Consider the following 72089-nt stretch of genomic DNA (forward strand, 5'->3'; position numbering starts at 1 on the left):
GGCAGTGTGTAGGCCTACAGGAGAATTTAAACCCACATTTTAACACGTGGCTTTTATTAAACACTCAGAGATGAACACATGTAAATATAAAACATGTGCGCTTTTTTATTTGTCCACAATTTTGAGGTTGAATAATATGAATAATTGTAAAGCCCCTCGCCCACGCACGCACAAAGGGGACCTTTCGTTTGTCACACTACAAATAGTCCTATGCTATTTCCAAGTCAAAGATGCCATAGTTTCTGCTTTAAAATGTGTAACAATTGTGTGTTTTCCCCTTATCACCCCCCTGGTTCAACGTAATGTGTGGAAAGTTTGCTGCAAGAGTTAGTGGTTGGATGCTGAATCTGGCAGAAGTCCAAACAACGGATGCACTTTACACCAATGAGAGCATCCATTTCAACAATCGGTCCCCCATATGGCACTAAGGCCCCTCCTCCACGCTCTATCCCGGCAGAGGGTCTCATTCATGCTTCAATACAGCGGTTCACTGCAAGCTTCCTGGCCCTCGGATCAACTGTTTTGATCCGATCTGGCCCTCTGACAAAGGAAGACTTTCTCACATAGGCTATTGGACAGAATATTCTGAGACGGACTCGCTCTGAAGTGTGTGAGGAGGTGTGAGCAGGTGAATATTGACGCTGGACATTTTGCGCTTGGACAATGCTTGCAATTAGTAGGGGAATACATTTATTATCATCGTTTCAGCCCGAAAAGAAAGTGTGCGTGGATTTTTAACGGAGGAGCCTTCTGAAACATCATCACACCGTGTTGGTCATTTCTTCTTCAAAGCTGTGGAGGAGCGCAGTGTCTTCGGGTGTTTGCGAAGTGCTTTAGCTCGCCAGCTCAGTTTTTTTTCTTAAGTTCAAAAAAGTGCACCCAAACGCGCAGGACAGGGCTTAAATGTTCGGGATCCAGGAGCATCTGATGCGAGAAGTGAGCGGATTAAAAGAGAGAAGTCTTGGAGAGGAGATGGATCCGGTTCGGTCGTGGGTGCGTAATGTCGGGGTTGTGGATGCGAACGTAGCGGCGCAAAGGTACAGTACAAACCCAGCTGATCTATTGATGTTAGACTACCTTCTCACCACTTCTTTTCATCAGTTGCGCTCAGACTTGTTGGCAACGTGACAGCATTTATTTTCATAATCAGCATTACGAGCACAATATAGTTTATAATGTGTGAATTTTAGGCGTCCTTCCAAAACGAGCTGCAAACTTGCTACTTGTTGCAAAAGATGACACGAGTCCCCTTTAAACTTCTTTGCCCCCAATTCATAAAACGTCTTTAAATATGATGAAAGAACAACACTTGATATTGTTATTATCTTTAAAGCAATAAAAGGTTAAATGCACAGAAGGCAAGTAAGCCCATATTCCCCAAACTGTTAATCATAACTAGCCTATTAGACTTTAACATTAAGTCACACAAATTAGACAATTTACTCTTGTGCAAAAGGTCAACTTAAATAATATGTTTAGACTACAAAATTTGAGATACGTTTTGAAAACCAGGAGCCTATGTGCCTAAAGCTGATTTCCCCCCGTCTAGCTATTTTAGTTGATGTAGCTGAAAAACACATTTTTCTTCAGTGGACACATACATTTATGATTATTCTTTTTTATCAGAAGTTTTAAACGGGTTTTCCATTGTTTTTCACACTTTGTTTTTCACATTTACCAAGATGTTCAACTATCATCTTCACGTTTTTAATTTCTTTACCGACACACACACACACACACACACACACACACACACACACACACACACACACACACACCAATGTCCAAAGTATGGGAACAGAGTCAGACAAGCGCAGCAGCATTTTCAAGAAAAAATAAGGCAACTAGTTGATTAGTACAATACATAGGCTACATCTTAATAGATAGTATATAAACAGCAATTAAGTGTATGACGCAATTCATGCTGCATAGGTTATTTGAGTATTTTATTGAAAGTTAAAATGTAATTCAAATATCTTGTAATTCAAATATTGTATTACTTTATCCAAAAAACTAACAACAACAATAAAAAAAAACTCGTAGAAGGCAAATTTTCCCTCGGGCATTATTTTTAGTTTTTTAAAGAAACGTTTAATGCTGTCACGAAAAATCAGAGTTTTGAGTTATATGAAAGATATAAATGGCCCATTTTAGATCGAAGTTAAATTTAACACTGTACGGACTATCTGACCTGCACGGGGAATATGCCTAAATATTTAAGTTATTTAAATTTAACATTGAGTAGCCTATTTACACTTAGTAGGTAGCCTACATTTTAACCAAGATGCTCCACCATCAGCCCTAAAGTGTTGATTTTATTGTCGACTTTTCAGTTTTCAAGCTAAAATATAGTTTGAACAAGTTTTGCTTTTCCTGTTTTTCCAGGCCATATTAGTTTTTTTCTAGAAAAGAAAAATGCTCTTAAAGATATGTAGAAAGCAAAATATTTATAAATGATATATTATTTTATGTATGTATGTATGTATATATATATATATATATATGTTGTTTTTTGTTTGCAGACTATAGAAAAGTATTATATGGATAAACTAAAGGCCTCAACAATTGGAGAACAAAACTTTGCAACCAAATATTGAAAATGAAATGATTTTAAAAACGCCTTTAATATTTGAATAACTGCCTCTAAAGTGCAAGCAAATCGAAAATATTTGAGAAGCATGCTAATTGAGTTTTCATGATTTACTACAAGCAGAGAAAAGTCTTTTTTTTTCTTTATTTAGATCTGAGAACTATTTTCAACCACCAATGGATTATATTGTTAGATGGTAATTTAATTAGAAATTACTTTTATATTTATCAGTATAAATCAGTCTATTATAACACAATATGAATGTCTGTAGAGCTGACTGTCTCTTCCTGTTGTGTCCTCAGTGGAGTTGCTTTGTCAAGAGCTCATTTTGAGAAGCAGCCGCCCTCAAATCTCCGAAAGTCCAACTTCTTCCACTTTGTCCTGGCGCTCTATGACAGACACGGCCAACCTGTGGAGGTGGAAAGGACTTCGTTTGTGGACTTTGTTGAGCATGACAAGGTGTGTTAGTTTTTCTGATTGCCTGTATGTCGTAATGATTATTTGAGGATGTCATTAATACACCATCTTTACAGTAATTTCAAGGACTTTTTTTTAAATAAATCTGAAGCAGTATTGTCTGAAAAACTCTGAATAACAACAGCAACAGAATGTATTAGTGATATAGTTCAGCTGTAACCAGGTGCTCAACTTGATCTTCCCAATCCCCAGTAAAGCCAAGCATATCGAACAGCTGACGGCTACATGTTTACACAAGATCTTCCCTGAATGAGCTGATGATGTGGGATTGAAAAAGAATATCTAATGACTAATTAGCAGCTTGCCTCATTAGGAGGACATCTCTACTTTTTAAAATGCAAATTATGCTAGCTCCTGTTAAGTTATACAGTGAACTAATCATCAAAGTCTCCTTTCCTTCATGCCCCCCCGCCTCCCATACTCTAAATACTGCTGTGGGGGGGAGCTGGATTCCTCAGGTTGGACCAGACCAAAATAAGGAAGGGTGCAGTGTGGAGACAGAGTTAGAAAGAGACTGCCTGGAGTTGGAGCCTTATGCCCAGTGTTGATGGATGTTTCTGCCTTGTGGTGAGGGGAGTGAGAGCCTCCTAAACTGGCAACAGATCTCCCCTGTGAGAAAGACAAGAAGACATCGTCCTGTCAGCTGAAGTTCAAACATAGTTTTACTATGAATTTCATGGGCAGGGAGGGAGGGAGAGGGTGGGCAGCAGTGCTAACGCCAGGGCTAAAAGCTGTCTGTGTGCTCCCCTTTGTGCCACACAGGCCAGCGTAGAGTAATGTGACGGCAGTGGAGGAGTTCATTTTCTGCATGGTTACCCTGGCATCTGTTTTTGCTTTGTAATTATGCAGAGGTAGAACGATGGCAAAGCGAAATAAATGTTCCTCTGTGTATATTCACAAAACTTATGAAGCTAGGCATCCATCTATCTCCTGACGTTAAGTCTCAATTTCACTTTTGATATGAAGTTTGGAGCTCTGTTACTTTCCAACTTATCTCCATGCATCTTAATTTCCCCCTCTCCCCACAACTGTCTCCTTTTCCCAGTTTCTCTACTTCCCTTCTCCTCGTTCTCTTTCCTCGTCTCTCGCGCTCATCTCTGTGATGCCAGCCTCCTGGGTTATTGGACCAGAGAGCATTCCTTTGAGACCACTTAGAAAGACCAGTAGAGGTAGAAGAAGAGAAAGAAAGAGGGGGAACAAGAGACAGAGAGGGGAGAGAAGGAAGAAGTGAGAGGCTAGTGGAGAGCCTGGGGGAGGGAGGGATAGCGGAAAGGAAGTTTTTCTGTCAAGGTTGACTGCTGCTCAGTCTCACATACAGTACTTTCCACACTTTGCACACACACGCGTGCACACATGCACACACACACACACACACACACACACACACATACATATATAACCATGCCTGTGCTACCTCGTTGCAAGGAGGACCACTGCATTTGATCTTAAGGTTTTAGGAGTTTACATCAGACATAATAGTTCAACCTCTACAAAGAACATCTGACTCAAGGTTAAGCACTCAGCTCTTGAACACAACGAAAGGTCCCACATGGGCTCTGAGCCTACAACCCTCTGATCTCCATGCTGCTCCCATGGAAGGGCGAGCTGCAGGATTAGGAGAGCCTCGCTGTGCTTAACACTGCGTGGGGATGCTCAGCTCTACTTATCTGTGCCTCAAATGTGCCTAACTGCATGCTCTGCATTTGTCTGTGTCTGTCCTTTCTCTTTCCAAGGAGCAGACGGGAGAAAAGACCAACAACGGCACTCACTACAAGCTACAGCTCCTCTATAGCAACGGTGAGTACAGTCAAACATTCATAGTTTTCAGATTATGGGTTGATTCTTTGCCTCTTGAGGTGTCTAATTTGATTATTTAGACGACAGCGTTGAGCCCTGCATGTAGCAGGAATTGAAAAAGGTCAAGGGTGACACCAGCGGTGTTAACATGACACACACCTTTCCACTTAAGTAATCTTCCTCAACATCCTTACCTCACCTCTCCTCTCTGAGCTCATCAATTTCCTTCCACTCATCGTCTAATTACTGGGATTGTACAATTTAATGTTCAGCTCTGTGAGGAGCCACTGGGCCCATGTATGGGGAAATGAGGTACATGTTGCCACCCCACCCCAACCCCCTCTCATCCCCCCAAACTCCTCCAACCCCCCATAGTGCTTCCACATCAGATCGAGGGATACGTAGAGAAATTTGGGTCCCATGAGCCACTGCTGCCCCTACTCTGCCATCGCAGTGGAACCCATGGGAGAGAAGATAAAAGACATGTTCCAGAGCTACCCCCTTATACACCCACCATACACACACTAACACACACACACACACACACACACACACACACACACACACACACACACACACATACAAACAAGCACACCAAAAGCACTTCCTCTGCATCCCCTCCTCTCATCCCCTTCCCCCACGCGATATCAAAGGCATCTCGATCGAGACTTTGATGAGAGAAACACATTTTGAAAGCAATACTCTCCAAAGTCTCTATAAAAAAATACTTGGGCAATGCGCTCTTCTCTCAAGAAGCAATTCATTACATGTGGTTTCCGTATCTTGTGTGATTTACAGCGGAGGTTTTAAAGCATCCAGAGATTCAGACACACACCTGCTTACATAGAAGCCAGAGACAATGTTCAAAAGACAATCGCTCCTCAATTAAACCCCTTAACAACTGATCAGGTGCTATTTTACCTGTTGGTGTATAATTCTAATCTCCAGTCAGTCATGTAAACTTGGGAATAAATCAGAAGTTAACTGAGAAATACCCAAAAAAAGAACAGTTTGACAAACGTGAGAATGTGGTTGTAAATTCTGGCCTCATAGTCGAACATGACATATTCATCAAACATCAAATAACTCTCAATCCCCTCAGAAACCATCAGAGAGAAAATACAAACTGCTTGCCAATCTTATTCCTCCATGTTGGCTGGACAGAGTTCAATGCTTTTTGAGCTTGTCCAGAGTTTGAGATAAATAAAAAAGATTAATGTCATAAATCTTTCCATTTTATTTTGAGAATCCTCAGCATCATGTACTTTTTATCAACTGATTAGAGGGAGTTTAGGAGTTTCAGTGCAGTTTCAGTTGCTTCATTTATGGTAACAGTATTTAGTATTTTGCAATTAGGGTTGAGCTTCTTGCTTGATCTCTCCTCTACTTCTAATTTCCAATAAAATAGAAGGAGTCTCTGTCTGTATGCCTGTCCTTCAATTTTCTTGACAATCATTCATCCGATCGACTTGCTAAGGACCCAAGGAAGTGCAGTGCAGATTGCAAGCTCTAGAGATCTTCAGGACATATTTATTAGTGCGTTATGTACACACCATAGATATGGTGTATAATGGGATAGAAAGGATAGGGTAACACCTCTGACACTCCACCAAATGAAAGAAAACGTACCTTGTTCAACCTGAAACTGTAGCAAAACGGTGCACACAGTTTTCAGAATGACCGTGCCCAATGACGGTATGTCAGCGTTGCTCCACCATTCTCAGGTATGTGAAATAGAAACACATCCAACTTGCTAACGCACATTCAACGGCATCACCCAGATCACCGGGATGATAAAGGTTTGGGTGCTTTGAATGTTTAGTCAAGGTGACACTGAAACACTCCTCCTAATGCACAAGTTTGATTTTGTTTTATTTTTATGTATTTTGGTATTTTCAGTTTAAGAGATGTTTTTTTAGTTTTTTGGCATATTCTGACCTATTGCCTTTTTGTTCAGTGTCGGTACAGTGTAATACAGAAGTGTCTGACATGTTCCTTACTTTTATAATGAAAATAGTTTACCAAAGTTGCCAGTGGGCAAATAGCTACCTCTCCAACAAGAATGATTTGTCTGTCTTTGACACTTGCCCTACTGTCCCTTCAAAATAAATGAAGAATATAGTTATGCATTTGTGTTTTTTTGCCGCTACCGAGCTCGCACCAAACCATGACTCTTCAACCAGGTTATGAACCGAACCGTGACTTTTGTGTACCGTTACACCAATAGACTGTATAAAAGAAGTGGACGTTGTGACATCACCCATTGGTTTGTGGACTGCATTTTGAAGCCTTGAGTTTAAAATTTTGTCTTTATCTTTTGGAGCCAGTGACCATATTTCGACAAGAGGGTGGAGCTGGGGAGGAGCACTAAGTTAAACGTTACCAGCTAACACTAGCACAGGTTGGTTAGCAAGGTGCATCCGTAATTCACATTAACATAAGATATTAATTAGGATGCTAATTTTTGCTAGCAAAAAACAAGCTTAAATCAAAATGTATCCTACTTACCAGAAAAAAATAATAGCCAACTCGTTAAGAGTTTTTTTTCGTACAACGAACGAACAAGACATTTTTAGGATCTAAACTTTATTTACAATAAACTTTGATGAACTGAAAACACACAGCGAAAGGCTTAAATTTCAAAGACGAAAACAGATGACACCCATAAAGAAGTTCCCGGCTATTTAAACGTACACAGTGCCATGGATATGCGTTGGTCCTGATTGAAAGATCGCCACATAGCGACTTGTCAATAGCAAGGTAGCCACACCATAAGCATAGCCTGCTTATCGTCTATAATTTACAAAATTAACATCATGCTGGGACTAACTAAGGATTGAGATCATAAACTCATTAGGAAAACGTGCACTGAGGTAATAGATCAAGTGAGAAGTAGGTTCATTTTCTCATAGACGTCTATCGGACTTTGTTTTTGCAACCAGTGAAGTCGCCCTCTGTTGGCCATTAGAAATAAGGTTTTAGGCGCTTCCACATTTTCTCAGAGCCGGATGTTGCCGCTTGGTTACACTGTAGCCTACTGTTACTTGCTATAGTACATTCAAGAACAGATGATGAAGAACAAGCAGAAGACCAGACATGTTGCACGGTAGCAAACTCAAACATTTCAAGCATCAGCGATGTAATGTTTTGGAATGAACGTGTTTGTTCCTCGAAAAAGTCTCGTCCCAAATAATTAGCTGTTATCAAATGACGCGTATGCTTTAGCATTCATGGCAGCAATACCAGAGGCCAAGCGATCTACCCGTGCAACCACCGCCGGGCAATCACTGCACTAAGTAGACTAAAGCACTGAGGGCAAGAGATCATACATTTTTACATATTTTTCAGTAAACTCTCCCTCATGCCTTAAATGACTTGTTAAAGTTATTAATAACAACCAATTTCTGTTTGCAGGGGTTCGCACAGAGCAGGATCTTTACGCACGACTTATTGACTCTGTCACGAAACAGGTTGGTAAACCTTCCTTAAGTCTCAGCTATGTAAGTAAGACTTTATTCTACATGAAACTGAATCTGTCCCTTATTTCCTCCTCTCAGCCCATATCGTATGAGGGACAAAACAAAAATCCAGAAATGTGCAGAGTTCTGCTTACACACGAAGTTATGTGCAGGTGAGTCTTACACACACACACACACACACACACACACACACACACACACACACACACACACACACACACACACAAAATCCAAATATCCATCACTCTCCTTCACTCTGCATTGTCTCAGTTAACTTGAAATGTGGTTTTGGGATGACGCTTAGGGCTCTACTTTTTTTTTTAAACTAGACTGTGGTTGAATTATAAGTCTAGCCTGTCTGTCATCATCCTTGTTACAGTGGTAACCCCCCCATTGCTTTTTGCTGTAACGCAGCATGTCCCCGGCCAGCTCCTGTTTCTTCCTGGAGCTCCTCACTCTCTGGCCTGGTGTTTTGCAGCCAGACCTCAGCTGACAGCAGCAGGCATACTTTTGGGGAACACTGTTTGAAGTTTGTCAACATGTATTGACAAGTGTAGTGGTTTACTCCCAGTGTCACAGCCAGTGTTACAAAAAGTTGTTATAAAAGTGAGTTTCAAAAAAATCTAGTTGTGGCTTAGAGACCAGAAGGTTTTAGTTAGTGTTTGGTGAATAAAGAAAATAGGTGAACACAGGGTTATGGATGGAGAAGAAGCTGAAGAGAGCGGTCTGGAAGTGGGGCAGTGACCCAGGATTCGATGGCAGCAGGGGAAAGGATAAGGGGCTGGGACATGGGGAGAGGGGATAAGACGGAGTGGGCTTTGCCATTGTGTAGCCAGCAGATGCCCGAATGTGACTCACAGCTGGCTAATAACAGAGCCGAAGAGGCAGAGGGCAAGCGTCACAGCTGGGGAGTGAGGCCGTCTGACAGGGGGGCGGAGGGGGGCAGGGCAGGGCCAAGCTGGGACACGAGAGGGGTGAGGTGAGGTGTAGGGGTGGCAGATGGTTAGGGGTGGGGGCACTTTTGTTATGCAGTGAAGGGGACTTTGGGGAGGGGGGGCTGGGTGGCCAGCAGGCTCCTCGGACAGGACTGCTGACGAATGGTAGGATGTTGTGCGACTGTGTGTGTGTGTGTGTGTGTGTATATATGTGTGTGTGTGTGTATGTGTGTGTGTTAGCGCAATGAGGCTGCGTGGGGGTTGAGTTTGATTTCGAAATCAATGTGACAGATTGCCTGGCTGGCTTTTCACTTCTGAATAGTCTCTCACTGTTTGTAGGGTGTGTTGTTGTACCTTTTCTTCCTCTTTTATTCTTTTGTCTATTCTTCCCCTCCCCTCTCATGCCTCCTTTGTGTGCTCCTGGATCTTGGCCGACTGCGGAGCATAGTAGTCTGGGCCCGTTGGATGTGGATGGGCTAGACAAATTATGTCTCCTCCTGTTTAATTTGTTGTTGTTTTTTCCTCAGCTGACTTTTTCATTTTTTCTGTTTCTTTTAACTGCCCATTCAGCCGCTGCTGTGAGAAGAAAAGTTGTGGCAACCGAAACGAGACGCCCTCTGACCCAGTCATCATTGACAGGTAATGAGATCAAATCACGTCCCATACAGTCAAACCACATCAAACAAGCACCTCTTCATGCTAAATGTTCAGGTCGCCCATTTTTGTATACACACCTACACAGTCACAAAGAAAGAGATATCACAGGTTGATGGGTAGGTTGTTGTAATGAGATCTCACCAATCAGCTGGTGCATTTACTTAAACCAAGTGAGAGGAGTAGCTGCATGGCCGAGTATAAGCCCCAATTACAACACATGCATGGATGGATGTGTGGGCTGTATGTATACATATTTACAACATAAGGATAAATGTTTCTGCCATATCAGTTACACTGAATCAATGCAAGAAGGCTACAGTATAACGTATCTGTGTCCATGTCTGTCTCCCATGTGTTTCTCTCTCTTCAGCTTTCTGTTAATCTGTTGATCTATCTTCACCCTTCTGGGATCTGTTTCAGTTTGGTCACTCATTACGTTTAACAGCCAACATTAGCTACACCTGAAACCTGCCAAAAACTTGTGGAATCTTTCATGTGGATCTTTCATACCACCAGACAGGCTCACATATGTAGTATATGTTCACCCTGACAGCCAGTTATCAGGCTTAAAGGCGGATGACCCCCGCAGTAATCAGCGTGTGTGAGGGCCTTCACGTGCGAGGGATTTTGGAGGTCTCGCACTGTCTGCCTGGCATTAACCAGTGTGATGAATGCTCATAAGCAGACCGCATGTGAAATGCTTTCTCTGTGATGTAATGGACGCAACCTTCATCTCCTCTCCCTCCTCTCTCCTTCCTTCTCTCCTTCCCTGCAATTGTCTGTCTAGAAAACACTCACTTCATATACGTCAAGGACCCTTTTCTTTCCCCTCCTCAGTTCAAGCTGGCTGGCTGTTGACAGTGTGTCTCAAAGGATCTCCGCTGAAGATAGTTTTCATATAATGGAAAATTTTGGGCTGTTGTCTTTTGAATTTTCCCAGAATACCTTGGAGCAGCTGCTTTTCGCATTTACTGTAGCACATTACTCTCCCAATATCCCCCTCCGCACCCCTATTAAACTTCCTCCTAACATGGCTAAACCTTTCAAAATTTGTTTGTAAGTAGCTCGGCGGCGGTGGGCTGGTGAGGAAAGAGCGATCTATATAACTCTTTGTGACTCCGTGTGTGTGTGTCCAGGCTGGTGTGCGGCTGTGAGGATTGATTTAAATGGAATCATTGACCTACTGTACTCTCTAATCACACCGGGCATATCCCGTCCTGATTGGGGCTTCTCTCTCTTGACTGGCCTGCGTAATCCTCTCCTCAGGGAGCAGCCTATTAGCAGCCAGTTAATTTCTGATAAGCCAATGGAATTTTTCCGTGGCCCTGTGCCCTCTTATCCCACCTTATGTGCACTTTCTCATTTGACTGTACTGTATGCATGTACACCACGCACTGAAAAAGACTGACATTTGTGTGTGTTCAGAGCATGTATATACTGTTTGTGTGAACACAAACGGATGTATATTTTCATGTGTGTGGGATCCTTGCATGTTTATTTATGTATGTATATGGATGTATGTGCGATTGTCTATGTTTCTTCATGACCCTTACTTTGACCTTTTCCCTAGTCACTGCTTGGGTATTAAATTATTCATGTGTGTGTGTGTGTGTGTGTGTGTGTGTGTGTGTGTGTGTGTGTGTGGAGGAGACGGTCTGTTTCTGTGGCTCCAGTAATCAGCCTCCTGCTCCCAGCCCCAACACCTGTTCTCCAATTAACATGCAGCGTGCTGGGGCCCACTCGCTGCTATCGCCCAGCCACTGCTTTCTACCCCTTCTTCCCTTTCTCTTTTTTCTCTCACCCTCAGCCCCACACTCCCTTACTCCCCGCCTCGCCTTGTATCTGTACTACTGCACACCCATCTCGCTCTTTCCGTTCGCTCTCACATGCTCCTACTGTGCACCTACTTCTTCACTCCCTATTGCCTAATTCCCCTGCTCCTCTTCTTTTCCCCTCACGTTACGATCTCCTCCAACTGCCCCCCCCTCCCTTTAGCCTGTCTAATTTTACCATAATTAGGCGGTGTCATTAGGACACCTACCCAAGCACAAGGGAGTTTGCAATTCCCCAAACGGCCCAAACCCCCTCTTTTCTAATCTCCTTTCCATATTGTTTCAGTTTTCTCTCCCCCTTCTCCTGCTGCTGCTGCTGCTCCCCCCTCCGCCTCCTCTTCTCCCTAATCCTGATTTGAGTGAAAGGAAAGAGAGAGGAGATCACAGCTGATCCATAGGGAGGGGTGAAGGAATAGAGGGTGGAGGGACCAAGGGATGAAGAGGGCAAGGGCAGTCGTTGACAAAGAGATGACTCTTAAGTTGCCTATGGGAGAGAATTATCTAATGCCCCGCTGCCTGCTGTGTCTAATAGTTTTACAATTGTATAATCTTAACATTGGTGAACTGCTACACTCATGTGACTTCTCTGTTTGGAGAATGTCAGAGTATGAGTCAAAGATAGACTGATGGACTGGCTTGTTCACTGAATGGATGATCGATCAGTTAGATAGATAAATTGATTCCTCTGGGCTCATCACCATCAATCTTCACTAACCTCTCAAACTCATGCAATCAGTGTTTTTATACTTTTCTATTTTGTAATGTAACATTTTTACATTTGGCCATAATATTGTTATATTGTGTGGTGGCTTGTTTTACAATTAGTGTGAAGCAACTAGTGGATCAATTGGTTGATTGACAATTTATTGACATCATTTTTTTGATCGATTGATTGTTTAGGTCATTTATCAAGTAAAAAGGCTAGTTCATCTCCTCAAAAGTGAAAATCTGCTGCTTTTCTCAGTTTTATACTTTTAAGTTTTAATTCATTAAACTCATATCAATAATCAACTTATCAATGAAAGGAAAAATATAATCAGCCCTAAGTATAATACTAATATTGTTTTACTCTGTAAAGCTCCTCTTCTCTGAGAAGTATTAACTTAGGCAGATCTGTTAATGGTGGCATTATTGCCATGCTGACCTCTGACCTCTGAGAAACTATATTGGTTCTGGGCCAAAGCTGGCCTCTGTATTTATGAGTGGACCATGGGTTTACAATGGAGACAAGCAGATGTCAGTATTAGTATTAGACTGTGTGGTTTGGATGGGAGGGGTCAGTGCTCAGTGTGAGTGCGTGCTTTTATATTTGGCTAAGAAGCTGAGATCAATAGTTGGTCATAAGGAGTGTGTGGAGGGATCCATCGTAAGGAAAGAGCCTTGTGAGGTGGGGGGGGGGGTTTGAGAGAGAGGGGGTGATCAATGGCAAGCACTATCTCACTAATTGATCGTGTTTCCAAGAGGGGTCTTTTTTAACAAGCCGGCGCTCAGAGAAAAGAAGAATAATCAATAGGAATTTTCCAATGTTGTCAATATGGCTCTTCCCTCCCCTTGACTCAAAATGAGCTCACAAACACTCATACATACTCGTGCATATCAGCCTTTGAATTTGAAATACTGAACTAAAAAACAAAACCTTCATCTGGAATGCAAGTACCATTGTCTTTTGTGCTTTCTTTTAAATAGTTGCTTTCTGAGTTGATCATTTTACTATTTGAACAATGATTAGTTGTCCTGGGCTTGACTTCAGATGCTCGGCTCCAAGAGGAATCCATTACTCTTAATCTTAGGTTGTGGGTTGTATTGATCTGTTTGTAGTCTTGGTTCTAGTTATGTGCATGTACCACAGCTTTGTTTATAACTAGTCAGTGCAGGTCTCTCCTAACCCATGTCTTTTATAGTTTTACCATAAACTATTCAGATATAATTTGTTGGTGTATGTACTGTAAATGCCTGTGGTGTATCAGAGAGGCAGTCTGACATCTGTTTCCATGTTAGTCCATTCGCCTGTTTGTGTCTGCGCGTCTTAAAATAATTAAAAACAAATAACAGTATATGATGATGCGGGCCACTTCCCTCTGTGCCTCTGAATGGTCTTTCACTGCCTGTTCTTACAGCAGGACAGATAGTTTCTCCTTGTATTGCAAATGGAGGGGAACACCAGCCTCCTCATTCTTCAGCTTCAACCAAAAAGAAAATAGAAGCTTCAAGTCTTTGGGAAAAGAACATTAAACTATCAGCCAAAGAATAAATGCAGTAACATTGTTGGACTGTGTCAGGGGTCAAATTCTTCCCCTTTCCCAGATGCATACTTACACACTGCCGCCAAGTCGCCCTGTCAGATCATCATATATGCACTTGAGAGTTTTATGTGTAAGACAACAATGTCATTTTAGGGGATTGTTTCTCATACTCCCAGTATAAGATTCTCCTTTAGCTGTAGAGTGGAACTCATACTGTAGCTTTCTTTGTTGATACTGGCATGCTGTACCTGTACTCCCATTACCTTTTCTATTACATTTTATTAAAGATGACTTGTCTAAAGGTCTGATGGGCAGTGAACCATCCCAACGTTTTTCAGAAATAAAATTTGAGTTTCTAATGTCCCTCCTGTTTTTTTTTTAATGTATTTTACTCTGAAACAGGATGTTGGGGTGGGCCAATCATCAGAAAAGAGGACTTTATGTGTGAAGTAGCTAAAAAAAAGACAGTCTCTTGACAATAGCTGTTGTGGATCACTCTCCTACTCGGTCATCCAACTTACAGAGGATGTGGAGGAGGTGCTTTTCTAGCCTCCATTTTTGAGTTTCGGCCGCAGAAAGAGCTGCAGATGATGTTCACAAAGTTGCTGCAAACTGAAACAGACCCTCTTCTTAAAAAAAACTTACTGGATATGTAAGCATTTATGGAGAAAACACTGTGTTCTAACTGAACACAGTATCAAAAAAACCTGGGGCTTGTTTGATTATGCATTACAACCTATCCTGATATATATTGACGGATACTACATGTAGTGTCTTTATTTACCCAGGGCGGGCTGACAACCAATTTTGTGAGCAGTCACTTTATTTAATGTTGTTTAGGTGTAGCATGAAAATTGTTGCTATGCTAACCTGGAGTTTAATATACATTGCACACTATGTTATAATATAAAATTGAAATGAATATATTCCAACTAATCAGAAAAAATTTATTTTATATTATACTTAGGATACTGACCAAGTTATAAACAAACTCAGAATTCACTCCACAGATGATAAGCCAAGATAATTTCGTAGTGTTGCTGGATTGCACTCACATTCTGAAACATCACAGTGATGCTGATATTAATATATATGCATAAATTACCTGTGTGCCACACGTACATACATGCACAGAGACAAAGTCAGGCACACTGGTCCCTTCAGTCTGCTGTCACAGGTCTCTCCCTGGTGGGGTAGTACTGTCCAGTCCCTCCAGACCCCTGTCAGCGAGCACCTCAGGCAGGGGGCCAGGCAGCGTGGCGACAGGGCCCTGAGGCTCCAGTGCACACCGCCTCGCACAGCGGAGCGGCACACAGGCTGGACCACTGAGCAGCTGGCACAGGACCGCAGGGATGGCTCCTCCCTTGGGGCAATGCAAGGGGGAGGATGACACAAAGACAGACAGAGACGCTGCAATGTCTAGAATATCAAATTCACTGACAGGTACTGCTTCAAATAGTGGGAGCGTCACTCAGAGTTAGACTGCTGAAAATGAGATCAGGGACCTTTTGTGGGGCCACTAGCTTTCTGCGATGTGGTCGAATGTAAACTGGGAAGATCCTGGACTCCTGTGTGCACAGGAAGTGTATAATGAGTTGTAGGTTATGAGCCGAGTTTGTGTTTGGTCACCTTTGCTCCGCTTCAGCCAGTGTTAGCTGCTGTGGTTTGAACCCTGACACAAGGAGTAGGACTGGTTTGTTTTCTTTGAGAGAGCCTACAGAGGGGGCAGTCGGAGACAGAGAGCAGTGGAGAAATGTTAACAGGAAATGGGAATGGACTACCAATGGGATAATGTGGAGGAACAGCAGGGGGACCTTTAGAGTGGGTGGGATGCAGAGAGGATGGGTGGGGTGGGGGGGGCAAATTGGAAGTTTTGAGTTGCAGCTCAATGGCACACTTTGAAAGGCCTCGCACTCTCAGAGTAGCTGGGGCAAACCCTCTCATTTGTCTGGCCACTAATAGGGTTCACCTTTGGTTGAGCAGTGTAGAGATTAAGTAGGGGCACTCAGAGGATCAGAAGGGGCAGATTAGTGTGATTTAGAGGTACTTCAGATCGCAGGCAAATGAGCAGTGTTTGGTTATGTGTGTGTGATTTGTATTTGTGGGTTTATTTGTCATGTGAAATTCCTGCATTTGTAAGGGGATCTTGTATCAGTATAATCAGTATCTCATGTGTGTGTGGGTGTGGAGTCAGAGGCCAGTTAGTGGTGGTATTTAGGAACAAGGGCTGTTTTCTTTGGCTGGATGCTGCTGCTGTGGGTGGAGCTGTTAGGGTGTGTGTGTGTGTGTGTGTGTGTGTGTGTGTGTGTGTGTGTGTGTGTGTGTGTGTGTGTGTGTGTGTGTGATGGGGATCGGTGTGTTAAGGTCTTAAATTTCACTAATGACTTAACGATGCCCCCTGGTGCTGGGCCGGACCCGCTAGCTACCTTGTTTGTTTGTCTGTCTATTTATCTGGTATCTGGACGGGCTATATTTCTCCCAGGAGTTAGTTTTCTCTACAAATTCTCCACCCTTTCACTTTTTGAAAACATTTCCCAACACTAATATTTACACATCTGCTGTATTTCTTAAATGAAAATCCTTATTGGCTAATACTTAAGGCAATAGTTATCCCTCCTGTGGGACATGGAAAAAAGACAAGGAGATTGTTTAGATACAGTTTTCATACAATACATCTAAATTTTTACATTGTACGGATTGCAGGGTAGACTTATAATAAGTTACAGAAAAGCAGGAATCATCGCTAGCTTTTATGTGTTTTGCCGGCTGAATCTTTCAATGCAACAGATGTTGTGTTTTCCCCATCATGGAGGAAAACAGGAACAGCAATTGCAATGTTACTATAATATTTTGGATACATGTATATTTTGGATGCATGTTTAAGCATGTGTATGTGTGTGTGTGTGTGTGTGTGTGTGTGTGTGTGTGTGTGTGTGTGTGTGTGTGTGTGTGTGTGTGTGTGTGTGTGTGTAATGGTCCTGATGAATCTGTCAGGGCTGAGGGCAAGGGGTGATGTGACTGCTGACAGGCTCCCAGCAGGCATGCTGAGAGCCCCAACAGTCAGCGTGCCCTCCCTTCAGCCTCCCCGCCGCCCGGCTCCCCTTCTCCTCTCCCATTCCTCGGCTCCACACATTTGCTGTGTATTAGCCACGGACAGTAAATTACAGCACCCTGGACCTCTGAGTGATTCCATTCCCATTCTCTTCACACGTTCTTCCTCTCCTCCTGCTGCACCATTATCCAGCTCACCTTCTCTTACGTCTGTCTGTCTCCCTCCTTTTCTCTCATTTTGATCTGTTTTCTTCCCTCTGTCTGTCATATTCGTCCTGGCTCTTCGACTCCCTCAACCCTGTCAGATTTCACTCCCCGTCCTGTCTTTCCCTCACTTCTGTTATACTTCTCATCCGTTCTTCTATTGTGTCACGCTACACAGCGCTCCCTCCCTTACACATCCCCTCCGCTCCCCCTTTACTTTGTTACAAGCAGGTCCCTGTTGTCTAGGCTTCACAGGTTTCTCAGCTGCCTCTCTCTCTTTCGTCCACCATCCTATCCCCCCCCCCCCCCTTCTCTCTCTTTCTGGAAACAGATGTTGTTTGTCAGATCTTATCATTACTGGCTAATTAAGAAGACATCTCTTCTCCTTCTGTTGTTGATTCTCTTTCCTCTCCTCTCCCTCTCGGTGGCATCCATCCCAGATTCATTGTTCTTCTCTGAGAGAGGTTCAGGTCGAGCTTTGATGTGTTATTGGTAAATCTGATTAGTAGCTGATTGATTGAAAGGGTATTGAGAAAGCAAGATTAGTGTTGGTGTATTGCAGATGACCTTGTATGTTTGAAATCTGTTCAGCTGTAGAGGGTGCTCCGTGTCTCTCCTTGACAGTTGAGAGTATATTTTGAATCCTTGTCCCTCAGGACACACCAAGCATGCTGAGAGAGGTGAGGCCACTGTTGGGACTTCTATTCCCTGTCCTGGTTGTGAATTCATGTTCTGCAGACTCTGAATATCTATCCATATCCATCTATTTGGCAGTCTGACCGCAGTCCCATGTGGCCAAGCTTTGTATGCAATCTATGCTTTTGGCTAAGCTTGGGAGACTGAAACATTAATTCATTTTAAATTGTTGAGATGCACATTTAGGAGCTAGTGAGAGTTTATGCAGTAAAACACTTTAGCACCCAGGAGAAACCTCATTGAAACACTTGAGTGCCTCTTGTGTACCCTTCCCATCATTCTGCTTTCCTCCCCTCAGCCCTCTGTTTCTCGAAGCTCCGCTGTGCCTCAGTCACTTTTGCGGTGGCAAGCCTTAATGTTTTACAGCGCAACAAGCTCTATAAATCAGCACTAGTGGTTTAAATGTTTGGCTTTGTCACAGTTCTCAAGTTTAGAGGCGGGGTGGGCTGGGGCTGAGGTTGCAGGGGTGAAGCCAGCCTGGGAGGCAACTGAGAGGAGGCCAGGAGGGGCACAGCCAATCCACCAGGCAAATTTATAAAGAGCTGAGTTCCCCCATGTGCTCGCTGTCTGCCTGAGACTACCTGGAGTCGATTGACCCATTGATTATCTTGCCACTGATCATTAAGACAGGGTTTTTAATTTAATTTATTTGATATAGTGCAGCTATTTTAGCAGACTTTACAGATATCAAAACAATCCTTACTTAAAGGAATGTAATGTTTTTCTACAAATTATTTATTTATTTAGCAAACTTCTGAATTTCTGAAATGTAAAAGTTTGTATACACACGAGCAGTCAGACAAGAACTTTGCCTGAATAAAATACAGTCTAAAATAAGCAAAAGTTTTATCTAAATCCATAATTATCTGAATGAGCAAACAAGACTAAGAATCTGATATGGCATTCGGTTCAGTTTTCGATACTAAGTGCTACAGTTCCAAAAAGTTGATACTCAGCCCTTCTGTGGTTGAAAGCAATTAAGTATATTCACTCAACTACTGTGCTTAAGTGCAGTTTTAAAGTACTTGAGTATTTCCATTTTCTTCTACTGTATACTTTTACTACATTGATTGTACATTTTACTCCACTGCATGTATTTGGCAGTTATAGTTACTGATTACTTTGAAGATTAGGATTGTATAATAAGCACTTTTACTTTAGTGAAAGATCTGGATACTTTCTCTACCACTGTAATATACTTGGCTGGTTTGAGGTGCATGCCAGCATTTGGATACAGATGGCGTTTAAAGTCATACAGGAAAAACACTGACGTTACTGAGAAACTATTGGACAACAGGGTAATGTGGTGACCATCAATTGATAATCTGTAGATAGTGGATACAGGTTTTAACTGTGACAATCTTGTAAAAATCAGAAAAGTAAAAAAAGCAGTTTGATTGATGACTGGATGTGCGTTACACAAGCTGTTACAACAAAGGGAGAAAAGACTACCATGGAGTCAGTTTGGCTGTGAGACGTTTGCTGGTGAAAGGCGAGTGAATCTGATGCCACAGATATCCCTGTATGTTTTAGGAGGAGGAGGCGGAGGAGGTGGTTGGACTGGGAGGTTGGTGTGAAAGGTCCTGTGGTGGTATGCGACAGAGGGGGTATCAGTTCGTGGAGGGTTTTCTGTGCCCCATTAGCAGTGTCAAAGGTCATGTGCCCCGGGTGTTAACCCTGGTGACCAGTCTAGCTTCCAGTCTGCCAGGGGACCGGGTCCAGGGGTATTTATTACTATCCCCCACCTCACCTCCCCATTCCATCCCCCAAACACGGCTCTCCCCATGGAGGAAAACAAAACACCTCCATCCCTCCCCCCCGGCCGTTCCTTGGCCCGGGTACATGTACTAATTGGACGCATATCCATACACTGATGCGTGATGACCCATCTGTAGATTTGTGCTTTGCCGTGAAACATTCTTAGATCAACACTGGTTTATCCAAATCCTAGCACATAGCCATGAGCTGCAGCGTGTTTTTGGCCGACTACTTACATGTTTTATTGAACATCATCTTGCAAGTGCATACATATGACTTTTAGACATTTGTTTTCGAGGCATCATTTTTGCAAATGTGTAAAACTTTGCATGATTGATTGTGCACACATGGTTGCTTGCAAGTCGGTATTTGTCTTTGTGTATTTTCCTGTGAAATCACGCATGAATGTGTGTGTGGTTTGTACAGCCAGCGTGTGACATATGCATGCATACATGCACGTATCTGGGCCTGCTGTATGAGTTAGTGCTCTCAGTGTGTGAGTGTGGCAGAGGAAGGCCCTCAGCATGTCAGTATGTTTTAATGCTTCACATCTGGTTTCCTAATTTTCCTCCCACCCTCCCTGCCCTCCCCTCAGCTCCCCTCTACCGCGATGTCAGGACACTGTTTTGTTTTTCTAGCGTGGAGGGGGGGGGGTTGATGGAAGGGATGTCTGATGAGTGATGGCCCTGAATAGAGGACACAAACATTCTCCCTCTCTTCCTCTGTCTTTGCCTCCCGTCTTCGCCATCATTCTCTTCCTCTATTGCTCTGATCTCTCTATTGATTTCTTACAATCAATAGCTATTGAGCATTGTGGAGGGGGTAAAGGTTACATGTATGAAGTGGAGCAGCTCTTTTTTTTGTCTCCACCTCACTACTTTGCCTATGTCTGAGCAGCAGGGCATCAATGTCTGCAGAACAATAATGACAATCTCCTCATTCTTTTCCTTAAAATTTCCCCTCCTATATATATATTTGTAAATGTGTCGTCTTTGATGCAGTAACCCAAAATTGGAAGGCCAAAGCCAAATCCCAGAAAAGGAGACGAGTGGAGAATGTTTTCTAGCTGTGCTGCTAACTAACTTGAACTCTGCATTAAAGCCTTTTGCATCACATGCTTCAAGAACTGCTGCTACCAGTAAACCTTCATTTACAATGAGCACAGAGGGCGATGTGTTTTATGTCTATGTGAAAAGGCAGTTTATGTCAACAGTGATTAGTGCTGATGAATGCCTATGAAAATTTTTGTTAGGGGTCCTGTGCTGCTTAGGTGCTCGTTGCATGATTAAGGCCATGTGTAAAGCACAGTGTGTAACACTTATGTCTAACAGATGCCCCAACAGACAGAGAAACGTGAAACTGAGGCTCCACACTGTGGGGTGAAATATTTCCAAAAACGACATTTCTGCTATTGTTTTTTGTGTCGTGACTTGCTGGTTGGTCGTTGAACTAGTTTTAGTTAAGCTCGTGGTCATTATTGGGATGGCCGCCTCACACTGAGAGGCCTGTGTTTAGTCTTGGGAACTGAAGCAGATGCAGACAAAAGGGATTGGAGGCCTTGACAGAGATGCAGAAGTGAAGACAGAAAAGAAAAATATAGACTCCCTGTGGTGCCACAGTGGAAAATGATCCCAAGGTTTAAGACTTGGGTCTGTGTTTTGTTTGTGTTTCCTGTCTTAAGTGTGTCTGTGGAGGGTAGATGTTGTGGGAGATAAAACTTGGTTTCCATTGCTTGCCACAGTAAATTCTGTGAAATTCAATTACTTTTCAAATTTGTCCTCAATAAGGAACAACATAAATCATGAGGAGTTTGCCTTTTATCAAGTTTCATCATATGTGTTAGTAATCTAATGCTCTTTTCTGTTATAAGCTTTAATAATGCTTTGCTTACAGTCTGCTGTTCAGCTTTGCAAAATTGACTTGTTAGCGATTGAAAAAAAATAATTTCATTATCATTACAGACATATTACAGTATAAATGAGTTGAAATGTTTTTTTTCCTATTATCTTTATTTGCACTATGTTACTCACTTAACTATGTTTTAAACAAACAGAATCACCATTCTACAGCTGCTTTATGGAACAGCATATTCTGTGAATGTAAAGAACAAGGCACACTTTAAATATAAACACATGTAAGCTAGTGGAGTTCTTTGAAAACAGCCTTTCTCTGCAATTTCCCTGTGACACGAAGATCACCTCCAATGCTCTGCATGTTCTCCTCATCTCTTCCCTCTGGATGGGGAGGTGTGTGGGTGTATTACATTACTGAAACAAAAACAAACAACAGCAATATTAAACTTTTGCAACCACAATAGAGGAGGGGATAAAAAACAGAGGGTCCTCGACTTCTTATTAATTATGCAAGATTAGTCTAATTATAATTCAGCAAATGAATGTGTGGCAGAAGGTGCGAGGCGACGGGGCTGGGAGATTTGCATGTTAAGTGGGCAGGGGGAAGCGGCTAATGCATGCTAATATATGCGTCAATGTCTCGCTTTAATTTCAGCATTTGCAGCTGTGTGCGTCCGAACTGAGGGGGGGGTGAAAAGTTGACTCAATGGGATTTTGGGAGGGGGGCAAAAGGTGGGGGTGTCGGTGTATTAGAGTGTGCATGCATGCATGTGAATGTGTGTTTCAGTGTGTGTAAGGCATCTGGTGTCATACAAACAGGGAATGATGAGAAGAAGTCAACAAACAAGGTCAAGAACCCCTTTAGAAAGTGCACAAAGCCTGAGGTGGATGTAGACAACCTCTCAATTAGGGTTGTGATATCACTATCTGAAGCATCACTGCATGTTCTATCATGTCAGTCAGTCAAATGAATGATGACTGCTGGTTAGATACATTAAGTGGTCGACAAGCAAGTGGCAAGGAAATGATTGTGGCTAAACCACAGCCAGACCATGGACATGGGTACTAAAACCAAAAAATGTGGTTTCTGTGCTGATTTACCTCCTTATAAATGATGGGTTTAGCCTTTAAAATGAGCCATAATGCAAGCATCATTGCCCAGGATAAAACCTACATACAATATAACCCTCAAAGAAGGCAGTAAAATGAAACAGAACACCAATTGTGGTACCCTTTCAGAGTCCGGAAACAAACTGTATAACTTTCCTTAGTAATGTACTGTATATATAGTTTAAATCATGTTAAACCGATACTGTCATGGTGTTATACAAGCCTATGTAAGGAAGGACAGAAAAGTCAGACTGACGAGGAGAGGAATGGAAGAAGGAAATGGGAGAGACACAAATGTGCAGTTTTACGTGTTTCCACCCAAAACTGAGGTCTAGTGCAGCTTTGAGGTTGGAGGTCCGAGCTCTCCCTGATAAATTAAAATCACCCTCTGCCAACAACAATATTGATTGTCCTCCGACGAAATAGCTCAAATCAAGAAATATTGGACACACTGCTGGAACTCGGAGCTAGTTACATGCCAGGTCCTGTTCGCATGGGAGGAAGCTGGAGCGAGTGATGGAAGAATAGCGAGTAAAAGCTGACAGAATGAGGGAGAGATTAGTATTCGATGGGAGGGTTCAGGGCTTTGGGGCCAATATGAAGTTCCTCTCCAAACAAACGCTCTCCATTAAGAAGACTTATATTTTCAGAGAGCACAGTGTGGGTGGGATTGAAGCTAACCATGTAGCCTAAAACCACTGCCTCCCTCTGCAGCATTTTTCTTCAGCACTGTTGTTGTTTGTTTAATTGGAACATTAATGGATGGGTTTTTCATTGGCAAGACAGCGTGCAGTGTGTTCTTTGCAAAGTGAAGTGGACATCTGGTTTAAAGGCTATATATTTGCTAATGCCATAATTCTATCTATTCCAGCCTTACTTTTCTTTTTCATTTCATTTAACACACATCTTCTGCCTAATTTTTTGTCACTGTTAGATTTGTGTAGATCTTCTCAGCCTCGTCTGCACCTGCCCTCTTTATATACTTTCCTGCATCTCACCTTGCCAAGTCTCCCTCCTCGCTGTGTTTCAGTGATGGAATGTGTTCTTGTTGTTGCCTTCCCTTTCCCATCGCTGTCTTTGCCTCTCAGCATGGGGACTTTGGGATTGCGGCAGAGCTGCGTTGCCATGGCAGCGGGCTGTGTTGCCGAACTGTGTACACCTGGGATTTGGAGTCTCTCTCCGTAGTCTCCATCTCTCCTATTTATTCCACCTTTCTCTCAGGTTTTCTTTGGTGTAGCAAAGGCTATCAGCACCTCGCTCTTTTTCAGCTTCTCTCAGTCTCCACAGCCGATCACCCTCAAAAGTACACTCACATACGTAATGAGACACATATACTTGAAAACAAAATTCATGTCCATACTAGTGCCTGTGCCTCTATCACTACCTTCCTTTTTCCACTTCCTCATTTTACTTTCTCTGTAGTTGTCTCTACTTCGTTCCTTCTCCATTCCCATGTGGGAGTTCAAATACGGCATTGCAGGATATCACGGTCCCCTGGGTCCCCTGGCATACATCACTGTCTCCAGTTTACTTTGTAACACAGCAGGGCTTTTACTGGACTGTGCTTCAAATTCTCATCACTTGATTGAAAGTGTAATAACATTGACTTTAATACTAAGCTAAACAGCTGGGATTGATGTCAGAGCTGTAATCATATAAATAAGCATGCACACATGCACACAACATCCACAAGACCTGTCTCTGAAAAATAATGAATGTCTTCTTTGACTGCCAGTGTGTTGCAGGGTAGCAAATAATCATATATATGATTCTTTAATGGGATTTGTTGTTGTTGCTGATGTACAAACATGTGTCCTCTTATTTACCTTTGCAGGTTTTTCTTGAAGTTTTTCCTGAAATGTAACCAGAATTGTCTGAAGACAGCGGGAAACCCGAGGGATATGAGGAGATTTCAGGTACGAAAAAATGGTAAAAAAGAATGTGTGTGAGTGGGAAGAGGGAAGGTTTGGACATTTGGGCATGAATATAGGGATCAAATTATAAAAAAAAATATATTTTACATTCTTGCAAAACATACCCCCTTCACAGCCCTCCGTCTTAATAGAACAATTTAATCATTAATTTCTTGTCTGTTCTATGTAGCGTTAATGTCACAACCTCTTACATAGTAAATCTCTGGACAAGACTTTCCAATTGAAGACATAGAGGAGGAGGGAGTTAGAGGTGAAAGTTAAAAATCAATAAGGAGTCAGAGAGACGGAAAAAAAAAGTTAGAGTTAGATATGTGGGAGTTTTGGTCGTTGGGGTGCAGGAAATATGTTGAGGTGTTTCAGGAAGTTGTCAAGAATTGAGTGATTGGCTCCAGATGGAGGAGGTCATGCTCCGTGACCCAGGAAGTGGTCACAGGGGACACTCCCGCCCCACTTCCTCTGCCGTCTTTCAGCACCAGCGGCCCCTGTCTGGCATTCTCCTTCTCCCAGCATACCCTCCGTCCCTTCCCCTTCTTCGTGCTCCCTCTATCTTCCACCATGTTTGCTTTAACTCCTGGGATGTGACACATGCTGAGAAGTTATGAGCACACAGGGCTCTCCAAGACTCTCATCTCTGGGTTAAAAGGTGATCAGAGCTGGACAGGAGTCTGCTGCTTGATCGATAATTTACAGTTACTTTCCTTTATGTTCCCCTCCCTTTCCACCGCCTATAGCACATATGCTTTTTCTCCTTTTCTTTCTTATGTTCCTTCACCTGCAAAATTACTGCCATGTGTTTATTTCGAAGGGAGTGCAAGGTTTTTTCTTCGCTGTTTGATTTCCTAAAAATGCACATTATGAATAGTTTTAGTTTAATATTGAATTAAAACGTGGCTTTTTCTCACTGACCCTTTCCTTCTAACTCTTAAACACACACTTATTGTCACTTTTAAAAATAGTATCACATCAACTCTCATAAAGATCCGAAGAGAAAGACCTACAAGTATTCTCTCATTAATTAAACGTGTGTCATCCATGTGAGGCAGATGTGGGAAGGGACACCCACATGCTGTGGCCAGAAAATCAAATTAGGGCCACTATATATCATCCACTGCTTTAACGGCTGGCAAAAATGGGAGATTTGGTCCATATGTTTGGTGTCATTGAAGGATCAGGAGGAGACAGCGATGAGCCTGCTGCATGCTGTATGAATCAAAAAGTTAGGCAAGAGGCAGTGGAGGGGCCATATGGAGTCTGTGTGTGTGTGTGTGTGTGTGTGTGTGTTTGTGTTTGTGTTTGTTTGTGTGTGTGTGTGTGTGTGTGTGTGTGTGTGTGTGTGTGTGTGTGTGTGTGTGTGCGTGCGTGTGATTGTCGAGGGGTGTATGAGCAGTGTCATCACCAGAAGAATGCAGACATATGAAGATCCCAGGGATGTCACATTACCTATTGAGAAATATTACTATCACCTGTATGCCGAAAAAAATTGTCGCTTAGGGATTTTGCTGTTGTAACCAGAGACAGTGACTCGCAGCGTGCTGTCTAAGTTGTGCACTACACTCATGTATCTTCCTCCTCTCTTTCCTTCAGGTGGTCCTGTCCAGCACTGTGAGTGTGGACGGCCACGTCCTAGCAGTGTCCGACAACATGTTCGTCCACAACAACTCAAAACACGGTCGGAGGGCCCGCAGACTGGAGCCAGGCGAGTCCGTCGAGAATTCTATGGAATATGGTGAGACACCGACACACTACAATGTCACACCCCATTTATCTTTTTTGTTGTTTTATTACATGTCTACTTCATCATTCACACTCAGAAACATAATACATACTCTAACAGCAGGTACTTGAGTTGCTTAATGTCCATTCATAATCACTGTGATATTTCAAACATAACCAGTGGTGCTACTGAGGTCATTAACTGAGCTAATTAATGCATTAATTAAATACTTATCTTCACATAAAGCAGAGATGATAATAAAATCTTATCTTAAATCCACTTCTTTAAGTGCAAAGAACACAATTTTATATCGGGTAAGATCCATTAAACAAGTCACATCTATGTCTTAACCAAGGAACACATTACATTTGCCTGTGGTGCAAAGTTCTGTAACTAAGTGAATATATTCAAGTACTGTACTCACAAACTTATGCTATTTTATACTTAATTTCCTAGTTCCCTACACTACATTTATCTGACAGCCGTAGTAACCAGTTACTTTGTTGATTCATATTTTACATATAAAACATATGATGGACTGTTAGACAGTTCTTCAGAATATCTACCCAGTACTTATAAAGTAGTTGAAAATATCTTCACAGCAGCCAGCCTCAACCTTAAAATACCCCTTAAACATTTTTGTATCAATATTAATAATCCCATAATAACACACTTTCACAGGGTCCATTTCATGCACGTTAGTGATACTTCCATATTTATACTTTTGTAAGATTTAAATTTTTACACTGTTATACTGTTGTAGTCGTACACTGTATTTCACTGGAACTTTAATTACTGCTCTATAGGATTGCAGGTCATGTTTTTTTTTACCTATATTTGACATGGATCTAAAACACCCTGGTCTTCATGCAGTTTGTGGTGGTATTCATGGTTAAAAGCTACATAGATAGAATTAAGTAGCCACAAATTAACGTTAGCTTTTAAATTAGCTTTTTAGATGTAGCCTGAACAAACTAAATTGGTGTACATCCTGCAATGAAACCCTCAGAGTAACTCTTGCTTTGCTCTCCGGTACAGCCACCCCGTGTATCAAAGCCATCAGCCCCAGTGAGGGCTGGACCACCGGCGGGGCGATGGTCATCGTCATCGGGGAGAACTTCTTTGACGGGCTGCAGGTGGTGTTTGGCAGCATGCTTGTGTGGAGTGAGGTAGGAATTGTCTCCAAAACATCTCACTAATGATGGTAAAGTCTGAAGCGTATTTTGAAATGATATATATAGCATATGGCTTGTCTCATTATTTAGATGATTTATGGGCAGTCTACACAAATTAATCTTTCCACAGTATTCTGTTAGCCTAAATATTTACCAGGCATGGAGGGGAAATAATTTGTTGCTGTTTTGTAACACAATTGCCGTCCTCTGTTCCCTCAGCTAATCACGCCGCACGCTATCCGTGTCCAGACACCTCCTCGACACATCCCCGGGGTCGTGGAGGTCACACTGTCTTATAAATCCAAACAATTTTGCAAGGGAGCACCCGGACGCTTCATCTACACAGGTATTTAGACAACACATTGTGTGCTTTGTTTAGACTTTACAATGGCACACAGGTATTTAACAGTCTTTAAGCATGACATTTAAATAAACTTTACACAAGATTTGATTTGCAATATATGTTTCTTTTTTATTCTTACTCTTATATGTTTCTCTTTTCAGCCCTAAATGAGCCAACTATAGACTACGGTTTCCAGCGTCTTCAAAAGGTCATTCCTCGACATCCTGGTGACCCAGAGAAACTAGCCAAGGTTTGAGACGTAATCATAATCATGTTGATTTTTCAAGGAACTGTGCATGGTACACTCTGTGGTACACTTTTTTAACAGTGTTTTTTTTATTAATTTTTTATTGCAATTACAATTTTCAACCTCAAAGTCCAGGTATATTACTGTTGTATTTATTGAATGTAACAGGAGTTGTGTATGTCTGCATCAGCCAATTATATTGGAGTAGCTTTAAATTAGAGTTTGCTGTTTTTTTCTGAGATACGTCACAAGTTTTCTTTCAATCGTTTTCTGAAATGTTCCTTTTTTAAGTCCTCCATGTCTCAAGTCTAGCTATCGATGTTTCTTTGGAGCCAGACGCAAGCTAGTTATAAATTGATGAAATCAAACTCCTCTCATTGCAATTGTTTATTATAATTTCTTCTAAGGATGAGAGTGCAGGAATCCCGACTGATTTGTTTTGCATAGAAGAAATAAAGTTCCTCACTTGGAGATATAAAAAAGTTTCCTTGGAATGTCATACATTAGAGAGATTTCTTCAAAGGTAATAAGAATCCCTTTGCATGCTACACTCTTATCAAGATATTAATGTAATAAAATCTGTTTTTTGCAGGAGATCCTCCTGAAGAGAGCGGCAGATCTTGTGGAGGCCCTGTACGGAAATCCACACAGTAATCAGGTAAACAGCAACAGCTTGGATACAATATCCCAAAATACTTTAAAATGGCATATTGGTATATATATATATATATATCAGTGATTTTGCAAGTTTTAGCCCATTAAATATTAATTGTGTAAACTACACAATCTACTGCTGACCATTTTCCAAAACATACCATTATTTAATAAATTTCCAGAGGCAGCCACTGTTTTTTCATACATTTCAGTAATTAACTTGCAGGGATTGGAAACCTGCTTGAGATAGGTAATTTTTGCCAGCATGGTATTACAGTTCTGAGCAGATGTTTTTGCTTCAGTTTCTCTATGTTTGTGTGTCAGGAAGCTTCAACATCTGAGACTTGACTCAGCTGCCAAAAAGCGGCTAAAAAGTGGACTAATTGGACGTAGCTCAGACAAACACAGCTTTAGGGATTTTTTAATGCTCACCTGTTTCCTGTCAGGTTATAGACACGTGAGGTTGCACAGGTAACATCTTGACAGCTTAAAAAGTGTATCACCTGCCCTCTCTCTCTATCTGTGACACTGCGAGCCATTGCTAAACTCTGTGTCATTGTATCTCCTTTAGGACATGCTGCTGAAACGTGCGGCCGACATCGCAGAGGCGCTCTACAGTGTCCCCCGTCCTCACAGTCAGCTGCAGGCGCTGCCCAGCTCACCAGCCCACGGCAGTGTCATGGGCCTGGGCTCTTATCCTTCTCAGTTAGGCGTCAGCATCGGGGAGCATGGACAGAGCAGCCAAGGTGAGCAGAATGGGACATAAACTATTCACTACTTTGGTTTTTTTTCCACTAATGAAGCTCAGAACAGACCCAACCTTTTCATTTTTCTTCCAGGTTACATTCGAAATTCCAGCAGCTTGTCTCCAAGGGGTTACCCATCAGCCTCCACTCCTCAGCAGTCAGGCTACGGGGGCAGCGGAGGGATGACTGGAGGCTATGGGACAGTTCCCATGACCAGTCTAGGAGTACCTGGCTCTCCTGGTTTCAGCAGCGCTTCCCCCACAGGCTCTCCCTACAGTAAGACCTTATAATGATCTATACTTTTCTGTGGTAATTAACCTCACATTTCTGAGTCCGCTGTGATATTCAGACGAGACTGATTTTTGCTCTCTCTCCCACAGTAATGCCCTCCAGCCCTACTATACCAGGAAGCTCCAGCTCTTCATCGTCTCTCTTGCCTTTCTCTTCCTTCCCGTCAGCTGCTAAACAGAAGAGTGCTTTTGCTCCTGTCCTCAGGCCCCAGGGCTCTCCCTCCCCTGCCTGCCCCGCCTCAGGGGGGAACAGCTTCAGAGGTAGCCATCCAACTCACTATCTGACCCCCCTGTCTGAACTCACGAATGCAGTCTAACCTCTTGTACTAACCGCTCGAAAGCTTTGACTGAACAAGACGGAAAAGAAGTTACTGGATGTACAATAATGCAAGACCTGATTGATTAGAATCATAGATTTTGTATATTTTTTTCTCTCCAGCGATGACGGGCCTGGTTGTTCCCCCGATGTAGCAAAGCACCCACTCCAATCTACCCCAGACCACTGCTTCACTTAGCCCCTCTTTTGGCATTAAGAGGGAAGGGAGAATGGAAAATTGATCACTAGCGACCATGTATAACTTTCCCTCCTGAGCCCCCCACACCCGCCATTTCTTAGTCCCTTTTTCATCCAGGTGGATGAACAGGACCGGGTACGAAAATGTCCAAAGACCAGCCATCTACTCTACTGTGTGTGTGTGTGTGTGTGTGTGTGTGTGTGTGTGTGTGTGTGTGTGTGTGTGTGTGTGTGTGTGTGTGTGTGTGTGTGTGTGTGTGTGATGAAGCGTCTGCATTTTGAAAGGAGACAAAAGGAGAACCGAAGCTTCAAAAGCATCTGTATTTACCTCTGGCCTGCTATCACGTGCAGTATGTGATTCTTCCAACAACCTTCCCAAACCTTAGCCAGAGAAGTACGGGACACGTTGCGAGAGCACTGACGGACTCTAAGAAGCTCTAAGAAGCAGGGTGCTATTTGTCTGTGTATGGACTTAAATGGCATGTGTGTACACTGTCTGTGAGTTAGCGAGAAGTTGTTTTGTAGTAGACTTTTTGAAGACAATTTACATTCCAGAAAAATAGACCCTTTATTTTTTGTTCTGATCTCTGCAGTTTTACAAGGGAGAACTCTTTGTCTCAAGGGTTATTACTAAAGGAATTCATATATTGATTTATTTAAGAACAAGCAATTTAACTTATTATAGGTAGTTTAGGGAATAATATAAATGTGTTTTTATAAAGTGGTCCTTTTCCAACTGTTACTGAAATAAAGTTATCTCAACAATTGCTAATTAATTTGCTAAATGATCATAGGGAAATATGGCGGAGAACATAACAATAACACACTTTTTTGGAACAAAACATCCCCAGTTTTCAGGTTCTTGCATAACAAAATCTTAATATTGTGCTCACATCTGAAGGAGGTTATTGTCCTTGTGTAAAGGAAAAATGTTAGTTAGCCTTATCCTTTTTAATTTCACTTATAATGCATGCTTTGTCACACCAATGCCCTGATATTATTTCACTCAACATTGCAAATTTATATGACTATAGCTTATAGATTTTACAGTTTTTAATTTTAAACCTCTCAACCCAGTACAGGTCTCCAGTCACTATGCAGTACAGTAAATGAAAGCACAAACTGCTCAATTGAAGAACGGGGCATATTAGGTGTTCGTTAACCCATATCATGCTGTTCTCACTCATTGATTTCTGTCATCACAACACAAACTTCATTCTCAGGATGTGAAAACTAAGAACACAGAGTAGATGACATTTGCAAATGTGTTTTTAGAGTTTGGTTAATTTTATTTATTTAAAAAAAGTATTAGCAATTTATTATTATGTTTTTTGAAGCCACCTTTCTTTGAAACGGTACAAAAAATGGTGCAAATGTGATTTGTATATCTCAAGTCTCAAGGTGTAATTATATTTTGTGCTCCAAATAAAACAAATATGAAAAAAGTCACTGATGTTGGTTTAAGTTATTATTATTATTACTATTATTAGTTCTTACATGGAACACAGAATTACACATCAATTATTTTACAAACACACACACACACACACACACACACACACACACAAACACACTGTATTATCTGAACATTTCCTGGTTCTACAAGACTCCACATCTCAGGGTTGGGCTGGATCTATTTTTGACTGTGCCCATCACCTGTGTGCTTGTGCAGCTTGCTACACTGTTTTGTATACATAGCTGATGAGCCGCAGCATCTTAATTGTGATGCGAGCGTTAAAGACTGAGTAGAGCATGTCAAGATAAACAACAACACTCCCCCCCCCACCCCATCTCTCTCCTCTTCAATAAGCCTGTTTTCTCTGAGGACCAAGCCTCTGGGGGCCCGAGTGAGAACCACATGAGTCTCCCTCCAACGTGGCCTCCTCCTCTCTATCTCTTTCTCTCGATCTCTTAAAACACACACACACACACACACACACACACACACACACACACATGCCTCGACATGTGCCTCACCACTGCCTTGTTTTCCGGTCTTTGTTTGGTACTGCTTTATCCCGTCTTTCTTTCTCTCCTCTCTTTTGCTCCAATGAAATGACCCTTCTCTGCTAATGTAATTAACACTGCTAAAGAAGGGCAGTTAATTACCCACTCTATTTTGATCGGGTAATTACTGTTATGCCAGGAGACGGCAACTGTTTCATTAACATAGCGCTCAAAGCAGTGAGGGGACAGGGCAGCACCTAGTGGATGTACGTCTGTCTGTGTGTGTTTGTATGAGACAAGTATGGACAAACAGTGTATCAACAACTCAGCTCAGAGACAGTGAGAGACATGTGGACATCAAACAGCTGCTGACCCTGTCTGTGATCTGACCCCAACATCAAGTCACTGTTTGTCTCTGAGCTGTCTTTGTCACCATCAAGTGACACATGTCAAAAAAAGCTCAGGCTGCTGCCTCTTCCTACTCCTTATATTCCTTCTCTCTCTCTCTCTCTCTCTCTCTCCTTCTCTCTCTCTCTCTCTCTGTCTCTCTCTCTCTCTCTCTCTCTCTCTCTCTCTCTCTCTCTCTCTCTCTCTCTCTCTCTCTCTCAAGTTAAAGTCAGCATTGTTCCCAGCACCTCAGCATTCATCTTGCTGAGTGCTCTTTCTGCCCAGTGGTGCAAGAGCCATATGCCATGCTTCTCTTCCACATGACTGTTGTGTTGTTGTTGTTGCTGTTGTTGAGGCTGCGGCGGCGCCATTTATCATCTTCTGATCCCAGTTTGGATAAAGACAGAATGAGATGCCACCTGCCACTAAGTGATTCCACATCACACTGTGTGCACAGCTTCAAAGGAGCATCTAGCTGCTGGGCATATGAGAGCAAACACCATGTCATCTTTCATTATTGATACTGTTTAAGTACTTATGAGCTTCCATTTTTAAGTTGCAATAACAATACAGGGAGCATATAGCACAAATTTCACCCTTCCCCTCTTGCCTCTCAAGGGATGTGTTTGTGTTTATATACCCAATTAGCCCTCCAGCCGCAGCATGGCCATGCATTATACTGACATTAGCCCCGGGTGTATGTAATGTCTCTGTGTGTGTGTAAAATACAGTGCACCCCTTTCTCATTCAAGCAGACTGAGACAGAGCTTGACAGTGGTGGCCCACTGTTTTGTGAAATAGATTGCTAGATTGGCTTCCACACACCCAGCCGGTGTCCTTTGCCTTTGGCCCGTCAGTGAAACCAGTATTGTTGCCCATTAGACCACTGGACCCCGACTCCTTTTTCCAAAATGAACCCCCCCACCTTTTCTGCCATTCCCTTGGGTGTCAGTAGAGTGGGGTGGCAGATGGGACAGACACAGAGCTGCCTCATGAGACCCTCCTCCCCAACAAAATACACACACATATATATACACACACGTAAACACACACAAGCACATACACATATAGATGCACACAAACGCTCAGACATGCATTCATGCACATATGCATAAGTGTGCGCACACACGCACACACACACACACACACACACACACACACACACACACACACACACACACACACACAGACACACAGCAGCAACACATAGCTCCCCCCCAAAACACAAACCTCATCTGTCAGGTTGCTGCTTTTGTCCAGAGACCACAGGAGTACGTTGTGTGAACACAGAGTGACGTCTCTGTCCCTGCCTCTCAATCTGTGCTCTGTGTACCTGTGTGTCTGTTTGTGTGTAAGGGAGAGACAGAACTGCACAGTAACAGCTGCATGGGGTGAGACGTGTAACTAGAATGATGCTTTTAGAGATAAATCACATTATTAAAGTCACTAAGTATGTTCCATCTGTTTTTGACCTTGCATCTTTATCAAACCTAACCTAACACGTTTTATAATGTTAAATATATATTTTATTAATCATTTAGTTAGATAAAAGGGCCATCACTCATTTCATGCTGATTTTACGTAGCCTAAATCTATATAGATAGTTGTAGACACAGATAGAAAATGTTGCATATTTCTGATCATAATTTAACATATGGACTGGTTTTACTCCTGTATGCATAAACCATTAACAGCTGTGTGCAAATATACTTAAATAAAGCCAGACTGTGACACCCAACTGTTAATTTATGGTCCTATACTATACTATACTATACTATATTATACTATACCATACTATACCATACTATACTATACTATACTATACTATACTATACCATACTATACTATATTATACTATACTATACTATACTATACTATATTATACTATACCATACTATACCATACTATACTATACTATACTATACCATACTATACTATATTATACTATACTATACTATACTATACTATACCATACTATACTATACTATACTATACTATACTATACTATATTATACTATACTATACTATACTATACTATACTATACTATACTATGTAGCCTACTAGAATTGTATTTACCCCACTCTGATTTCACTTTTTATTTATTTCTCTGCATTGTTAGTGAATTTGCCAAGCCAGAATTGTTTTTGTTGGTAGGGAAGACTTTTTATGTCACAATCTTTCTCCTCCTCTGGGTATAATATTGACAATTAGCCAGATTACAGGAGTGGGGATGTAATTTGGGCCAAACGCACGTATTGGCTGTTTTCACGCGCACGCGCCGGTGTGAGGTGAGAAGGCCCCACACTGGTGATTAATTACAGCCAGGCCGCGTGACAGAGGTGGGAGCTCTCCCGGTGCTTTCTGCAGCCGACATGGAGGGAAACCCAGTCTGGCTAATTGACCCGGCTTCTGTAAGGCCATCCATCAACCGTGGCCCGAGTGCCCCCCTAAGAAACACATTATTCAGAGGTAAGTTAGTTAACCAACTAGCTAGTGCACCACCATTCATTAATGGTATTAGCTCCTCTCCTGTCTGTCTCTGTAGCCAGCGCATCGTGAAATGTGCGATTCACCAAATGATATTAGCAGCAAATCCACACTCAAGCTTGTGGAAAGTTTTATTTTGTGTTTCATAGTCGTTTTGATTGATGTTTTCATAACTTGTGCCCCTTTTGGCCGTGAAGTAGGCTACTAGGTCCAGAGTAAACAGCAAACACGCCAGTCGTGTCATGCTTTTGGAACATCGGCTTGCTAGTTTATAGGATAAAACTCATATTTCCCCACGTTTTTAAACAAGTGACATTAGCCTTGTTGCCAGTTCAGCTGCTTATACTATCACTTTTAAATCGAAATCCTTGAGGCAATAATTTAAGTCTGAAAAATGACAGATTTTCAACTGCTCAGTGAGAAAAAAACACGATTTCTTTGACTCAGCAACTCACTTTTTTAGAATAGTCTGGACAGCAGGGAAAACCTTATTTCCTCCTCAAAGTGGAGAAACCTGATGTCTTTTAATAGATACCCAAGTAAGCTACTGCACCCTTGTCATGGGATGTAGGTGATGTAGACCTATTGACCTTTTAGTAAAAGCCCCATTGGAAACATCCTTATGGTAAAAAAACACAAACCGCTGCTTTTAATTCTTTTGACGTAACCATAGCACTTTCTGAAACCGTTACAGCACATCAGCTTGTGTGGTAACTGTCAGTCTTATCTGTTATTGGGATTCCTTTTCTCTCTTTTGCAAACCTATAGACTGAATTAGAGAGACAGGTACAGACAGCAGTGTTCAGATCAGCTGTCAAAGCAGTGTCTGAGTGGTGTGGTTATGGCTAAGTGAAAGATAGAGAAGGCCTGAGGTCTCTGCTCCTGGTCAGGGCCCACATGTGCGTTCACTTGACTTCCTCTCAAATGCTTCCCACTAGATATCTCACAAGAGAAGGCGAAAAGACATATGGAGACACATATTAGAGGACGTTTTGGTGAAAGCAGGGGAAATGATTTCTCATCCCCAGAAGGTAGGTAGGTGTGTGTGTGTGTGTGTGTGTGTGTGTGTGTGTGTGTGTAGAGGGGTTTCAACTTTTTAATTCTGCTCTGAACAGATGTGAGTTGTCTTAAAACCAAAATATATCTTCAGACATAAAATGGCAACTTTTCTTTAGTGATTTTAAAATTTCAGTTGGTGCATCAGAGCTCTTCATGATCATCTCTATTCATGCAAACTGTGGCTCCTGTGTGTCTGATGCAGCCCCATAGCCCCACCTACTTGTGAAAGAGCAAATTCTTCTCTTTCCCCTAATCTCTAGTCTTCTTCCCTAGAATCATTTTCACTATAAGAGGCAGCAAACATACAGAATCTTTTAGTTACAGTATTTTTTTCAGCATGATTTTGTTGCAAGCAGCTTCATTTGTGTTCATGTGTATTCGTGTATCAAATTCTGTCACATCCAGCATGCTAGTGGTAGCAACACTGTGACAACAACCACAAACAACCGTTTTATGTCTCACCGTCCTCTGTATACCAGCATGCATAAATATGCAGGAGGATATCTAATCAAATAAATCCATTCATTAGGAGAGCTGCTGGTATTTCTGCTTTTGCATTAATTACATAGTCATTACCATATCAATTAGAGAAATCAGAGATCATGTAATTAAGGTTTAACCAAAAGCACCTGCTGCCTCTGAGCTGTGTTGTGTGTGTGTGTGTGTGTGTGTGTGTGCGTGTGCGTCAGTCCTAATCTAATCTCTGGCCTTTGACAGGACTCACCCTCATCAATCCTGAGCTGTCGGAATTCAGCTTCTTTTTTTTGTTTTGTTTTTGTTTATAGGGGTGGTGGCGGTGTTTGGAGGGGGCGTCATGCGAAATGTTGTCATGGTGATCAAATTGATTGGCAGCGACGCCTGATTAGAAAGGAAGAATAGGAGACAGGTGGAAGGAGGCGGGCTGTACATCTAAAGGAACAGATTGGGACAAAGTGAGGACTCGCTGGGTGTCAGGAGGGGAGTCACTGTCTGTTTTGGCTCTGGTTTTACCTTGTAAAAGAAGAAAACCAGTAATTACTGTTAACGGTCCACAGAGGGTATTCTTGTATTCGGATATTTACAGGGTTTGAAACAATATTGCCAGATGTCTTTGTGTTTTGCTTTTAATGTAACTAAACTGAATTGATATTCAGAAATTTGGTACAGTGACAGATTAATACTGACAAGTTCCAGAGGCTCTGACAACAGAGGGACAATGTGTGCAGGGAGTGTTTCGTAATGTTGGTTAGCCACCTGTGAGGAAAAGATGAATGGAGCTGAGAGGAGGATCGAATAATTCCAGGGTCAGAGGAAGCCAAGTGTAAGGAATCATGGGAAGAAAACTACACGGAGGAAAAGGGACATGGCAGGAGAGGCGATCCTTCGCTGAACTTCCTGTTCCATTTCCTTTCTTCTCTCAGTTTTCCCTCTTTGCCCTTACCTGTACCTTCTTCATTGAGGTCAACTCTACACCTACATGCACACAGGCCTGGTCAGTTAAAGGGGGCTGTACTCGAAATACTGAAAAGAAAGTGGGCTGGGATTGCCTCCACACTGGTCTCACAGATCGTTCACTGACTTGTCAAATACCGACGCTTCGTCACAGCCCTTGGCATCAGATACATGCACTCCCTGGCAATCAAAACAAAGAACAGAGAAGCTCTGATTACAACACGCACAGAGGGTGTGTGACTTCATTTTCTGCACAGGACGCCATTACTCCACTAAATTTTTACATAGAAAAAAATATTTTTGCTGCAATATTGATGTGCTGGATATCGAGTACAACACCTTTTTTTTATATTATATGTTTTTTATTAATTCAAAAGGCTAGGAGAAAAAAAAAACAGTTCAAGAAATATATTCAAGATGACATCATGATTTAGCATTTTATAAATAAAACTTCACATTATTACTGACCATTTCCTGAAGCATTTAGTTGTTATTTTAAAGTGGTTATTTATAACTTTTAGTTTGTGTTGATTCTAATGCTGCTTTGGACAAAAGCAGTAGTGTTTTTACCACACCTGCTGTCGTAAAGGTCTTTTCTTTACGGTGCTGTATTACTGAGTTAGTGTTACCGGGAGGTCATGTAGTTGTGATGAATGTTTTGCTCAGACAGAAAATCATTCATTTACAATAAGCGAATACGTTACAGAGGCATCGTTGCATTTCAAGTGTTGCATACGGTAACTTAGCCTACTTTGGATGTATTGTGAGCTAAACCAGGTATCACTGCCACTGTCACGGGCCAAAGCATTAAGAGATTGTTGTAGCAACCAACGTAATGATAACTTAGATTAATATAGCGCATTTCATGAAACCCAGGGATGCTTCACACAGGTACAGGGGGACAAGGGAAAAGAAAATAGTAGGCCAACACAAACACAGACTGAAAAGAAATAAAACGGGGCACTAAATGGAAGAGGGATGTAATTTAATGTAGGCTACTGGCGTACAACCACATTGCACATTGTAAAGTTATTTTATGAATGAAATAGACATATTACGTACCTAAGGGCCAATGCGGGGTAGGTTTTTAAGCATTTTAAATCCCATATTGTCTGTATTTATTAAAAGCCTGACAAAGATTGAAAGGTTTCCCCCGTCGTCTCTTTCCCTTTTAGCTTTTAGTTGTGTCCCCAGTATCAGCCGTAACTACAACAGATAACTTCTAAAATACAATTAGGCCTATACTGTATAACAATATCTCCTGCTACCTTTTACCTGGCTGCATAGGCTTTCCTGGTGTTACGCCGTAATCTGTGACCCTTCAGAATGTGTAACTGTAGCGCCGTTCTACCTGCTGTAAATCATTTTTTGACTTAAAATAAATAAATAAATAATAAAAACTATATAAAAATAGTGTTCTTTTCACTGGTAGTCTCATTTGCTGTTACAGGTCATTTATGATCATTAGATAAAAAATTACAGTTTCAGAAACATTAAAAAGTTACATATATTAACTTTAAGTTAGTATTTTATTTCCAGGGAGCAATCGCTTTCCAAAAATCTAATTGCAGGGACATGAAACTGAGCATTTCGTCATATTTGCATTATTTACATTGTTGTTACTAGTGCAGTGCCCGTTGGAATGGCCGATTGCTTGGTCTGTGGTATTGCTGCTTGTAGAATTCTTCAAAACCAAATTGTACCACAAAATGACTTACAGAAGGACTCCAAACCACTTAATATGCAACTCCACTGTATAGCCTACTACTGCCTTACAGTATAGGCTACTTCTACATCAGAGGCAGACATTGTACTACTGTATTTACCTGATAGAGAATGCTGCAGATTCAGAATATAACACAATATCACAATGACAATGTGGAGTAATCAGACATTAGCGTCATGGACTGGGGTGGTGATGGCGCAGTGGATATGACACATGCCTTTGGTGTGGGAGACCCGGGTTCAATTCACACTGCGATACATCAACCAATGTGTCCCTGAGCAAGACACTTAACCCCTAGTTGCTCCAGAGGCGTGCAACCTCTGACATAGATAGCAATTGTAAGTCGCTTTGGATAAAAGAGTCAGCTAAAATTACATGTCATGGACTCATGGCAGTGTGAGCTAATCAGCACATATCTGCGTTCATCAACCACCAGAATGTGTGTGTGTGTGTGTGTGTGTGTTGTCTCATGTTGTATGATTGTTAACGAATTTAACACTTCAGCAGAGGTGCTCATTTCCATACAGGTTTAGTGGCTTGACGGTTAACGGTGAAGTATGGATTTGATTCACTGGGGTATTTTGGCGACGGTAATGTTATTAGTGTTGTAAGTTAGCAGTAGACTTAATTAACCCGGGGTGAGTCTGATGAAAAGTGCTGTGTCTGCCCGATTCAACTCTGAGATTTTCTCGCTTTGCACAGCGCTGTGAAGGAATAATCTCCGAGATTACGTTATGTTCTGCCAGCTCACAGCAATTTAATACAATAGCAGGAAAAGAGTCCCCCCCCCGCTGTTGTAAAGCATTCTGCATGTGGCGTCTGCGTGTGATGTGCAAGTTACCTTCCCCCCAAACATGGACACACATATACAGCTACGTCTCGCTGCCACTTGTCTGTAGCTGGCTGTGCTTTGCATGTGTGGGATTCTGAAACGTCCTTAAGTTTGGGAATTGTCGTTTGTTTATTCAAAGTCAAAGACAGTCCAAAGTAGTGCAACTTTGCACATTTTTGTGGTTCTGAGGTATATGTCACATTTTAGCTGCCAAAGCGCCGCTGCTCTCTGTCTCTGGTCCTCAGGGATGAGAGGGGGAGTGGCCAGCGACTAGAGCGGCAAAAGCCAATGTGTGCTTCTTTTACCTATATATATTTAACGATATCTTTTGCATTTCTAATCCAAACAATGTCAAATTTGTCACTGCACTTACTCATGCCCGTAGCAAGACACCTGTCAAGTTTGGTTTGAGAGATATGCGCATAACAGACAGACAGACAGACGTTCCTGCAATTTATAGATAGATGTAGCAATGCAGAGACGGTTTCAAAACGTGCCCCTGGTTGCTGCATTTAAGCAAGATTTCTGTAAAGCCCAACATCCAACTCTTGAAAGTTTGGATTTTTTAAATGCAAGTTATCTATTTCAAGCTGGTGTCAAGTGTGTGCAAGTTGATTTCCACACACCATACTAGCATGAACTAAAAGCAAGGCAAGTAACCACTGCAAAACTTAAAGGTCCAATGTGTAGGAATTTCTCCCATCTAGTGTTGAGATCATATATTGCAATCAACTCTCTCACACCACGCAGTTCAAAGTACATATTACAGCTACGGTAGCCTTCACGCTTCAAAAAGCTGGTCTCTTGCTCTTTTCAATAACCTTTTTCTTTTTCTGGGCGAAGAAGAAGACTCCTGTTCCTGAAATTTGGATTTTGAATATGTGTGGTGCTCCATGTTTCCTTCTTCAAATTTGCCGGAGTCGGGAAGCTACAATACCCATTAGCAGCATTAGCAGCACCTGTCAGTTTATCATATGACAGCGAAAACACGAAAGGCGGAGCAGTATGTCCTATATGTCCCTTACCAGCTAACGTATTTCAAGATGGCGCATGACTATGGAGCGTCTTCCCCAGTTCATGAGAATGCAAATGTGAAATTTCAAGCCAAAAGGAATACTTGGAATTGATGGTGGTGGTTAATATTCATGAAAAAGGACAAGTTTGTGAACGGGCAACAGATTTTGATAATGAACAACTAAACACATTACACACTGGGTCTTTAAATGTAATGCAATTATAATTGCCAGTAAACAGATTAAAACCTTTACCAGTATGCTTTATTTAAGGGAGCAAAAGTTGTCTATTGTTTGAAAAACGTCCATTGAATGTATTAGATTGATAGTGATATAGCTCTAAAACTGGCCCTCCAGCGCACATAAAACTGTCAATCTGATGTCTCCAGTGATCCTGTTCCCTGATCAGACAACCTTCGTGTCCACATCGTCTCTCCCTGTGTGCCAGCTAAGCACCTCAGTTATCAATTGATCACAGCTTTGTTGTATTTAGAAGTCATTCACACTATGACACCACTAGATGGCAGAAGTAAACTGGATATGCGGTCTGTCCCTCAACTGGTGCAGCTTCATGTTTTGGGGCATCACACACAGCGTCCTCTTCAACTTTTGTCCTCTGTTATTCATTGGTCAGGCACTACAGTATGTGGGGAAAAATGCTCCAGTTAGTATTTTGGGCATTACACATTGAGGCACTTATTTTTCTCTCTGTAGAACTGCACTCCAGAGATCTTTAATCACTGACTGTAGTTTGTTTCAGAGGACATCATGAGAGCTAAAATAGTACCAATGTTCTCCCATCTATACAAATTGTGTTTTCAGTGCCTGCACTGCTAAACCTGCAGCTGTTGTACTTCACACTTCACAGATGGCAGCTTCTGTTATTTGTGGTCAGAGACTCACCTAAATGGTTGCAAGGGATTTCAACCTGAGCTATTTTTGTAACTCTGATCAAGAAATGCTGCAGACTCATCATATCTCTCCCTTATGTAATTGTTACAATCACTAGACAGGCCTCCTTTTTAAATAGCCAATTCAGAACAAAGAATTGCTTTGCCTACACACTGCTGTGCTGTGGTTTGAAAGATCTGCTCTATACAACAGCAGTGATTGTCAATCTGCCGAAGGCCATTGCCAGTTGGTGTGACAGTGATATTCACTGCTGACTCTGCGGCTTTGGGAATACTCTGAACTGCTGTTCACACCTCCGAGCTGGTGATGGTGCAGTGTCAGTGACACTCATGGCATATTTACACTGAACTCTGGTCTACATGGTTCCCTTTAATACAGAGCCAAATCAGATGAGCCCTTTACAGTAGATGAGTTGGCAGGCTGCCTGAGCCACGCCACAGTGTGGACATGAAGCCTGTCCTTGGTTTGTTACCTGCCATATGGCTTTACCAATCAGTGCTCTCTCTGCTGGTGCAGTGCCAGTCGAGAGGGTGGGGGGGAAGAGAGATCTCTCTAAAGGAGCATTTATATATTTATATGTCTATAAGCTAACCTGCTCTATCCTCCCTGCTCTACTAGCCAAGTGTCAGGAGGGGGAGGATGATGGCAAAATGTCCACCAGACATTACACTTACTGAGGGTGTACACAGTAACAAGAAAACTTTAAAATACAGTTTGATTGAGTGGTAGACCTGCAACAAATATTAGTTTAGTGGACTTTAGTACATTCAAATGAAGCTAAGTCTTTGTCAGAGATTTATTGATTTAACTTTATGGTCATTTCTGAGTCTGCAGTTTGTGGTGTTGGATTGCATTACGCTCTTAATAGATGCTTGTTATAATTCTCAGCACCTGTAAAGATGTGGACCTGCTTGCATGATAAATTGCTTAGGAAAACTGTTGTTTCTGTTCGTACTGTCCATCATCAGCACTAATTAAATACAAATTTCAGCTCATGTTCACATGGAATAGGTTTTATCCTGTTCATTAGGACACGTGATTCTATCTGAACGGTGTGTTCTCGGAGCAGCACTGAGCTGTGCAGTCCTGTGGTGTTGCTCTGAGTTGGCTATGTGCTGCAGTGCAGTGTTGAGTTCTGCTGTGCGTGTACACTCACTCAAAGTACTGCAAGATGAGCCTACGGGGGGCACTGTGATCCACGGTGTAATCAGTATTATGGATTAGTACTAATCCTACCACACTTGTTGTCTTTGTCCTGTTTGTCCTGTACATTTTTTCCTGTAAGACACCACTGATGTCAGTTATTGTAACTGGTAAATTGTTATGTTGGTTGATTAGAGGCTCCTAAATGAACACATTTCAACAGCAGGTTAGTACCAAGACCCTTCATGTTTGACTGTAGACCCATGCAGTGAATGTTCCTGTCCCTCTCTGCTACAGTACCCACTATTAATCAATAGAGGGTGCTGTCTGACCTTTAGTCTTCCCTACTCGGATGTTTCTTGCCTTTCCAATTGATCTTCTGTGACGACCAACCATAATCTGTTTCACATGGTTAAACGGGCAGTATTATGATCCTTTGAGCCACTTAAAATCACAAAATGGGCCACAGTGTTCATCCATACTGTAGTAGCACAAATACAGCAAGGGTTTTTGTTCATCCCATCATCTCATTTTGGCTGATAGTGACTAACACTGCTGCTAAAATAACTCTATAAGCCACAGTTGTTGGTGCAAAGGATGGCACAGGCCTGCATAATACTGTATCTCACTGTAGGCTGTGGACCTCTGCCAGTAAAACACACTAGAGACTTTGAAATATTGAGGTGGATTCAACATGAGTTGCATAGTAAAACCCGGCAGCATCTGCTGTATCTCTACATGAGCTACTGCTGCGGCTGATATGTTAGTATGACTGATGCAAAGCAATAAGATGCATTATTAGCTTTCCTGTCATCATGACCGATTTAATGAAGTGTTTGTTTGAGAAATATTGTCCATTCCTGTGCGTCCATATGACCTGTCCCTGATGATGAGGATGACTAAATTAGAGCAGGAAATGAGAATATTGTCCCAAGAGTTTCACCTGTGTGGTGTGGGTGTAAGTTGAATGAGTCAAGAATGACTGGCTGGAAAGTCCATAAGGGGCCTTAAAAGTGAGCAACCACTAATCCACAATGCTAGATGACCATGCATATTATGCTTAAATCTCTCTCACTCTTACATTAACTTCCACTGCTCACTTTTAAGGCAAAGTGTACAACTGTTTATTTGTATTCAATATGATTTGGTGTTTAATTAAGACCTTGCATAAGAGCAGCCAGTAGATGGTGTTTTTTTTTTTTTTTTTAAAGATTATTTTTTGGGGCTTATCCCTTTATTTGATAGTGACAGTGGATAGACAGGAAAGGGGAAGAGAAAGAGAGGGGATGACACGCAGCAAAGGGCCGCAGATTGGATTCGAACCTGGGCCGCTGCCAAGGACTCAGCCTACATGGGGCACACGCTCTTACTGGGTGAGCTAGTGGCCGCCCCTAGATGGTATGTTAATGAAGAACTTGTAGGTTCTATCTCAGCTCAAGGTTGAAGCTTATTTAAGCACACACACACTTGTCAGTTGTTTTCAGTTTTCTCTAGTTCAGAACTAAGGGATGTGACAAGCAGGATGTCTGGGTGTTTCAACTGCCAGACCTAGGAGATATCGTCATTAAAACACACTGAATGTGGACCAGTGAAACCATTTTGTCTGAGTGATGTGGATAGTAGTGTGATGCTGGCAAGATTGCTACATGTCACCAGCATACAAACATTTTCTGAACTAACTGGGTTCAGTTCCACTGAGGGTAAAATACCAGTGTTCTCTAAAAGAACTTGGACACTGCTTTATTGTCGGTAAGCCTTTGATTGACCATTTCAGTGAACGTTGTCATGCCTGCAAAATAAAGTATTAGATGAGAAGAGAAGGATCATATCAAAACTGCCGCTGCTGATTTACAACCTTTTGATTTACAAAGTGCAAATGGTTCAGATGCTTTTACAGTGTGCCTTTTGTTCTTTCTGGTCTAAATTGTGTTTAATTTTAAGACCTTATGTACAATAAATGTGCCCATTGCCAATCATATTTTTGAGAGCCAAAATGAATTTGTGTGAGACTCAACAAATTGACCCCCTTTAGTTCTAAGAATGATACAAGTTATTTTGGAGGAAGAAAATAAGGAATGTAAAGTAATTTTGTAACTCTTGGTGCTAGATGGGAAAATATTTAGTACATTTTTACACTAGGTATGTAATGGGTGAATCCAGGGTAAACACCTGTAGTGCTAACTGTCACTACATTTATCATCATGATATTTGATTTTCTCCATATCGCCCAGCCCTATTTCTATGAGAGTTGTTCAGTGGCGTATCAGCCCAAAAAGTTTCTAAACTTTTGGATTTACCTCTGTGATATGTAACCACTAACTGCGCAGTAGGGGTGCAGTAGTGTTTCTCCCATAATGCCTCGGGCCATGTAAACGAGCAAACTGCGTTCTGGATCTGTTGACTGCACGTTGAGAAACTTCTACTGGACTTCTACTCTAAAGGGCTGCATCTTATAATGTTCTTTATTATAAAATATCTTATTTTAATTAACATTATCCATGGGCTGCATCCATGGAGCGCACAGAAACAACGCTCTGCCACTTCTTTTTTTTTCCAAGTAAAGAAATAGAATATTCTCAGTTTGCATATTCGTATGCAATTCATTTTTTTTTTTTTAAGCGCTTGAAGACATATTAATTGCTAAATTAGCCTATGTCGTGCAAGAGAGACAATAAAAACAAAAGGATTGGTCCATATTTACATTGAAGTTAACACTAGAACTGCCACAGCCCACACCATTATTCGTTCTGTCCGCAGCTAAATTGACACATTTGCGTGATGGCCGTACGGCGCATTGCTACAATGAATGGATAGAAACTTATTTGCACGCCGATATTCACTCACACGCGAGTGATATGGCTCACCCGAGACACAACACGCACGTGCATAGTGTGCTTGTACACTGCAGTGTTGTCATTGAGGAAAAAAATATTTTTTCTGGGCTTTGGAAAAGTTGTTCAAAGATTAAAAAGTCATGGCTTAAAAATATACTATAGAAAGGGTCATAATCGCCCATGTTTGCAGTCGAGGTGTCCTGGCAGCAGTTTTACAGACGTCTCTTTTACAATGGTGGCCTATGGGGAAAATCCTTTCTGACCCGCAGGGGTATTTTTCGTTTGTGTACCGCGAGTGGCCACTGGACAAAATCAGCTACGCTGTATGTGGGGGCCTGCTCTAAGGACTAAGGGCTCCTGCACACTGCCTGCGTGGCGTGAGCGCGGCGTTTCTGTTGCGTGGCGTTTTCTATATCTTTGCACACCAGAAACGTGTCTGATGCGGCGCTGCTGCTGCTAGCCTTGACTTGTAATTCAAGCTAGTATACTTCACGTTAAACATAAATATATACTGATTTGATTACAGCAAAGACAACGTCGGCAGGATTGATGGCAAAATAGGCTACAGAATATTTCGTTCTGTATTGACAGGTGCAATATTTGAAAATCAATAATTATTTATTATTATTTTTTTAAATTACATTTATATCTGCATTTATGTCAAAACCTAGAGACTTTCAAACATCAAAATGTCATTTATTAAATGTATTCTTGTCAAAATGACATATAAACACATTTTTGTATTCTATTTTGCCTGGAAACGCTTCCAACACGCTTGCGTGTTGCATGAAAAATCGGCGTTGGTCCTATTTCTAGCATGCACGTGTTTTCGAGCCGCTCCTGAGACATGCCTGTCACGCAGGCAGTGTGAAGATCTAAAAGATCTAACCTTTTAACATGGGAGCCGAAATAAAAACGGACACGCCACGTAGCTGACACCCTCACGCCACGCAGGCAGTGTGCAGGAGCCCTAAGGTGTGAACACACCAGGATGCATTGAGGACGCATTGAGATCCGATCCCTCAGATCACATTTGGAGGTGGTCAGTGTGTACGTGAATGTGTCCTGGGCCACATTGAAAGACTGCCTACTCAACTGTTAGTGGAACTACTGTACGTACTCATTCACTGGCTTTGTCCACGACATGAGCTATAGGTGTGCACAGCAGTTGTCTGGAAAAAATTGCCGTGTCGGCAGTAGACGATAACCCTATTTTTAGGTTCATAAAATGTACCCAAATTTCTAGGATATTACTACAGACATTCCTATTCTTACGTCGCAACGTCTGCTGTTTCTATGTTACGTAGTGTTGAAAACACACTGTAAAGTGTTATGACTAATGACTAAGTGCTGCAAACTTAATTTAACACCGACTAGTGTGGATCTATATAAACACTGGGTCAGTGTGAAAATCTGAGTTAATTTAACAAATTATTTTGCTGTATACACTTGACCAGTTATCCAGAGGGTCTGGATTTGACAGTGAGGTTACATACAGTATGTTTCCATGTGTTGAATAGGCTGCCTCTTCTGTCTCCTTTCACTGTGGTGAGTATGCATGTGGGTGTGCGACGGTGTATGTGTGTGGCTCTGTCGTGTCCCATCCACTGTTTTTAGAGGAGCACTGGAGCGGCTAATATGCTGGCGGGTGCTGGCCGTCATACTAAAGAGAACTCGGGCAGTAGCTGTGTGTTTTTTTCTCCCCCCAGGTCCACACAACCTGTCCCTTTGTGTCCCAGGCAGGACCACCCCAGGGACAGTCGATATACACTGGGTGCACTCTGAAACACAAAAATAGGCTTATATGGGTGTAAGTCCATTCCCGTGGTTTAGCATGTTTAAGTAAAAATGATGTGTATGAAATATTAGTGCATGTTAAGATTCTCACCACAATGCTGTTTGTGAAACATGACATTGTCACTATTTGTATTTACATATAAACCGTGCTCATAAATCGCTTTTGTGAAACGGCCTCAAACTGTGAGGTTTGCTCAGTTGCCATGAAATTACAGATGCTCAAATTACTTTTTCCTCAACATTTAAAGGAGGTTCAACGTTCATTCTTGACCTTGGCAACTGCAGTTTTATGCCAACATAGATGAGAAGCCTAGCCTAGAAATCTAGACGCACCCTAGCGGCAGCAAATGTAATTTGCAGCCAGGGTCGTCTAGCAACTCTCCGTTGGCTTCCGAGCTGGAAAAACCAAACTCTAGTCAGGCCAATGACATTGTGTATAGAGTTGGTGGGCGGGCTTAACATAACGACAGCAGAGTTGCAACGGTTCCTCGTGAATTCCCTCCTACTTGAAAACAAAGAAGATGGCTGCTGCTGGCGAACAGCGGTCTTTCGAATCGGCTTTGGCCGACAACTCTGGAAGACTTGGAGTTAACTTTTTCTTTGAGAAAAGAACAAAGAACGGCACTGAAGTCATTCTTAAAAAAGGACGATGTGTTCGGAGTTTTGCCTACCGGATACGGCAAAAGTTTAATCTATCAACTAGCGTTGCTCTGGTTGGTTGTAGCGCTATCCTATTGTGTGCAGAGGGAATTTGAAAGACAACTGTTTATCCCACCCCCCAACTAGGCAAACTTCATCTGCTGATAAAGATCATGTGATTTCATCAAAAGCATGTTTCACACTGTGCATGCAATTTCTGAGATCTCTAATGCTAGCATTGTCATGCTCACAAAAGTGCTAATACATTTGTGAGGGTTCCATCAAGTGGATCCATGTATGACATTTGTTTTGATTAGTCAAAAATGAATGTTGTTTTTTGTTTTGTTTTTAAGTAGTGAAACCAACCCCAGAACAGCTACTAAATGTGCTTCTCAACTGCCATTTCCAAGGTCAATATGAATTTTGAACTTCAGATCAGTATTTCTTTTCTCTTGCTGGCTAATTTCTGATATATTTATCCTGTTTTAAATACAGTTGTTGTTAGGTTATAGACATTTATTGAAAATTCCAAATTTGTTAGATTGATTTACCAACCATTGGTTTCCATGACATGTCAGTATGGAGCAGTAACTTGCATAAGTTAACACATAATGGTAATGCAGTTGCAATCAGTGCATACTTTGAAAATATGTCCTTGTCGCTGCACCCTAGGCAAACTCATGTCAGGTTTGAAGGTGGCCGAAAAGCACAGCATCAAAAAGGCATTGAAATGGGCTCTTCTGTAAAAGCATCTCTCTAGCTATTAAGCTACCATGTTGCTTGTCAGTATGTGATGGGTGTGGAATGCCCTCTTCTCTTCAGGGTTTCTCCAGGTTGAGCCTCAGATGATCCAGCTACTATTTATAAATGGCCACTGCACTGGCTGTGTTAAAATCCACTGTAAAACTGACCCTCCATTAGCTGAGTAAGAGTATAGCATAACAAGACCAATTTAGTTGGCTAAGCAAAAACCTCCTTATTACCAGTGCAGTCAGTCCTGCTGGTGATTCATTTAGGTACATTCCCCAGGAGTTCGATAATGTGATGGATCTTTGCCACAGAGCTGTCAGCCCGTCAGTATTTGTGTTTGTTTGTGTCATAGCTAGGCCACAAGAGCGAGTGATTTGTGTAGTAGCATTGCAGACAGAAGGCAATATCACCAGTCCTATTCATTACTATGCTGCAGTATAGAGAGAGCTGCTATCAGATCAGGGAAGAGAGAGAGAGAGAGAGAGAGAGAGAGAGAGAGAGAGAGAGAGAGAGAGAGAGAGAGAGAGAGAGAGAGAGAGAGAGAGAGAGAGAGAGAGAGAGAGAGAGAGAGAGAGAGAGAGAGAGAGAGAGAGAGAGAGAGAGAGAGAGAGAGAGAGAGAGAGAGAGAGAGAGAGAGAGAGAGAGAGAGAGAGAGAGAGAGAGAGATTGAAATATATGAGGAATGGCTCTAAAAGATAATAACAATCTTAATTTTGTTAATATAACTTTGGCATTAAATAATATTACACCCAGCCAAGAAACACCCTGATTTTAATATTCTCAAGAGCACTTTTCATTTAAGTTGGGCTAAATATCATGAGTCATTCAACTGATAACTGCTCTGACCTAATACTTACTGTAAGAATAGGAAAATATATGACAGATTGAGACAATAGGATGGAGAGTGATAATATCCTACTTTTCCAATGTGATTCTCTATAATAAGTAATGGAGGAAAGAAAAAACAAGACAGGAATTAAGATGTGGCTGCAGAATGCTCTAATAACAGCCATTCACCAGCTGTGTGTGTGTGTGTGTGTGTGTGTGTGTGTGTGTGTGTGTGTGTGTGTTTGCACACACTGAAGCATGCGTGCTGGCATTCGTGTGGAACGTGTGTGTTTGTGTGTCTACTGTATCAATGTGAACGGTACGTGTGATGTATAGTGAGCTGGGCAAAGAGAGATGTTAAAGGATTTTTTGTGCCTGCGTCAGCAGCATTGCAGGGAGGGAAGGAGGGAGGAAGGAGGAGGAGAGAGGCAGAGCAATACCAGTAAACAGGTGCTGGCTCCATCAGCCCCTCTCTCCCTATGCACCTCTTTCTCACTGCGCACATATCCACACATACAGTGTACATGAGCACTAGACACAGAAGACACTTATACTATAGTACATATATTTATATCACATATGTCTTTTATTGTACACAAAACTATAACAGGGGATCAGGGAAAGAGTAGAAAAGGAATGCAGATAAGTCCAGAAACAGAAGTCAATAAAGCAAAGCTTTTGATATTAATGTATCACACTTTACAACAGACAGTCAGGGAGTGATATGGAATAGCCTTTTATTTCTCACAGGCTCACTCTAATAAACACAAGTACACTGCACCAACATCCTTGCATGGGTACCAATCATGTCTGCTGCAGCGCCTAAACAGTAGAGAGGGAGAAGCGAGCAGAAAGAGAGAGTGAGAGTAAACGAGTAAGAAGCAGCTTTTTTCCCCTCATGCATGTTTTAGATTATTATTTTATTTCCTCTGTTATCCGTGTGAGTGATTGCGTGATTGGCTGGGGTGATGACGGGTTCCCTGTGCAGCCTAGCGATCCTCCACAGATGGACACACAGCAGGACTATGAGATGCTGAGAAATTAAATACAGGAAAAGGAAACAAAATCAATGAAATGAGAGGAAGGAGAGCTGTCTTAAGTTCAAAGCTGCTCTGGCTATTACTTAACTGACTGTCAGTTCATCCCTCTTGATTCTTTGTTGACGGTGGGGTGGGTCGAAGCAGTTTCACAGAATGTCAAAGGAGTGAAGGGAAGAGAGATGTAGAAAAGGAAAACAAGTCAAAAAGAGGGAAAACCTGTTTACTCTTATTTACCTTTTTTCTTCTTCACAGAGAAAGAGGGAGACCAGAGAGGAAGGCAGCAGAAAAATTGGAGGGAAGTGTATGTGAGCGATTGAGAGAGGGAGAGTGTGCAAGCATTGGAGAGAGAGAGAGAGGGAGAGAGAGCAGCGCTGCAGTAGCATCCCACAGCAGACGGCTGAGGACTGCCGATGTGTGTGTGACTGCACTGCTGAAGAGGAGGAGGAGGAGGAGGCAGAGGGTGAGCACGCTCGCAGACTCTGCAGGGCCATTGAGGAACACAGAGCAGCAGCGGCAGCGCTAGTGTTGGCCGGCACCAGGTAAAAGTCCCAGCGCTGTTGCCCCGCAGACTACCGCCGTAGGATCTGGACACGCCAACGCCGCCCAGACCCCCACTACCAACACCATGGCACAAGCCGCCAAACATCTCCGCAAGAACAAGGATTTAGAAGCCCAGCTAGAGCAGGAGCGCAAAGAGAAGGAGGAGGAGAGGAACAAAAAAAGGAGTCGTTCACGGGATAAAAAACGCAAGGTACTGGGTCTATTCACAGGTGGGGTAGTCAGGGGTGGAGTGATGGGGGTAGGGTGGGGAGGGAGGGGTGGCTGGAGAGGGGGGCAGGAAGGTTGAGAGCCCCCCCCCCCCTTCTTTCTCTGTCATGCTAAGCTGTGGTCAGGGGTGCCGGGGCACACATGGAAATTAGTGTGTTTCTACTATGTGTTCACAGTCTCCCTGGCACACATGTATGTCCTGTGCATACAGACATGGGGAAACGGTACAACACACTGCATGCTTTCCTGCTCCTCTCGACTGCTTAATACCTGCTTTATTGACTGCCCTCTCTGATAAGGCAGTGTAGTACTCTACCTCTCAGTGTCTCTGTCTCGTCCCCTCTCTCTGTCTTCTCTCTGTCTTTGTTTTAACACTGCAGTATGGTGAGCTAAATTTCACTACTCACTATTTCACTAATTATCCACGAGGACAGTAAGCTTGCTAATTTCCGCAGTCTGTTCTTATCCTCTCAGCTTTTCCTTTTATGTGGCATTTTAATGACTGCAGAGCAAAACCTGCAGACTTGTGTCTGAATGAGAAGTCCCAGGCACAGCTGGAGTGACTGGCAGGGCTCGTTGTAAACAATAAATCTCTGCTCCGCCAATCACCGACTGTAGGGACATATAAGCTGCAGAGTCTACTTCATTCCTTTGGCCTCTCATTGGATTTCACTCAAACTCATTAATAAAAATGAGTCATCCGCAGATTGTGCTTGTGCGTATTGGTGGCAAATTGGTCCTCAGTAACTGAGTATGAGTCCAGCCGCCCTGTGAGCCTGCACCGTGCCAGGCTGGCTGTAAACCAATCTGATGCTGATGCAGTAGAGACGGTGTTATGGACAGAAACACAGTACAGCTTCCACTTTCACAGTGAGGGGAGCGGGGCAGAAAGGCTGTAGCGAGTAGATTATTTTATTTTTTGTGAACAAGGGGAAAGGTGATATGACTCGGATACACCTGGAGTAGATAGCTCAGTAGAGGTTTGCTCATCAGCTCTTTTTGTAGAAGAGTTGGACAAAATCATTTCATCACTGACACACACATACCACCACACTGTCTGCAATGACATGAGCCAATGAGGCTTACTATAAGGTTTCTCCATATTTTCCACCTCTAACCGCTCTAAGAGACAGGTCTTATCAACATTTTGCTAAAAGGACCAGGATTGTGAAAGTCGGTGCAGAGGTGTGTGTGCGTGTGTGTGTGTGTGTGTGTGTGTGTGTGTGTGTGGTTTATGCATGTGTGCAAGTGCGGTATGTGCACGTCTGGCAAGATGAGATTCAAGAAGGGAAAGCCTGCAGCTCTAACAGTATGGGTAAGGCAGGGATAGGATTTCTGGCAAGGGTACTAATGCATCCCAACTTTGACTGAAAGTGTATGGTTTTCATACATGAGGTTTCAGAGGATCCCATATCACTTACGTAACCAGGCAGCTTAAGTCTTTCAAATAAGCTTCCTGACTCCCCTCCAGCTCCCCCTCCCAACCTATCTTCCTTTTTTTAACACTGGCTTACAGCCATTCCTGGTTTCTGGAGCAGATGTTAACACTGGGGGAATTCTCTCTCTTTCTCTCCAGTGCCCTCTTTGTTTCCTCTCTGATGCCCGCAGCTACGTAGTCATATTCTACAGTCTGTAATTCAGAAGTTTCCTTGCATTGCATGGCGGTTAACGAAACCACCGTCACACTTGGTTGTTTTCTTTCTTTGCCACTCGACACCTGTTTTTCATGAGTTGTTTCATCAGCTGTCTTGTGTGTTGACCTGCACCTCAGGAGTGTCCCTAGCCTCACGGTCAACATTTTTCTCTGTGAAAAACACTTTTTTTTATTTAACCCTATACATTTTGCTCACACACATACTAACACACATGCACACTCACCAGTTTCTTTCTGTGTCATTTTGTTAGCTGCAAACCAGGCTTTTGTTATGTAAGCTTCAGTTTCATTCCTCACCAGAGGCCTTCCCATCATTTATTGTGCACAATTGATGTGTTTTGAGTTATTAAATGAAGAAATCACTTGTAGCTTCTTTTATTGATTTACATGTCTTGTGCAATGAATTGTTAAAAAATGATTGTGGTTGATGTATTACTGCTCTGGTATTTTTAGTCGCAATAGCAGGAGCACAGGGCTCTGAAAGGATGACAGTGTCAGTAGGTTACTTTAGACTGTCACCTGGTTCTTTGGTTCAGTTGGTCTTATGGCCTCTAGGGGCTGCTAGCTGGGCTCTAAAAAGTCAAAAGCATGTTATTTTCTAGTAATATATTTTAATTTAGCATCTTTTAATGACATGCCTCTTTATTGTTTCAATCCCTTTAATGTACTATTTGTGGCTAATGTATGTTGGTGATTTACATGATTAGTTCCATCCCTGTGGGGACACAAATCTTTGTCTGCTGATAAATGTTTAGAGTCATAAAGCTAACAATTCGTCATCATAGGGGGATAGTGCCATTTTAATTGGCTTCATGGTGTAGTGGTGTTATACAGCTCAGCTCAGTTGCTGAGCAGTGGCTAATGCTGTCCTCAAATTACTTTTATTGATGAGTTTGGTCCTCTTGAAAAATGAGCATTGTCAGGATGTGAACAAAGCCCGATTGTCCTAGCCAGCACCTATTTTCACCTCATTCTGTATGTGGGTTTGTGTCTACATCTAAAGCTGCTATAGTGTGAAGTGGCCTACCTGGCGAAAATGGTCCTGAAGTATGAAGTAGTGCTTTGCTGTGTCCGTATTGTTTGTCTCATATCAACATGGCAGATACAAATGTATCTAGTGTGATTTTCATTTTAGGCCGTTTACTTATTTAAAGATTGAGGATTATTTCAAGGTCATGGACAATGTTAAAGGTCCCATGGCATGACAATTTCACTTTATGAGGTTTTTTAACATTAATATGAGTTCCCCCAGCCTGCCTATGGTCCCCCAGTGGCTAGAAATGGCGATAGGTGTAAACCGAGCCCTGGGTATCCTGCTCTGCCTTTGAGAAAAAGAAAGCTCAGATGAGCCAATCTGGAATCTGCTCCTTATGAGGTCATTAGGAGGAAGGTTACCTCCCCTTTCTCTGCTTTGCCCTCCCAGAGAATTTGGCCCACCCATGAGAAAGAGCGAGACATCATGGCTTGCAAACAAGCAAAGTGGCAGTTGGTCAAGGCCACACCCCCACCCTCCACCTTGCCCCCCCCCTCTCTCCTCCTCAATAGCAATTAAAGCTACAGACACAGAAATGGAAAGCTCATTGTGGGACTGGCTCTAGTGGCTGTAATTCTGCAAAAAGGCTGAATTTCAGGAAAGAGACTTAAGTTACAGTATTAGCGGACCACTAAGGCCTATATAAAAACATCCAAAAAGCAGCATGTCATAGGACCTTTAAACTGGCATTTATTTCTAAACGAACTGTTTGAAGATTGAAAATACAGTACATGAACTCTCCAGGTAAACATCATTTTGTTAATTTTAGGTTTAGTGTTAATTTGGCCTTTGCATTTTACACATTGGCTTCTTAATTAAGCTTTTTCAAACTTTGCAGTTATGTTTTATCACTGCTTTAAATATAAATGTAGTAAGACAAGAAGAATTGTGAACACAACACAGAACTAGAATCGTCTCTCTGTTCATGACATTTATGAGTTACAAAACAGTGCAAGTTCAAATATAACATCTAATTGCAAATTCTTAACAAAACAATTAACTAAATTTGTCTTGTGAGCTGGTTCAGTTGGACTCTTAATGACCATTTAGAGATCTGTTTTCTCTCGTTACCAATTGTTTTTGAGCTACAGTATGTGATCAGTACTTGGTGAGCCCTCAGGGTGTTTAACAAATACAATAGTCCCGTTCAGGATATATGTCCAGGACAGTATTTTTGTGTACCACAATATTGATTTCTCTCTCATTCGCCTTTTACTCATTTAGTTGGAGCATTAATGAGTTTTGTTTCGGTGAGTTTTCATCTGGTAACAATGTTGTGACATAGGAATGCATATGTAAATCTCTTTACATTACCCTATTGTTGTGATTATGGCTTCAGCCAACGATGGATTTTCATCAATCAATCTTCAAAAACTGTTTATTTAGTTTACTATCATAGAAGACTAAAAACACACCAAGTATTTAAATTTGAGAAGCTGGAAACATCAAATCTAAAAAATAAAATGAGAAACAAATATTGAAAACAGTTGCTCATTAGTTTTCTGCCGTAGCGCTATAAAACTGTATCGATGTGAAGTGTTGCAAGATCATGTGTAAAGTCTGTGTTTGATGTAGCTAAAAGGTCAACATTTGTGTGCACATCCGGTTTCTGTTAAGTTGAGCTTGTCCGTTACCTGCAAGGCAGTGAAGTGCAGAGTAAGTCGTAGCAGCTGAGGACTGACCACTTAGTGGTGCTGCTACTCGGACTCATCAATACAATAAGTCTGGTCAGGATGCACTATGGCTCCTTTATTGCTGTATATTGTCCAGCACTCAGAGGTGTTGGCTGCAGCTGTATATCGCAGCCCATCAGGCATCTTAAAGGTAAATGTCAGCCGCATAGACTTTCAGGTTCCTAAACAACAGCCATAGTGCAGGACTGTGCAGCCAACATGGCTGCCAGTGAACATTGCAAAGGTGAAAGTAATATCTAAGTTCTATCTCCATCTTCATATAAAGCAGAGGTGGCGGCAGGGAATCAGCATTCCAGCCTCGTCTCTGTCTGCCCTTCCAAAATCTCTTACCCTCCATGCCTTAACAGGAAGCAGAGCCTTCACTGAGGTTAATTTGTCAGTGTCTGAGACAGATTTGTACTGTAGTGCTGCAGGTGTTGGGGTTGTGTTTGTGTGCATGCATGACTGTGTGTTTTTAGGTTTGGTGCAGTGGGATAGGGGTGCTGCAGCAGTGACTAAGCCCATCAGAGGCAACTCCAGCAACCTGTCTGCTAATCAGCCCAGCTTACCTGTACCCTCACTGGCTACTGTGATCAAAGTGATGAATTTTAAATTAAACATTAACACAATAAATAAACCATTCTTCAGGTCAAACTGTTGGCAGATGGTAATCAATTTTATTAGCTGCTACAACAGTAAATAGTATTTATGGGTGTGGATCTTTGTCTCTCATCTTGAACTTGCCTTCAGTCGATATCTGTTTTAAACAGTGGCTTCTGATTCCCCCTCTTCTGGGTGTCACTAGACGGATATTGGCTGGTCCGTCCAACAAGGGCTGCAACGATTATTGCTTGTTAACATGCTAGTGAATTTTTTTTAAAATACGCTTCAAAACAATTCACTTTCTTGCTGACCGTTAGATGAGAAGATCAATACCACTCAAGCTGCCGGGCTATTTCTTGGCCCGAGCAATAACTTCCTGGAGTCCCTGTCTGTTGCCTGGCAACCTCACAGTGAGGACCAAACTTCAGGATTCACTGCGCCCGGCACAACCAGCTGTAATACCGCAAGTGTTTTACATTTTGTTTCTGTACAGATTAAGCAAACAAGATATATAATGTGTTAATCAGTGGACTTTAGAGGTGCTGCTTTGGTATCTTTGGAAGGAGCTAGGCGGGCTGTTACACCCTGATTCCAGTATTGAGAGAATAAAGTAGAAGAGACATTTGCATATTAATAGATTCTGTTTAGTGGGAACAATGTGGAAAATCCCCGCTCTTGTATTTACTTTCTATTCGAAGATAAATTGGATATTTTACTTTTCATTCCTCTGCAGTTGGGGTTTTCTGGAGCCAGTATGTAGTGGCTGTTTAACTGCATTTTGTTGGACTTCCACATAGATCTTACACAGAGGTTTTAGATTAGTTTTAGGTTAGCGTTAGAATTAAGATTGTTTTTAGTCTTCTTTAGGACACTGTATGTGTGTGTGGCTGCAGATCAGATGGCCCTGTGGAACCCCTTAGACAGATGACTCAGCAGGCCTTGTCAGTGCACTCACTCACATTGATGGAGCCTGGGAATGAGTCTCAGTGTGTCCAGCTCCTTGCCTCTACAGTAAGTGCTGCTGGGGCGGGTTGGCCGGGAGCAGCAGCCTACTCTGCTTTAATTAAAGCCGGGCTGGAAGGCGTACGTGAGGCCAATTCACCAACCCCCAACTCTCTCCTCCAACCTCATCCCTTTACCAGGGCGATAGCAGGTCTTTATTTATGAGCTAGCAGAGACTGAGTGATTCCAAAGCAGATACCCCACCTCACGCAATCAGGTTTATTTGATTAGAGAGACGAGACGACGACCAAATAACATCAAGCATCCAGCAGGCACTTCCTCTCTGCAGGGGTCCGGCTTCTCCAAAACTCCAAAGCTGGAGGATATTTTTAAATTGTTGATCAGTGATGAAGATATTCCACCATGCTTTCAGTTTCATCCTAACTGCAGTGACTCATTTCATTTTAAGACTGAAGCCACGAGCATCAGCACACGCTTATTTTGTGTTCTTATCTCTGCATATTTATTGGTGTGCTTCCTGGCTGATGATTGTAAATGAAGCTGAACTGACACGTAGGACTGCAGTGCTTTCAGCAAAGCATTAGTCTCCTAACAGGTTTGTGTAAACCTCCAAAACACATTAACACTAGCAGCATCCGTCTGTGTTCGCCTCTCACTGCACTGTTAAATCTATTTATTTGTGAGACAGCACATGAAATGATGTGTCATATTGTGAGGGGCTTCCTTAGATTTCCCTCCTAGTGCCTCCCTCCCTCCCTCCCTCCCTTCATCTTCCTCTCTATCTCTCTCCTTGGCCGATTGCGCTAATCTCTCCTCCCAATTGTTATTCTAATAGTGCAGCTGTTACGTAACTCCCTGAAACCAGAATTGAGAGATCAGGGTTATTGAAATGGATCCTCATCATGCCCAAATAAAAGGGGGGAGAGAAAGAATGAGGCGATCTTCTTAGAGGAATTTTATAGGTCATTGCTGGACAGCTTGTTGTGAAAAAAAGCTTTTGGTGTCTGTAACCCAACCTGAGCTCTTTTCCTTTAATCTCCTTCTGGCTGATGAGAAAGGAGAGAGGAAAGGACAGGAGGTGTTATAGGGAGCTTAGTGTGGTTTGATGTCCAGGTACTTTGACTCCTGTCTTGATATTCTCAGATTCTGCAAGCATCTCTTGGACTGATATGTGCGATAGCTAGGAGCCTCTGCAATGTGCAACCTACCACTTACTGTATTGATCTGCCTTTGTTATGCTCTGTAGAGAAAGATTTTATTTGTCCTGTGTTTGTCTCTAAACAACAGGGCATATAATTTACTGTAAAACAATAGGTGTTTGGTGCAATTTGATGCATTTTTCTATCCTCATCCACCTTTTACTGACCTTATGATTTTGTCTCTGTCATTCTTTTTCATTCATGCTTCAGCTCACAAAAAGAGCATAAATGAGTAGAGTGATGATGTTAACAGAGATCTTTCCTGTTTTTAGCCATGCTAGCGGCATGGCGCTAGTGATGGCTATGTTGGTCTCTTACTCGGTCCACCACTTTGGACTTTGTACAGACTATTCCTACTGACCTGGATGATCCCCTGACATCCAACGCCACCATAAGGTTGATACTTTTGTTTCCTTTGTGTGTGAAATATCTTAACTATCTTTGACTTTTCATCTTTTTTACTTTCAGTGATACAAGTGCTGGCATGCTTAGTTCACCAAACTAAGTTTGGGAACATGTTAAACATTATACCTGGTTAGCAACAGCATGTTAGCATTGTCATTGAGAGCATGCTGATGTACTGTAAGAATTTAGCTCCAATCACAAGTGTGTACAGCTTCACAGAGCTGCTAGCATAGCTGTAGACTTGTTATCTTAGGTAGCAAAATACAGAGGTCTACATTTTAGAGCATGTATTCTGCAAGTTTGCATGTATTTTTGTGTTCAAGGCAAGCATGCCAGTGTAGGACTACATTTGTTTGTGTGTGGGAAGCACCTTATGTGTTAGTGTTTGGTGTGAAGATGAGCGCTCAGACTGAAGGAATATAGCCCAGGGGTAGAGCCACAGAATAGGAGAGTGAAAGCATAAAGGAGTGAAATATCAGGAGTGTGGGTGACCCCAGGGTGACTCTGCGCCCTTTTGCTTTGTATTGAATGACGGGTGTCTTATTTACCTGATTGATATGATTCCTTTTTTTCTGTCTACCGGGGGGAAGAGGAATAATTAAATTCAAAACCCAGCAGTACAGTAGGTCTTTACAGCAGTGCAGCTTGCCGGCTGTAATTCTCAGTTTCAGTTCTCGGAGTGCGGACAATAGAGAGTCTGATTCATTTAATGCGATGGGAAGGAAAAGATTTAGTTCATGATTGGAGTCTGAATTTCCTGACTGAATTAAACCTGCATAGTCCAAAGTGGCATCTTGAAATACAGTATATATGTTATAGCAGCTGAGAAGGGCTTTTGAGGATGGGATTCAAGTTTAGTTTTTATGACTAAAACAGTCCTTTTGGGTAACAGATGATGACATTAGAAGACCCGGACTTTGGCCTTGGTTGGTGCCTGGTGGAGTACCACTTTGTGCTCCCTTATGACAAATCTTACTTAGTGGAGTGCAGATTTCTTGAGTCATCTAATCCTCGTGTCAAGTGTCATAGTGTTGTAGTATCATGGACCTGTTATTAAAAGCTTAGCCATTTGTCAACCCCTTCATCTGAATCCCCCGGAGGCAGAGGTGGTGTCACCTTGATTTGATCCTCTTCCTCATCCCACCCAGCAAGCACACAGTGATGCTCTGCTCTCCAGGAGGATGGCCAATAACATAAGAGAACCTTCATTAATTTATTCATTTATGCTTATGTTGAAGGTGCTACATATGCAGTAGCACTAGTACACATTATTTAATTACCTTGGCTGAAATATTGTGGGTTCTTCTTTGCCTGTAACTAACAGTTATTTTAGATAACGATTAGTGACTGTTTTCACACTGCAAAATGCAGTGTAGAGGCTAGGGTTGGGTACCGAATTCTGTACTTTTTTTGGGTACCGACCGAATTACGTCGGTACTACCGAGGACTGATTCACGTTAAATCAAATGGTGTCAAATTTTGGTACCTGGTAGCTTGTCTCATCTGTCCTCTCTCTGCAGCATTCACTGCAATATATTATAATGGTGAGGTGAAAGTGGTCCCAAGACGATTGTGATTGGTTTAAAGAAATGCCAATAAACCTGGAGGGAGGTCTGGCAATGTGAGTCTACGGTGCAGTTGGTTAACACTTCTCTGAGACAGACAGGCACAGTATTCTCTATATGCCCCTGGTGACTGACTGACAGGCTGGAGGTTGTAGGCCCAACATTGTTCTGTATGCCCTGGGGACTGACTGACAGGCTGGAGGTTGTAAGGCAAGGCAACTTATAAAACATTAAAGAGCAATTAAAAAGAGAGAGAAAATAAAAAAAAAAAACAGGCTAAAATAGAATAAGATACAAATACAAGAATAAAAGCAGTGTAAGGAATAAATAATTATTTGATTTATTGGTTCTAGGGATGGGTTTGGGAGGGGAGAGGGAGGTGTTTTATTTTGTGTGGTGTCTAAAATGTTTTAAATAAATAACAAAATGTTCTAAGTAGGGCTGCAGCTATCGATTATTTTAGTAATTGAGTATTCTACCGATTATTCCATCGATTAATCGAGTAATCGGATAAGAAATACTTAGTAAGAAATACTTAGTAAACAGCAATAGTAAATATTTATTATTGCAAGAATGTAATCGAGTTATTCGAGGAATCGTTTCAGCCCTAGTTCTAAGTCAATAGGCTAAATTGGTTTTGAATTATTTTTACAACTGAAATATTTTTTTTGTTATTACAGAGGGAAAGTACTGAAAAAAGCTACCAGAACCGAATTTCAGGTACCGGTAAAAATGTGAACAGTACCCAACCCTAGTAGAGGCACAGTCAATCTTTTCTGCAAGGGTAACATTCGTTTTTACTAATTATACTCAATTCTCAAACTGTGGAAATGTGATAATGATTTGTTGATGTTAAAATGCTACAATTGCAGTCTTTTCAAATGAACCTGTTGCATCACTAACACAGATGGGTTCTGATTGCAGGCTCTATTTTGGTTCCACTTTGGTAAAATCACCACAGTTATTAAGCTCTGAGTCTAACAATTTTCTTATGGAATTTTTTATCACTTCCATATCCAACATTGGGCCTCATTCACTAATATGTGCATATAAATATTCTTAATTTTGCTCACAATATAATTGCGGACGCAGATTTACTGCCGGATTCATGACACGTGCGCACTGGCCAATTTTGTTCTTACCACCGTACGTATGTGAGGGAATTAGAATCATTCTAAATGGTCAGGCACGTGCTCGCTATTTGCAATCAGCATACTGCCACACCCCCATAATACGTTTGCCTTTATTTGAAGGAGTGTGCATAGACTGACATGACACTGTCATAACCATGACATGACACATGTCATACACAGAAGGAGTCTTTATGAATGTTTGTGACTGTTGTCATGAAGTGTCATTTGGTAAATTATGACACTTTTAACACAAAGTTTGCACTGTTTGAGATGTTTGTGTTATGACAACTTGAAATTAACTTAGACAAATCATAAATATGTCATGGCAGGCCTAAATATTAAACTTAAAGAAACCATTAAGTTTTGTGTTAACATTACATTAAACTGTAATTAATTGGTTGGTTTTTACATTGGCTGTCATGAGACCATTATAATTGTGTCATAAATAATTCCCTTGACCTCAAGTAAAGACCTCATATACGCCATTGTAAGCTAGGACTGGGACACTCAGTTTTTATAGTTGAATATTTTAATTAAGACAATAATTGATGAGGATGAAAGGGGGTCAGTTTCATAGATATATAATACATTTGGCCAATACATTAGTATATTACCAGTTTTAAATATTGTCTATTAAAGCCTTTTTTAATGGCTGAAGTTTTAATTCGCTATGCATTTAGTTTAAAGGTCTATGTTTACATTTAGTAAAGCAGCCGGGCCTTTATCATTTGTATGTATATGTGATCTAAGGCAGTTCTAAATTTGTTTGTAGAGTACAAACAAACAAATTAAGGTCAGGAAATGTTGATGAAACCTGGATTTGTGAGTCAAACGTTTGTATGCACAATTTAAGCACGGATTTGTGAATGAGGCCCAATGTACCTTCAGCAAAATGGCAAACATGAAGCATAGCTGTCAAAGTTTTGCCAGATACCAGTGGTTCAGTTCACCCAAATTTAGGTTTTGAGATTGGAAGATTTCATTCTTGACCTTGGAAACTGCAAAAAAACATTTGATCATAGCAGATGGAGTTTCCAAGCTGTCATAGAAATGTAGATTTTCAAATTTCCATATTCTCAGTTTCAGTTGTTTCCAAGGTCAATGTCTTTTATGTGCTGAGAAAAAAATAGAAATGTGAAAATTGTCATGACAATTGAGAAACTCCCATCTGCTGAGGAAGATCATGTGATATGATGGGAAGCTTGGAAAAAGCTATTGAGGGGACCATGTGGTGAGGTATTTAGATATTTGTCCCTTAGGAATATTTCTTTGGTAGTAGGAAAAACTGTTCACACTGCAAAAAAAGCATTACAATACCAATACTACGGTATGTCTATTGTATTGATGTGGAGGCATAAATTGCAGAGATGTATATCTCAAAACCCAGGCAAATAAAACCATTGATCTACATTGCTATAATCTTACCACTAGAGGTAAGTGAGAACATGTACAAGTTACTTACAATTATTGAAAACTAATCCTAAAGGTATGCATGATATTAATGAGGTTTTCGAAAGGATGTTTGCTATGGAATTCCGACCCTACTCATATTATTTCAATGATCCATAGAGGTCAGGCAGGAGTGGGTCGATGTGGGTAGGTGTCGTCAGCTGGGATATGAGCCCTCTCTGGTTGTGATGTATGTCAGTCATTCCAATGATGATTGAATGACATAAGTTAATACTCAATCTCTTTAGACACATCTGCCATTAAAGCAAGTGACCCTGGGCACTCAAACACTTAGCTGTCCGATGTTTAACTATCTCCAATCTCACTGTGTACTTAACATTTTTTTTTAATGTGTGTGTCTTCGTGCTTGTTCGCGTGTCAGTGTAAAAGCTCACACGTTCATTGAACAGAGGCACGTGGGTTGTCTTGTGGCACAGGATTTACTAGCTAGCTGGGAGGATAGTGGTGTCACCCAGCCTCTAATTGGCTGACCCCAGAGATTTTTTTCAAGCAGATGCAGAGCCATGTGCCCACCCCTTCCCTTTCTTCCTCCCTCCCTCCTACAGTACATTCCTCCCATAATCAATTCTCCTGCTTCAATATAGACTACAACTCCCTCCCTCTCTCTCTCTCTCTCTCTCTCTCTCTCTCTCTCTCTCTCTCTCTCTCTCTCTCTCTCTCTCTCTCTCTGCCACAGTTACTTGCAGCACATTGCAACACTGCAAGACCATGCTTTCAATTCTTAACATCTCCCTCTCTTCTCTCTTAGCCTCTGAGTTTGCACTAAGCCATATGGATCTCACATTTAGAGAGAGAAACAAGATAGATTAAGTGAGCAACAGAGAGAGGCAGGATGGTGTGAGATGGAGCATCAGTCATTTTTACTGTTACGGCAGCCTAATGTTTTGGGTAGGCAGGAAAAGACAAGAAAATGGGAGTGGTATCTAGATAGACGTGGAATAATCAACTTCCACAACACATTTATAAAACCTTTGATGTAGTAAATAGACATTTGTTCAGCTACTGTTTCAGCTGCATTTCCCCCCATCCTATTAAATCAGTTTGGATCGAAGAGGAGGGGGGTCGGTCCTTGGGGACGGTATCAGCTCAGGATGAAGGAGAATCTGCGTGTATGCAGCAGCATTACAAGGTCAACCGCACCTTGTACACGATCACATGTAAGCACACATGTACGTAGGCTTGGCACACGCACATCCACTGTCAGCCAGCCCTTAGTCAGCAGTGTTGGCTGCTCTGTGAGAAAGTTGGATGTCGCCACCTAGTGTTTACACAGAGGACTTTTCATATCACTATATGAACACTGACATCATCTCATGTATTATCTCATTTTCTAGTTCCTCTCCTCCTGTCAAATACTCCTACACAATCCCTCTCTCTGCCACTACTACACAAATCTCCCTCAGAAACGCCGTTCTTTAAATGTACACCAACACTATGTGCTCTTACACACATCCATATTTAATTTCCTGTAAAATGACATGCACTGAAAATCCATCTTCATCATATGGATCAGGTCACCACAGTTGAGCACTGCATCCTCATTGTTTGTTTGTCTTTTCCAACCCAGTTTGGTCAGAGGGACATGGAGAGACTGACAGATTCAGAAAGATAATTTGGCATGTCTTTTCTCAGGTATATTGATGGCTGGAGCTAGATCCAGACTACTCTGCATTTTGCTGACTTTACCATGTCCTCATCTCTCTTTCTGCTCCTTTTCTAGCCTTCTTATACAGTAGCACTTCCTCCACCCCTTTCTCTTGTTCCTGTGGTCACTCTTCTTTTCACCCATTTCCCCCACTGCCTCCATGCAGAGTCTAAGTGAAGGAGAATATATAGCGGGAGCTTGAGGCGGCACAGGACAGTTGGTCTGCTGGTAATGGAGAAAATGTTTGTCAGAGCATAGAGCACTGTGACTTTGGCCTCAGCACACCCTTAGGCACATACATTTAATTGCCTACACACTGCTGAAACGCTTCTGCATCTGACGCCAGTGTGTGTGTGTGTATATGTGTGTGGTCATTGTGGCTTCCTCTTTGTATGACCATACAGTATTTGTCTGGGTTGTTCTGTGTGTCTAAAATAACTGCTGGATCAATATGTTGCCTGTGTCCCTTTACTCTAACCTTTTTTTAAAGAAGTATGTGACACATTTACAGTAGATAACTGTTTCTGCACTTCTAAATGTCAGATTATTTTGGACCTGAAGCTTGTTTGCAGTCATAAAGGAGTTGGATGAATCTGTCAGTGAATGAGTCAAGTCTGAATTTCTTGAACATTTCTTTGTAAATTTTGGTTTTAATGACTTAAGAAATAAACAGTCTGGTGTTTCAGCTGTAAGCTTTTCACTGTTATATCTTGTTTGACCTTGGTCAGGACGGTGAAGGTCATCATAAAACAACTTCCTTGAACAAATTGTTTATTTTTCATCATTCGTCAGCTGTCTTACCCCACATCCCCCACTGTTACTCCATTCCAGTCGTTTTTGCATTCTTGTTTCCTGCTGAGTCGATGAAACTGTATCCACTTCAACACTTTAAAAAAGAAAAAATATTGACAACCCCTTCTGTGATCACACATGCTCACTTTGTCTTTAAATCTTCAACTTAATAGCCTGGTCATAATTGAAATGTATTGTATATTTAATGTTAAAACATAAGTCCACAAGACCAGTTTAATGTTTACTTTGCATTTATAGTCAGTGTTTACTTTCCCCTGCTGTTTAATCTGAAAGCTTTAGTTTGTAACTTTTTGATATTAATAAACGTCCGTTACTTCTAAGTAGGGTTGTCAGCATTAACGCGTTAATAGGGTCGAGCATAATGCGTTAATTTTTTTTAATCGTATGCCGCCATTTATTAATTTATTTTCACTTCACTCGGCTTTGCGTCGTGCCTAACAGGCTACTATTTTGCTGTACTTCCGCGTAACACATCCTGCTGCTGCAGGAATAGCAACGCCGATTTCGGCGCCTCATTCTGGTGCCACTGATATGCCTGCACTTCTCTCTGATGCTCTGAAACAGACGTTACAGGCAACAGAAACATTGCTGCACGTGACGCTAGTTAACACTATACTCGACAGCAGCTAACGTTAGCCTACTGCTAGCTAGTAGCTGGATTAAACACGGTTACAATGCTGACAGCTAGGATTCCCACACCGGCATGTAACAACCTGCAGCTGTTGTTGTCGGAAAAACACAGACTGTGCATTCAGTGAAACTGGTAATTTACAGCCTCGTGGTGCATTCAAAGTTGTTAAATTCAAATGTGTGACTAGATTAAATATATAATAAACAAATACAAATCTTAAAATCAATTTCATAAAGTCACTTTCTTTGCATTCATTTGATTCCCAATCAACACTGGTAAGAATTGCTTTCCATTGTTTATATGTACTTAAAAACAGTTCTGAAATGCAAAATAATAGAATTTTAATCATGTGATAAAACATGCGATTAATCGCGATTAACTATAGAAATTCAACGATTAATCGAGATTAAGAAAATGTAATCGTTTGCCAGCCCTACTTCTAAGCCATTGTCAAATGAGTTGCTACAAAGCTAATTAAGACGATCAGCTCCACACAGCTCTCTCTGTATTTCTCAGTATGGCTATGTTCAGAAGATTGTGTCGTCCAGTGACTTTCCCGCGCAGAAGCTCGAGTGAAGATAATGACCTCTTCTGAAGAGTCCATCATGTTTTTTTAATCCTCTGTGTCCTCCTTGGCTACTAGCAACTGCGTGGAGGAGGGGTGGGGGTGCGCAAACACAGAAGGCTTGTATCATGTGGACGCGCCGACAGTTTTGTTGTCATTACTTAGAATTTCTCATGGGGCGACAGAAACTACGCACTATAGCTTTAATATCTACATTTACATCTATTTCTGGATGTCTGAAATGTATTTTAATTTCATTTATCTGTACATTTTTATTGTTAAGTATTTTCACCATGTTTTTAGTGTATGTCCAGTGTTAATTTATTAGGTTTATTTTTATGTTCCACGTCTTTTTTTACATGCATAGTATCCTTGAACGTTAGCCTCTGTTATTGTGTAATGTGTCTCCCTATTGAGCAGAGGAATATGGTTAAGTGTGAAATTCTGGCTCGTGTTTGCAGCAAGCCATTCTGTTGCGTCAAAATCACTTCTATTTGGCTTTAACAGTTTTCATTTTAAGGCTAGGCATACTTGTGTGTCATTTTAAGTTGTCTGCCAATGTGACATCATGACTTCGCATAAACATACACGCCGCTTTCCTAAAGCCAAGTGGCGTGTTATCGCGAAGCTACGTGTTATCGCGAGGCTATGGTTGGTTTTAACGTCACACGCGGGGGAAAAGAAAAACCGGTTGGGATTAGGAAAATAAGAACTGGGTTGGGTTTAGGAAAAGAAAAACGTGGTAAGGAAACAACACACGCGGAAAACGAAGGAAACATCACACGCAGGACGCGATCCCCGCTCTCCTGTGTGAAAGTCCTGTGTTTGACCCATCCACCACCCTGACCAACCTCCCTACGTGGATTTTCGCCCTTTCATACTACTCGCTACGGCGTCAATTCACACGCAAACGCAAGATAATGTAAGTCAATGGAGGACATACGGCGTTGATAAACACGCTGAAAAGCGAGTGTGCGTCTTCATAACACGCCAATAACGGCATACCCATTGGCGTGTCATACATGACCACTTCATGAGATCAGTTTGTGTCTGCAGACACATCAACAAGGCTGCACTCAATAATCTTTCACTTTTATGCACATTATTTTCTCTAAACTTTGCCAAACTTAATAATATAAGACAGAGACAGACAAACTTTGTTTACTGGAAAGTTTGTCAAATGCATTAACCAACCTCAAGGTTAACAATCTCAAGCAGTTTTCTTCTTCTGAGTAGTTTAAGAATTTCTTTTAAAAGTATTATTAAATAATGAGAAAGTTATGTAAGCTGTGTCTTCAGCACATGGCATTTGTTCTCACCCAGATTTATGTGGCATCACTGCCCTCTTCATCTAAATATGCAAATGGAAACTGATGATGATGCAAAATTAAATAAGGTGTGAAAAATATATTTTAAGTTCAGTATATTCTGTGTGGCTGTGAGTAAGTATGCATATGTGTACTTTTACCCAATGTATGGCTCCACTCTGTCATCCAGACATCTGTTTCCCACAATAGGAAGATTAATGAAAAATATTAAAAAAAAAAGCTGAATAGGCAGATATTACAGCAGGGATGAGTGTGAACAATAGTTGGAAAGAGAAGTATATGAAGATGAATGTGGTGACAGAAATGTCCTCTGAGACCAGACCAGACATTTGCTCTGAAATTTGCCTTAAAAAACTGAAATTGTGTTTAAAAGATGTGATGTGGAATATCCGGTTTAATGAATTTTAGATGATGGACTGATAACAGAGAACAGATGAAGGATGAGCTGTTCTTAGCTCCCTCTTCTGGCCGGAGCAGGGTCGAATCTCATTTACATTCAACTGACTGGTCAGCATCTGAGCAGGTTGACAGCACAGCATCATGCAACTGACAGTTGGTTCAAAGATCATCCACAAGACACCATGTCCTGAAGAGAGTCAGAGGGGGGAGGACAGGTGCTGTGAAGGACCTGGCACTGCTCTTCCTTCACAAGGAATCGGTCGGATTGTGTTTATCCAATGCACACAGATTCTGTCTTTATCCAACACATACAGAGTCGCACATTGCCCCAGATACCAGTCGAGCGTGCAGAACACATACAAGCTGTGTTCACACCCGCCTCTCCCTCTGATCCAGTGCAGCAATTCAACGCTGTTCTGCAATACTGTGACGCAAAGTAATCAATTATTCATTAAGGATTTCTGCACTTGTTCAGTCATGAGCTTGATAGACAGATATGGAATTCAAGGGGGTAGAGGTTAAAGATTCATACAATTTTCTAAAAACTGCCAATGAAACTATTTAGTTAATTACTCTATAAAAACTATTAATGCTATTGATTGTACTATTATCCTTATGTTTCTGTTATTCTTAACCTTAGATTAGTATAGATAGATAATGGTGCAACATATGATCCAGACCATCTGATTTATTTAACATGTTGAAAACCTCTGACTCGCTGCCAATAAAGCCTCACTATCTCTCTGCGCCTGCCTCATAAACCCAATACATGGCTCCATCTTCTCTACACAGATAACTTTGGTGGCTCCTATAAATAACCGCATCCGCACATTATATTATGTGAAACTCAACAATAAGGGGTTTCATTAAATACATTTACATTTATTCATTATGCAGACGCTTTTGTCCAAAGCAATGTACAATGAGGTACAATCTAAGTCTTTGAGAATAAGTACCTCAATACTCAAACACAATTGCCCCAAGGCTTGCAGGGGTGTGAAGTGGCATACAGTACAAGCACCGAGCAAATCACAATTTCTTTTTTTGAGAAAGAGCGAAATACGAAACAGGTGAGCAAATGGGTAGGTAGGTCTTCAAGTGAGTCTTTAAGACAGAGTTTGGATTGAGGTTTCCTGCCTTGCACTGGCAGTAGGACTAGTCGTTATTCATTTGCAAATCATAGTGACCTAGAAGACTCATAAACCTGAATGAAGGAATTCAGGTAGCTGGGTGCTGTGCTAGTGGCTACTCTGTAGGCGAGCATTAGTGACTTGAACTTGCAATGCAGGCATCAACAGGATGCCAGCTTGTCTTTGGCTGATTGAAGACCAGGCATGCTCCATTTGCAGAGGTTTTACGGAGTATGCTGGCAGCCCTGTTAGAAGGGCGGTACAGAGTCAAGGGCGAGAGGTGACCGGTGCCTTTACAAGGAGTTGAGCTGCATACTCGGTCACAAAGGACCTGATCTTTCTGATGTTATATAGTGTGAAGCAACACCATCAAGTGACAGATGCAACATGCTCAGTGAAAGTCAGTTTGTCATCGATTTCGAGTAGACTTTGTTGGTGAGTGCGAAGTGGGGCTGAGCTGGATACTAATGTTGTGCTGAACAGGACTGGCTGGGATCAACAGGAGCTAAGTCTAAGAGAGATTGAGTTGAAGGTGGCGTTCCATCACCCATTTTGAGATATAATTTATGCGGGCTGAGATCTGTGCTGAGACAGTCTGATGGGAAGGACAAATGGGTATCATCAGCAGAGCAGTGGTAAGAAAAACCGTGTGAGCAGATAATCAGACCAAGGGAGATGGTGCATATTGGCGAGAGTAGGGGACCAAGCACAAATCCGTGCGGTATCCCAGTGGAAAGTAACGCTTGGGCTCTTCTTTGCCACGCTACTTTGAATGATCACTCTGTGAGGTGGGACTCAAACCAGAGTAGTGCTGTACCAGAGATGCCTGGTAGATTTTTTTGAGAGATGAAGTCTGAGATTTGGGTGAAATCTTCACGCTCTAGAACCTTGAATAGGAAAGGTTTTAACCTTAGGAAAGGCCTGTAGTTTTCAACTTGAGATGGATTTGGGGTTAGCTTATCCTCACTGGGAGGGAGAATTGCAGTCAATGGCACACCCTTAAAGTAAATGTTACAGTGAACGTACCCTGATTTCCAAGCTGGCTGCTGCTTGTTTAAGGACAAAAATTAAATAGTCATCAAGCAGATATTTGAAGACAGAAAGAGATTTGGAGGGTAATTTGCTCTCTTAATAAGTGCAGAAACACTTTTGTCATGAGAGGAAAAATAACAAGAGAGGGAGGATGTCTTAGGGAACCCCCTTGGCCAAGGATTGGTATCCAAGGAGGACCTCTGCAGAGCTCATCAATATGGACACGAGGCTGATTGATAGTGCGGGGAGTGCTGTGCAATGAAAGGGACTATCAGAGTTTTAGACATATTTTATAGATTGATGCTGCCGCTGAGAGTAGCAAAGGATCCAGGTGTATTAAGCAGGAGCAAGACGACACAAATAAATACCGACAGTGAATGTGTGTGCCTGATTGGATGAGCATTTGCCTTCTGCAGTCTGATTTTAGTGCAGGGCTTAAAAGTGTATTTGTGTGTGTACTGTCATAGTGAAGACACAGATTGGGGGAGGCAGGTCTGGCACTGTGTGGTCCACAGCACTGCAGGGTCATGAATGATTTAATGGCAGGAGAGGTGAGCTCTGTCCTCTAGCGCTCAAGATGCACACATGACTGAACAGAGTGTTCGATGTATCGATATTCTGAATAAACCGGATTTCTTAGGGTGATATTTATGATGTGTGTTTATATGATAGACTGTATATAAAACTAGGTTTATACGTATGTAGCTCCACAAATGGCACTGCTGCTGCGTTTTGCTGCAGTTTACTGTATCAAAAAAGAGTACAATCCTACAATCCTGTGTCGATGTTAACCTTGCACATTTTCAGTGTAGACTTATGTAAGTTTCAAATACAGAAGAGGAGGTGGAGGATTTGCAGGCCCACTTTCTTAAGTATATGTTACAGAAATACTCTTTTTATATCAATATTGTCCTTTACAGTACAAAACCACACATTGTATCGTTCTTGTACCGTA

General features: G+C 41.8%; 2 protein-coding genes across 15 annotated transcripts in view; both read left to right on the forward strand.

Moving 5' to 3' along the window:
* The first annotated feature begins 474 nt into the window (after positions 1 to 474).
* On the forward strand, positions 475 to 31748 carry ebf2 (EBF transcription factor 2). Of its 4 annotated transcripts, none has more exons than XM_031308794.2 (16): positions 475 to 1037; positions 2893 to 3049; positions 4801 to 4864; positions 8279 to 8334; positions 8422 to 8495; positions 9849 to 9917; positions 24517 to 24598; positions 26201 to 26342; positions 27369 to 27499; positions 27725 to 27851; positions 28010 to 28098; positions 28688 to 28753; positions 29321 to 29495; positions 29589 to 29771; positions 29876 to 30046; positions 30225 to 31748. In XM_031308794.2, exons 1-16 carry the CDS (start codon positions 904 to 906, stop codon positions 30254 to 30256), a joined length of 1752 nt encoding a protein of 583 aa, XP_031164654.1. In that variant the 5' UTR covers positions 475 to 903; the 3' UTR covers positions 30257 to 31748. The 4 variants fall into 4 exon arrangements, with proteins under 4 accessions (XP_031164654.1, XP_031164656.1, XP_031164652.1 ...); XM_031308796.2 differs by having other exon boundaries at positions 4807 to 4864; XM_031308792.2 differs by having other exon boundaries at positions 29876 to 31748.
* A 3186-nt stretch (positions 31749 to 34934) lies between these two features.
* Positions 34935 to 72089, forward strand: part of ank1a (ankyrin 1, erythrocytic a) — a 109086-nt gene continuing 71931 nt past the window's right edge. For 5 of the 11 annotated variants that reach the window (XM_035992927.1, XM_035992930.1, XM_035992940.1 and 2 more), the window contains exons 1-2: positions 34936 to 35103; positions 51378 to 51876. In XM_035992927.1, coding sequence (XP_035848820.1) covers positions 51751 to 51876 — 126 coding nt within the window. In that variant the 5' untranslated portion in view covers positions 34936 to 35103; positions 51378 to 51750. Of the gene's footprint in view, positions 35104 to 51377; positions 51877 to 72089 lie in introns of those variants that run through there. The other 6 variants (XM_035992932.1, XM_035992949.1, XM_035992961.1 and 3 more) reach the window with 2 other exon arrangements.

The sequence above is a fragment of the Sander lucioperca genome, chromosome 2, assembly GCF_008315115.2.
Source record: "Sander lucioperca isolate FBNREF2018 chromosome 2, SLUC_FBN_1.2, whole genome shotgun sequence".
NCBI classification, from domain to species: domain Eukaryota; kingdom Metazoa; phylum Chordata; class Actinopteri; order Perciformes; family Percidae; genus Sander; species Sander lucioperca.

What these genes read in the sequence shown, in the direction of transcription:
- ebf2 (XM_031308792.2), top strand. Translation starts at nt 904, where the DNA reads ATGTTCGGGATCCAGGAGCATCTGATGCGAGAAGTGAGCGGATTAAAA. An exon ending in GGGATATGAGGAGATTTCAG is followed by an intron (nt 24,599 to 26,200) that starts GTACGAAAAAAT and finishes TCTTTCCTTCAG; the next exon opens with GTGGTCCTGTCCAGCACTGT. An exon ending in ACCCAGAGAAACTAGCCAAG is followed by an intron (nt 28,099 to 28,687) that starts GTTTGAGACGTA and finishes TGTTTTTTGCAG; the next exon opens with GAGATCCTCCTGAAGAGAGC.